The sequence below is a fragment of the Papaver somniferum genome, unplaced genomic scaffold (assembly GCF_003573695.1).
Source record: "Papaver somniferum cultivar HN1 unplaced genomic scaffold, ASM357369v1 unplaced-scaffold_79, whole genome shotgun sequence".
Taxonomy (NCBI): domain Eukaryota; kingdom Viridiplantae; phylum Streptophyta; class Magnoliopsida; order Ranunculales; family Papaveraceae; genus Papaver; species Papaver somniferum.
In genome coordinates, this window is record NW_020650859.1 from 1,357,113 (window position 1) to 1,425,134 (window position 68,022).

The 68,022-nt window shown below is 36.2% G+C and overlaps 7 protein-coding genes across 20 annotated transcripts; 3 read left to right on the forward strand and 4 right to left on the reverse strand.

Moving 5' to 3' along the window:
* Nucleotides 1-13,571: 13,571 nt before the first annotated feature.
* Nucleotides 13,572-14,588, reverse strand: LOC113344615 (SKP1-like protein 21). The gene has a single exon (XM_026588551.1). The coding sequence runs from the start codon at nucleotides 14,580-14,582 to the stop codon at nucleotides 13,572-13,574; it is 1,011 nt and encodes a 336-aa protein (XP_026444336.1). The 5' UTR covers nucleotides 14,583-14,588.
* Nucleotides 14,589-14,880: 292 nt separating this feature from the next.
* On the reverse strand, nucleotides 14,881-17,938 carry LOC113344533 (SKP1-like protein 21). Of its 8 annotated transcripts, XM_026588487.1 has the most exons (4): nucleotides 17,268-17,932; nucleotides 15,607-16,588; nucleotides 15,232-15,326; nucleotides 14,881-15,115 (listed from the first exon to the last, which is right to left on the reverse strand). In XM_026588487.1, exons 2-3 carry the CDS (start codon nucleotides 16,565-16,567, stop codon nucleotides 15,301-15,303), a joined length of 987 nt encoding a protein of 328 aa, XP_026444272.1. In that variant the 5' UTR covers nucleotides 16,568-16,588; nucleotides 17,268-17,932; the 3' UTR covers nucleotides 14,881-15,115; nucleotides 15,232-15,300. The 8 variants fall into 8 exon arrangements, with proteins under 8 accessions (XP_026444272.1, XP_026444266.1, XP_026444265.1 ...); XM_026588481.1 differs by lacking the exons at nucleotides 14,881-15,115; nucleotides 15,232-15,326 and having other exon boundaries at nucleotides 15,333-16,588; nucleotides 17,846-17,938; XM_026588480.1 differs by lacking the exons at nucleotides 14,881-15,115; nucleotides 15,232-15,326 and having other exon boundaries at nucleotides 15,333-16,588.
* Nucleotides 17,939-18,597: 659 nt separating this feature from the next.
* LOC113344616 (F-box protein CPR1-like) lies at nucleotides 18,598-19,863 on the reverse strand. Its single transcript, XM_026588552.1, has one exon. It carries the CDS (start codon nucleotides 19,861-19,863, stop codon nucleotides 18,598-18,600), a length of 1,266 nt encoding a protein of 421 aa, XP_026444337.1.
* A 10,202-nt stretch (nucleotides 19,864-30,065) lies between these two features.
* On the forward strand, nucleotides 30,066-31,787 carry LOC113344562 (SKP1-like protein 21). Its single transcript, XM_026588514.1, has 2 exons — nucleotides 30,066-30,334; nucleotides 30,628-31,787. Exon 2 carries the CDS (start codon nucleotides 30,658-30,660, stop codon nucleotides 31,531-31,533), a length of 876 nt encoding a protein of 291 aa, XP_026444299.1. The 5' UTR covers nucleotides 30,066-30,334; nucleotides 30,628-30,657; the 3' UTR covers nucleotides 31,534-31,787.
* A 20,796-nt stretch (nucleotides 31,788-52,583) lies between these two features.
* Nucleotides 52,584-54,719, forward strand: LOC113344618 (receptor-like protein 43). Its single transcript, XM_026588553.1, has one exon. It carries the CDS (start codon nucleotides 52,584-52,586, stop codon nucleotides 54,717-54,719), a length of 2,136 nt encoding a protein of 711 aa, XP_026444338.1.
* Nucleotides 54,720-60,970: 6,251 nt separating this feature from the next.
* Nucleotides 60,971-63,549, forward strand: LOC113344661 (PHD finger protein rhinoceros-like). Of its 7 annotated transcripts, XM_026588585.1 has the most exons (8): nucleotides 60,976-61,137; nucleotides 61,210-61,722; nucleotides 61,815-61,889; nucleotides 61,983-62,057; nucleotides 62,160-62,234; nucleotides 62,337-62,411; nucleotides 62,504-63,151; nucleotides 63,238-63,549. In XM_026588585.1, exons 1-8 carry the CDS (start codon nucleotides 61,029-61,031, stop codon nucleotides 63,279-63,281), a joined length of 1,614 nt encoding a protein of 537 aa, XP_026444370.1. In that variant the 5' UTR covers nucleotides 60,976-61,028; the 3' UTR covers nucleotides 63,282-63,549. The 7 variants fall into 7 exon arrangements, with proteins under 7 accessions (XP_026444376.1, XP_026444374.1, XP_026444373.1 ...); XM_026588589.1 differs by lacking the exon at nucleotides 62,160-62,234 and having other exon boundaries at nucleotides 60,972-61,137; XM_026588588.1 differs by lacking the exon at nucleotides 61,983-62,057 and having other exon boundaries at nucleotides 60,972-61,137.
* Nucleotides 63,550-63,797: 248 nt separating this feature from the next.
* LOC113344660 (L-type lectin-domain containing receptor kinase IV.2-like) lies at nucleotides 63,798-66,415 on the reverse strand. Its single transcript, XM_026588584.1, has one exon. The coding sequence runs from the start codon at nucleotides 66,006-66,008 to the stop codon at nucleotides 63,921-63,923; it is 2,088 nt and encodes a 695-aa protein (XP_026444369.1). The 5' UTR covers nucleotides 66,009-66,415; the 3' UTR covers nucleotides 63,798-63,920.
* Between the last annotated feature and the right edge of the window lie 1,607 nt (nucleotides 66,416-68,022).

The window sequence follows — 68,022 nt, forward strand, 5'->3', positions numbered from 1 at the left end:
TTTTAGGCTTACTTGGTTAAGGAGGGAAGCCTAGTTAGGCTTTTGTTCCCTTTTAGTTGCACAGCCCAGTTGGGCTTTTAGGATCGTCCTACACAGCTCCCGCACAAGCCCAGCAGCAGTAGGCAGAACCAGTGGTGAAGCCCAGTTGAGTTGGGTTCAGCTCAGTAACAAGAGACCAGAAGCCCAGTTAACAAAAGGAGGCAGGGCCCAGCAGCAGAAGATGGCGAAGCCCAACTCAGAGGAGTGCAAGCCCACTTGAGTTAAGTACAAGCCCACCAGAAGGAGGCAGAGCCCAGCAGCTTCACTTCAGTTGGCAGCCCAGCTTCACTTCAGTTGGCAGCAGCAGCAGCCTTGGCAGCCCAGCAGCAGCAGCAACAACAGCACAGCAACAGCAGCAGCAGCAGCAACAGGAGCTACAGCAGCAAGGGGAGCAAGGCAGGAAGATAGAACAACAACAATAGAATCAATAGAATCAGCTCAGTACTTAAGAGTTAAGTGAACTTCAAGGCAGCAAGATGCAAGATGCTACAGAATATAGAATCAGCTCAGTAATAGAATCAAGGCAGGAAGTTACAGCAGCAAGATGCAAGAATATAGAGTTAAATGAACTTCAAAAACAGCACAGCCAAATCCCCGGCAGCGGCGCCAAAAACTTGGTGGCCCTTGGAAAGAGTCACAAACTATACCTGCAAGTGCACAGGGTCTAGTGTATAGAACAGGGCAAGCAGGGTCGAACCACAGAGACTTGAGTGTGTGTGAAGTTCCTAAGCTATTTCTCTAAGTAACAGTGACAGGGCAGTGAACAAAGAGGTTACAGTGAAACAATGGCAGTGGCCTAAGGCAAAGGCAGTGAACAATGAGAGAGTGATACTAAGGTGGCAATGCAATAACCAAAGCTTATAAGCTAAGGGCAGAGGAGAGCAATGCACTACATACAGTGCACAGCAGACTAGGAGTTGCACAAATTCAACCAACAATGAACAAACACTTAAGATGGCAGTAAACAAAATAGAGAGAGAGTTACAGAAAGTGACTGTAAAATGAGATTGGAGTTACTAAGGCAGCTGAGTTCACCAAGTGCCTATATCAAACAATGCAGTCAAAGTTGAAATGGAATTCCTAAGCATACAACTAGAATGAGATGAAGAACAGCTTGCTTCTGATATGCCCCTAGAATTGATTGTCTTTTGACAGAACAATCAATCACAAGCATGCCAAAGCACTGAGCACTTCTCATTGCTCAAATAAAATTGCTAGAAGATCTCTATCCTAACCATGCATCATCTAACATTACACTAGTCTTCATCAGAGCCCTAGTTCAGTGCAATTTAGCTCATGCTCCACATTTTACTACAAACATACAAAGATAATGCACACATATTTTCCACAAAAATCAACTGATAACCAATTTCACACATACACTGTTGCCAAAATGAAATTTTAGAATTAATGTAATCAAAATGTCCTGGCTAGCCAGAGAGCTTCTCTACCACACACACCTTCTACATTTATAGTTTTTACATGGAAGTTATAATCCTACAAACCCTAATTGGGCTAATCCCCAAATTTAAAAATTAGGGTTTTTAAAATTAATGAAAATTACTCACCCTCTGATGCAATTGGACTCAACCCATGCCTTGTCTTGCTTCTGCCACTCCATCTCCTGCTCCAATTGTCCTTAATCGACTGTGAGGGGAAACCCTAAGTCTGCCTCTCTCAATTGTAGCATCTAGGTATGAAGAAGCTATGATGGAGAAAGAGAGACTAGGGGGTTCAACTGATGGTTTGGTCTGCTGTCGTGGGAGATGGTGAGGAGCGGCTCGAGGAGAACTGAGATGGTCGGGGAAGGTGGTGGCAGGGTAGAGCAGGTGGTGGTGGTTCTGGAACTGGGGGTGGCAGAGAGTGGTCGATGATTTGGGAAGAAGGGGGTGTTTGGTAGAGGTGTAGGGTGTTTGGTAGAGGTGTAGGGTGTTTGGTGTTGTGGTGTGTAGCGGTTGCAGCGAGAGATGATGTATCTCGATATGATCCGTAGGATGTGACAATGGTAGGTAGATCCAACGATAAGATGTGAATCTGCGGGTAGCGACCGTCGGATGGAGGAATGCAACGAAAAGGACGGCCCAAGATGGAGATGGGCGTTGCGATGTTCAGCGGGAGCTTCGGAGTTTGATGTGCGATGATGGAGCGACCGTAGGATGCTGAGATGCTTCGATCTGACGGCTGAAATCCGATACGGGCTTGGGTAGTGGAAATGGGTTTGAGAAAGGGTTTTGGGCCTTAGGTATGCCAGGCCCATAACTTCTTTGAGAGCAATTCTTCCTTCTTGAGCCCATTTCTACCCTCTTGGTCTTGTGCACAACATTCTTCGCGGCTTCCTTGCGTAATTCCTCCCTGCTTTTCACTACTTTTCTGCTCTATTCCGCTCCGCAATTCATCCAGACTTTATTTATTGCCTAAAAATGCAAAATTAAGTAAGAAAAATATTTATTCTTGAAAGCAATGAAAATACAGGATATGGGATAAAATGTAGAATTAATGCGCAAAAGATGAGTTAAATGCCAACAAAAAGGGGTAAATATATACAATATTTGGCACTCATCATTCGGCATTTTGATTAGTAGGGTAAGTGGGCTTGATATTTGAAAAGTAAGCAAATTAATTTATGTAACTTATTGGGACACTCTTAGAATACTCTGAATATTTTGATAATACATGTATTTGGAGCCATATCTTTCTGAAATTATAAAGAATTTTAGACACAACAAATATGTATGATGAGTCTGTATATGGGATTCATTCTTTCTAATATGTATGAAATGATGCTCTGTGAATCTTCCATTTGAAAAAATATCATGTTTCATTAAAAAAGAATGCCACATAAAGGTACTTAATGCATGTATATCCAGTCCACTCAGTCAGTTGAAAAAAATTAGTATGAGTTGGCTTTGTACTATGTGTGTATCACACCAATTCTTGCACATGGACAGAATGGAATGTTAATAAACAAAATACAAGATCCAGCGAGCTTTGTTAGTATGAGTAGTATTTGTACTATAGGGATTATAAAAATTTAACATCAGGTTTGCTGCTTTATTATTCACCAGAGAGCAGAATATCATTCGTAGAGATGTTTTCAGGCTTTGTTATCCTTGTCCCCCACCGGAACATCACAGACACAAAATTAATTTTTGTTCATTATTTTTACTGAATGTTTAATTTATTGACTCTAGAACTATGACCATATGCACCTGTTTCACGACGCCAGAACACAGGCAGATCGTTTATGGGATTCAGTTGTTTTTTTATTGTTGCATTGTGGTGTGGTGTGCTAACCATGATATTGTTATAACTGATTATTGTTTCATTTTTGTTAAATGTTTAAGGACTTGTATTGTTTTGGTTGTAAAGATGGCACAAATGGAGAAGTTTTCATGGCTATGCTAAAGAGCAGGTTGGTGAATGAACAGGGTATGGATCCTACACTTGAACTGTTTTTATTTAATGATTAGGATGGGAATGCATGTGATGAGTGTGAATCAGAAACAATGTTTATTTCATTTTGGAAAAATGGGAAACCAGACAAAGACAACTTGGCAAGACTGTGGTTCACTCCAATTATTCCTACACAATTAGAATGGGGTTTTGTTGTGATACTGATAGTGTTAATGGGGTAAGTGGTATGACTAATTTTATCAGTCCAGTGAAGAAGAAAACTTAATAAAAGGTTGAGGTTAGGAGAAGTCCAAGACTTAATAAACAAGATAATAACCATGTTAAGAAGCATGATATGAGAACAACAACACCTGATTTTGTGCATGAAGAGAAAGTTATTTCTACACAAGCATTTGTTGTAGACAACGACGTACCTGAAGAGCAAGATATTCCAACACAAGCATTTGTTGCAGATAACCAAGTACATGGGTATGTAGATGGCCAGGTGAATTTTCCTAATGTACATACATATGAGTGTCATCCTGATGATAGGCCTGAGTTTATGTTTAAGAGTGTTAACAGTTTTTTTATATATGAAGCTATGGTTTTAATATGTATGGAAACAATCATGGTTTTATTTCTTAATTCATGAGTTGACATAATTTCAGTTTATCTGCGCTTTATTTTCGAATTGTGCACTTAATCTGTAGCCGTTAATTTGAAATGATGTCACTGGTGGGTAAACATATCCCTTCATCTGCGACCGTCCATTTTATAGAGTTGCCACGTGTCAAAATCTCAATTGTGGGTAAATTGGTAGAATCCAAAATAGTCCCCCTTGTGTAATTTGGCTACTTAACCATATCTAACGGCAAAAGTAACGGATTGGGACATTTTGATAAGATTTTTAGGCATTTTAATCTTTTATCTAACGTTCGGGATATTTTCACAACCTTGTGGTCCATTTTGGGGCATTTGGTCACTTAACCCTTTTCGGAAGGGTTAACCTGCAAATTGTATTAGTAAGCGACAACACAGCCGACGCGTAATTCTTTATGTAATCTAATCTACACGAACTAAATATCTTTCGATAACTTTTTTCTTGAGTCTTGATTTGATGGATTTGTCGGTAATCTATGCTCATAAGAAGGTAATAATTTAATCAAGATGAGATGCAGGGGATTTCGTTATAATTTCCTAATTTCTTTTAGGATATATTTGATGTGTATCTGATGAATTAACATTTTTTCATTGAAGATGAATTGAATTCTGAAGTTTGTGATAATATCAACCTAAATACAATTTAAAACAGAGTGCACAACAACAAAAATTAACTTTAAAATTCTTTATGTTCTACAGATGCACAAAAGGACCCAACGATATTGGAGTGAAAAAACATAAGAAGTGCGTTCTCACGGAGAAGAAATATGATAAACTTAAAGAAGAAGAAAGACACAATATGTATGACGGACTAGTTACTCTATGGCACATTGCCTTGAGGGAGGACAACGCATCCTACATTTAATATACCCCTAGAGCTTGGTGAAAACTCGGTATGTGACATATTAAAGGGAACGCATTTGGCAGCGTTATGTGCAGGGTAGACCTAATAATATGGGATGATGCAAAGATAATGAACAATAGTCTTCTGGGGAAATTCTGGGAAGATATTACCCATGACTTTTAAAGGAACAAGGAAACAACCGTTGACGCATCCCCAAATAGATCAAACCCGTGGAGTCATTTCCGATTCTTCAACCTAGATGAGAATATTCCAGTAACTTTTGGAGAATCATCTGAAAGGAAAGGAAAATATTCACCCACCATCATATTCCTGAAAAAGTATCCAGTTAGAAATTTATAATTAATCATATATCGATTCACATATATACAAATAACCCCGGACAACAATACTTCACAGACATTTTCTACAGCATTTTTTACTATGCTTTACGTATCATAACAAACAAAAACCATTGAGTCTTATGCCATTTCATACACAAAATGGAAGGCTTGGTCACAAAAGATATCTACGATAAAACCGGTACTGAACGTTGGAGATTCGGTGGAAGCCAGCGTTAATGAAGAAGGGTTCTTCAGTTCGCATTACAAAGGTAAGATAATGCGAAATGTGTAAGAAAACATTGCAATAGAAAACTCAACTTTGTTAACTAATGATGAACAAAGCCTACTAACGGTTACGGAGGTGGTTCACATCAACCAAATCCGACCATCATAGCTGTTTTTTGATTTTCATGTGTCAGTAGACGCATTATAACGAGGGATGGTGGTGCGGACAAATTAATAGGAAAAGGAAACATTGTTTACCTACTCTAGAAGTACACATGAGATCATTGGTTCCGGTTTTCCATGAATTGAGGCTGCATTATGATTGGATTCATGGTTCCTGGTTGGGTTAAACGTTAATGGATGGTAAGTACCATCGGCTGACTTCCTACGATTTTATGTGATGGTATTGGAACCTATGTATTATGGAAAAAAAAAGATTAACAATAGTTTTGAAATAATATTGTTATATTCATGTAACAGACTAAGAATCCGATCAATTTCTATGTCAAATAATTACTACCTACACAGGAAAAAAAAAGCAGAAGAAAAATAACCACCGAGTGAAGGAAAAGGTTATATCTCGGGATTGAATGAATTGGGGCTCAATAATATACTATCCCATCAATATTATCCAGTATTTGTTCTAGGCTTTCGACAGAATTACCTGGAATTTAAGCGCACCATTTTCTGAATTCTAACTTCGATACAACAAATTCCACATGAATGTTGATGACTTTGAAATTCTAACAGTAGAACTGTAGAAGAGTGAAGAGTGAATAGTGCAGCTGCAGCCAATGACAGTAGAAGCGTCTTACCATTTTGATGACAAATATGATAACTGTTATTGAATTTTCATCAAATAGGCTAGCGTTTCTTTCATTCCATATTACCCAGTGCAGCAACTGACCAGAAGAGACAAATATCTCTGTCCACTACCCGAGGTTTGAGAAATCTCCATTGTTGCATCAGTAACAAGACAAAGTGCTTAACAATTCCATATTGGAGGATGGAGGCAGAGGAAGGTTGGAGGCCGTTCCAGATTCTTGAAGCGAGAAGACAATCAAAGAAAAAGAGCTTAACAGTTAACACATCCTTAGGCATTATTACTTAGTAAGGACTTATGAACACATAAGACAATTTATTTACATGTAAGCTGCTTCACGATCATGACACTACGTTAGCAAATACTTATCGTGGAACACGAGGCTTTGCAGCATGAGATGTGAGAATGTAAGCAATCGAATTAGCCCCAATCCTGACAGCTTGGAATGAAATCCTTTTAACGTTGGGATTTCGTACATACTTCTCATGTCACTCCATGATATACTACTATGTCTACTATGGCAATTTTAACCGCCTTAAGGTTTAGAAAAACTCGAAGAATATAAACTATGATGCTTATAAGAATATAAACAAGAAGAAGTTGAAGTCAAGAAGATTCAATTAAGAACCCGTACTATTGCATACAAAACTCAATCACTGAAAGACAATACTTATACTAAACCAAACCGCCTAGGACAATTCCAAAAATACTAAACTTCTAACAAAAGGAAATACGTATTAACCAAGCAAACCAAACATCTTCATATGCAAGTAAAACTAACGGAATATTCTAGTTCCTTCTAGAACAAAGTCTCCCTCAATTCAAGACTGTAAGGGCCTGTTTGGTACAGTTTTCAAAAACAGTTTTCAAAAATAGTTTTCCACTGTTTTAAAAACATACCCTTTTTTCCTTGTTTTCATTTTCTAAAAATTGTTTGGTAAACTGTTTTTGAAAAAAAGGAAAACCAACTAAATCGGATCAAATGTAAAGATTCGTCTAAGAGATAGTGATATTAGCCATGACTCACTTGCAGGCATTCCCCATCTCTTACTTTGTTCTGAAAAGAAGAAAAGAATAAAGAAAAGAAAAAAAGAGAAAACACAGAAAACAATAATTTGTTGTTTTCATTTTTTGTTTTTAAAAACAGAAAACAGATAGAAAACATTTTCTGAAAATGTCCTTACCAAACGCGTTTTCTCCTGTTTTCTGTTTTCTCTGTTTTTAAAAACAGAAAACTGTTTTTGAAAACTATACCAAACAGGACCTAAACTTGTCATTCCCAGCATTACTCTCAAATTAATAAAAGTCTCGGCCATCAAAGCTTTTGGGAAAATACGGCAATCTGTTCTTTACTTTGATAAAACCTCATAATAATCTCCTTATTTGTTACTAGTTCACGAGTATAATGATGTTTAATATCAATAGGCTTGCTTCTTTCATGAAAAACTGGATTCGTTGTGAGTGCAATAGTTGAATTATTGTCACACACAATCTCCGTAGGACCTTTCTTCTTATGATTTAAGAATTCTAATATTCTTCTTAACCATATTGCATGAGTAGCACAAGAAGCAACATCTATATACTCCGCTTCAGCTGATGAAAGTGCAACCACCTGTTGTTTTTTAGATGACCAACTGAAGAAGCTTGATCCAATATGAAAACCATAGCCTGAAGTACTCTTCATATCTTCAATATCTCCATCCCAGTCACTGTTAGTATATCCAATCAATTCATATTCATCTGATGATGTATAAAATATCCATATATCCATAGTGCCACTGAGATAACGCAATGTGTGTTTTGCTACTTGTAAAGATGATTGTCGAGGAGCTTCCATAAAACGACTAATTATTCCAAATCCATGCACAATATTTGGTCTTGTAGCAGTTAAAAACTTAAAACTACCAACCAATATTTTATACAAAGTTGGATCAACTAGCTCTCCTCCTCCTCCTTTTAATAATTTCAATCTTCCTTCTAATGGAGTTACAATTGGTTTACAATTTCTCATGTTAAAACGTTTCAAGATATCCTTTGCATATCTTTTTGAGAAACAAAGATACCATCATCAGTCTGTAAATCTTCAATTCCAAGAAAGTAAGACATCTTACCCAAATAAGTTATCCCAAACTGTATGATCATAACCTCCCCAATTCATCAATCATCTGTATATTATTGCCTGTGAATATGAGATCATTCACATATAGATAGACCATAAAAAAATCATTTTCACATCCAAATCTCACATATTAAGTGTGCTCAGATGGACATTTCTCAAATCCAGTATTCATTAATTCTCGTGTACCATGCTCGTGGTTCTTGCTTCAAACCATAAAGAGCTTTCTTAAGGTTATACACTTGATCTTTTTTTCCTTCCACAACATATCCAGCATGCAGCTCCATATAAACTTCCTCCCCAAGCTATGTTGTAAAAGGAGCGAGGCAAGGTGAGGCACGAAGCCCAGCGCCTAGCGCCTTTGGTGCCTAAGGCGTCCCAGGCGTGCGCCCGAGATTTAAAAAACAACATAACAAGCTTTATTTTGGCGCCTGGGAGCCTTTTTTTTCCCAGGAGCCGACCCTACGCTTAGAGCGCCTTTGGAGCTTAAGCGCCAAAGTCGTTCGCCTTTTACAACATAGTCCCCAGGTATTCCATTCAAGAAAACAGATTTCACATCCATTTGAAAGATATTCCATTTATACTATGCTTCTAAAGAAACAATTATTCGAACAGTATCATGGCTAGACACATGAGAATACACTTCAAAATAATCAATTCATGGTTGTTTTTTGTACCCCTTAACCATCAATATAGCCTTTAATCTTTCTACTTCTATGTTGGATCTAAACTTAGTTTTAAACACCCATTATACACTTATTGCTTTCTTTCCATCGGGAAAAATTGTAATCTTCCAAATATTGTTCTTCTCTATTCATGTATCTCTTCATTCATAGCCTGTATCCACCCTTGATCTTGTGAAGCTTCATCATAAGTCATAGGATCACAGTCCCCAAAAGAGTGCAAAGTTGATCAATTCTTCATCAATATTATCACTATCTTTGTTAAGAACAAAGTCTTGTAAACTTGTTAGTAATACACAATTTATTGTTGGTCTTGTCGACCTTTCTTGAGTTTCAGCAGCGGATGTGGTAGATTTTGTTAGTGTTGGAAGCATAACTTCAGTGTCTACTTGTGTATTTTCTTCTTGAATATCAACTAATATTGTTGTCACTGTTGGAGGTGCAACTTTTTCATTCCAATCCCGTTGACCTTGTTCATCAAAAAATCACATCTCTACTCACAATATTCTTGTTTATAGTAGGATTAAACAGTTTATACCCTTTTGTTTGACTATTAAAGAAAACAAATATGCAATTTTTACTCTTATCATCCCGTTTCTTTCTTATCTGATCTGGAACATGTGAGTATGCTACACAACCAAACACTTTCATATGTATAATGCTTGGTTTCCTTCTTGTCCATTTCTCTTCTAGATTTTTTTTCCAAAAAACTCTTAATTGGACATCTATTCAGTATATATGTTGCACAAGAAACTGTTTTTCCCCAAAATTCTTTGGCAACCCTTTAGCTCATCTCATAGTTCTAACCATTTCCATGATAGTTCTATTTTTCCTTTCCGCCACTCCATTTTATTGTGGTGTGTGTCTTGTTGTGACTTGGTGCTCAATTCCATTGTCTTTCAAGAAATTATTAACTGCAATATACTCAGTGCCTCTATCAGTTCTTAGCACTTTGATTCTCTTGCCAACTTGATTTTCAACATAAGATTTAAACTTCTTAAAGTATTCAAAAGCATCACTCTTTTGCCTTATCAAGAAAACCCAACCTTTTCTACTAAAATCATCAATACCTGTTACCACCTCTAGAGAAATCTTTTATTGGTCCACATAAATCAGAGTGAACTAATCCCAACCGTTCTTCAGATCTTACAGATTTCCCAGCTGGAAAAGGATCTCTATGCTTCTTTCCAAACATAAAGTCTTCACGCTTATCTTTAGGAAGAGTTATGTTTGGAAATCCTCAAACCATCTCCTTCTTCTCAAGTTGTTGTAAACTCTCAAATTTCACATGTCTCATCCTCATATTCCACAACCAAGTATCATCATCCATAGAAGAACTATAGCATTGTTCTTCATTATAATTTATATTTAGTGGAAACAAACTATTTTTGGTCATTTGCACCTTTGCAATGAGTCTTTTTCTTTTATCATGAATTATTTAGATGCCTCCTTCAATGCGCATTGAATATCCTTTCTCGAAAAAGTTGTCCCATACTCAGCAATTTTGATGTAGCCCAAGCAAATAAAACACATCTATTATATAAGCTTGAGAACCATTCTTCTAAAAAATAACTATCCTTCGTTTTCCCATTGCTGGTACTTAGGCATTATTTCCAAACTTCACATATGTTCTTATTGTCTCATCCAAATCAACAAACAAATCTTTTAATCCACTCATGTGATTACTAAAACTACTATCTAGAAACCATTTGTGATGTGCTTGTTCTTCACTTGGATGACATGCCATCAACAAAACTTCATATTCTTCCTCTTCTATCACGTTCACTTTTTTATCAGCACTATCTTGTTTAGAAAACCTTATACATTCAATATAAAAGTGACCTAATTCGCCACCCTCCCGACATTGAATCTTTGTTTTGTCGAGATTTTTCTTGTATTTTCCTTTTCCTTGATTTTGAGATGGATTGAATTTCCCTTGAGATGAATTAAATCCTCCTTGAGATTTAGTCGAGTTAGACTGTTTTCTTTTATTCCAGTTTATATGACTTTGAAGAGCTTCTTCAACTGGTCGAATAACAGATTTCTCTAGCATTCACTGATCATAGGCTTGTAATGAGCCTAATACTTCATCAATCTTCAGATCAGAAAATGTATTAGATTCTTCAATGACGGTTACTTTTGACTCAAATTTTTTAGGTAAACTACGCAATATATTTTTATAATTGCAGTATCATCTATGTTTTAGAGAATAAATCTGCTATCAACTCAGTTGAGTCCATCTGCAAAAGCTCATACTTTCTTCTTATGGTTTGCAAACGTAGCTTATTCACTTTGTCAGACCCTTTATAAGAACTTGTCAAATAGTCCCAAGCTCTCTTAACTTTCTTTATATAAACTACTTTATCCATGATATATTCAAGAATTCCTTGATGTAGGATATATGTAGCTTTAGAGTTCTTTTTTTTGTTCTCAGCTAGAGTAGTTGTCTATTCTAGATTAAGACCATTTGCTGCAGCTGGTTCTTCATATCCTGTGTCGACAATATCCCAAACTTCTTGAAACAGGAATATATTTTCCATTCGTATTCTCCAATGCTCAAAATTCTAGCCATCAAAGACTAATACCTTGATCGGATTCATGTTGGATGCCATCTTCTTAACAACCCTAACAACCTACGACGATCTTCTGGCTCTCGATGCCAAATGTTAAACCCAATTCTTCCTCCTACTGATCAAGAATAATGCAACACACAAATAACGGAAAAAACTATAAACAAGAAGAAGTTGAAGCCAAGAAGATTCAATTAAGAACTCGTACTATTGCTTACAAAACTCAATAACTCAAAGATAGTACTTATACTAAACCAAACCGCCTACGAAAATTCCAAAAATACTGAACTTATAACAAAAGGAAATACAAACTAACCAAGCAAACCAAACAACTTCTTATGCAAGTAAAACTAACAGAACATTTTAGTTCCTTCTAGAACAAACTCTCACTTTCCTGTTATAGGTCAAAGACCACAAAGTCTTGATTGAACTCAATTTCTAACAATTTTGAACTGGCAGTTAGAGATTTAATCGATCAAGACACACAGATCTTGGAAATTCATAGTAATACAACAGCTTTTCTCTCCTAAGGATGATAGGAAAATTTTAAATATAAGAGTAAAGAAAAACTCTAAAGATAGATTGATATGGACACTTCCGAGAAATGGAATGCTCTCTGTCAAATATGCTTACAAGAAACTAGTAGATATAATGACCAGTGCAGCTGTGACTTACGATACTAATATGGCAACACTATGGAAGAAGCTCTAGAATCTAGAAACTTTGCGTAGAATCATTACTTTCCTATGGAAATACATGAATGATATAATCCCATCAAGCGATCACATGAGCCGGAGTAATGCATTTTAGTGGAGAATATTGCAGTCTGTGTCATCAAGTAGTGGAGACAACTGAACACATAATATGGAAATTTCCATTTATCCGTGTTCTGTGGACTTCAATCCTGGAGCTAGACGAAGTATGGAGGCTGCTGATACTAGTGTAGACAATTGGATTACTTCACAAATGACTTCACTAAACTGGATAAAGATTGGATAGTTAAGATGGAAAAGGCTAGTTGGGAAATATGGAAGGAGTGCTTCAAATGTTTTTTTATGAAAAGAAACCAAATCCTGTTTTTTATGAAAAGAAACCAAATCCTATAAAAGTAATCCATAGCATTCAATATCTAAATAACATGACAAGGTCATGTATGACGAGAACACACAGGATTGATAGAAGCAACAACTCCAATAATTCTACACATGATAAATGGATACCTCCTGAGCACTAACTTCTCCTATATGTTGTGAAGCCTCATACAAAACTATTTTATTTGTAAACCATACAAGAATGGGACTAATACTTCGCAATTCTGCGGATGAGTTTGAACAAGGACGTTGGATCCATGAATGTGGATACCTAGATGCTGAGCAAGCAGAGATACATGGACTGAAAAATGCAATATTTTGGGAGGAAAAACTCAACTTACAACAAGTGAGATTTCAGGTTGATGCTCAGAATGTAGTAGCAGCCGCTAATGGAGAGTACCAAAGGGTCATATGGGAATCATAGGCACTGATATTAGATATTATTAGTTTTCTTAGCAAGCATCATTACAGACTTGCAAATCTATCATCAATAGAAAGTTCCATAAAACGGCTGATAAGCTGGAAAAACGTTCTCGTATATTTCAGATTAGTTGTTGGATAAAGTATAACCAAATTTTATTGTGGAGGCATTATATACTGACATGCATAGTGTAACCAATTCCAGTATCCAATAGATTTCTTTCTTAGTATTAAAAAAGAAGGATTTGCGGATTTCACGCGCGTGTTATTTCGTACTATGTGATCCAAAACATGAAAGTGCTACTGAAAGAAAGTTGAATGGAGGGAGATAGTCTAAGATATTTTATTACAAATAGGGAAAATGATCTAGACTACTAGGGCAGGGTAGTAACCGTTTCCGTTCTGTGAAGTGGGAGCACGCGTTCCTTCTTGTCCTAACGAGAGGATCTCCTGCATTCTCTCAGGCCAATCTAAATTCAATCTCCTTGCGAATTCCTCTACCTCCCTATCGATTTCTTCCTTCATCACAGGATCTAACTCATCGTTCTCCTCAATGTCATCAAAATCAAAATCGACGTTTCTAGTTAAGTCATCTACCAAATCTTGCAATTCTGATGTCTGACTTGAACTGATGCTTATTTCAGCGTTTGGTAGTGTGGCATCAGTTTTCTTGTTGTCTTTACCATTGGTTCTGCATGAGTTTTTTAGCTCGTCTTTCCTTTTACGAGGGTTTCTCTTCTTACGTTTAGGAGCTTTAACCGCCTTTGAATCATCATTGATAAATGACAACAGATCCTCAATGGATCGTTCGTCCACCTGCTGCTGTTCTATAACCTCATCAGCAATTTTGTGCAGCTTTTTATTCTCCTTTAATGCGTTCCTCTTTCTGTCATAAATTCGATTGAGCATTCTGATTCGCGGGTCATCAGCTATGTCTCCTTTTAAAGCCTCCAACTTCTCCTCCTTCGTGAGATCATCAGGTATGTGAAATTTCTCACGAATTTCCTCTGGTGTTTTCCCTTGTATCATCCGAGCAAATTCTAGGCAGGTGCGATGAACCAAAGGTCTCAGTTGTAAACTGTCAGCTGCGGCAGCCAACTCACATAAACTTTCGGAATCAATTCTGATGAACTTGTCATCAAAAGATTTGGGCTGTTTATCAGAGCGACCTGATACTAGGTGAAACCGGCAATAATCGAGTACTAATCTTAATGTATTTGTATTGACTCGTTGGGGAAGTGAAATAGCATATTTCTTTGTCGATCCCATGCTATTTTCAAACACTTCTCTGTAAACCTTTGGGATAAGCAGCGCAACCTCTTCTTCTACTTGCTGGATTGAACCATCACAAGTTTGTAACCAGATGTAAGACTCCATAGAAAAATATAACCTTGTTATTGAAAAGCAGACAACTTTAGAATTTCTCTCACACCTATCAGAATTTATGCGATGCTAAAACCAAAGGGTCGCACTCCTATTTATAGGTTTAGATATTTATTGGAATCATCCTAGAAATAGAATTTTCCCAATAGAGAACAAATTCCTAATCGGGCATGCTGAAGTTTGAGAGTTATTGATGATAACGACATTATAAGAACCGAAAAAAGATAATGTTGATTGACAAAAGAAAGACCAATATTTAGATGTAGGAAAACAATAGATTAGCTGATTTTCGGTCAAACACGGTTTTTGTGGTCAAGTTGTCAAGAATCTGGGGTGTCAACTGTGTCATGCCAAAAAATTGATTTTTTATTTTTGATTTCCTAAGCTAGAATCTCATATTTCCTGTATTTGTTACCACCAAAAGTTACAGCAAAACCACAATAATGTTCCAGGAACGTGGAACCGAGAATTGCAAGGAAACTGCATTGCGCAGAAGAGGTAGCAATTGCGAGTAGAGTGGCCACAATCTGTCCAAGAAGTGGATGTAAACTTACACATTAGCATGGGCGGTGCATAATACACATTCAATTTCGATGGAAGCATTGGGAATGTAGATTCAAAATTGAGAACATTAATCACTTGCCTGATAGAAGGTTAGTGTTACAGTCAGGATGAGCGGTGGATACATGCAAAGCAACCTATAGTCCCACAGCTAAGACTGTTTGTTTTGTTTTTTTTCTGTCGGAAATAAAATTGTAAATTTTCTATCAGCACTGAACATTACATAGGTTCCAGTCTGGAACCAAAACTTCATTCCTATGTAAATAAAGAATATTTTGAAAGAAAAGAAAAACACATACGAAAGTTTGAAAACAGCATCAAAATAGAACTAAAAAAAAAAAAAAAACAGCATCGAGACCTCTATTTTTGTGGAACTCTTCAGTAGCCACTTTTCAAGTCGTATCCATACAGCTGGTCTAACCTACTAGGGTATGGTGTCTAGTCAAGGAATTGTTACCTTTCTGTGAGATGGGAGCAAGCCTTCCTTCTTGCGCTAATGACAGGACCTCCTGCATTCTCTCAGTCCAATCTAAATTCAATCTCCTAGCGAATTCCTCCACCTCCCTATCGAGTTCTTCCTTCATCGCTGGGTCTAGCTCATCATCATCAATGTCATAATCGAAATCGATTCTAGTTGATTCATCTGCTAAATCTTGGAATTCTGAAGTCTGACTAGAACTGGTGCTTACTTCACCGTTTAGGAGTGCACGAGGAACTTCCTTCTTGTCTTTATCATTGTTTGTACATGATTCTTTTTTCTGATCTTTCCTTTTACGGTTTCTCTTTTTATGTTTAGGAGCTTTACCCGCTTTTGAATCTTCATTGATAAACGACAACAGATCGTCGACAGAGCATTCAGCGTCCATCCGCTCTTCTTCAACATCAGAAGTCTTCTGCTTCTCTCTTTGCTTTAATTGTTTCCTCTTTCTGGCATAAAGTCGATTAAGCAGCCTGATTCGTGAATCATCAGTTGTGTTTCTTAAAGGCTCCAACTTCTCCTCCTCCGTGAGATCATCAGGTATGTGAAATGTCTCACGAATTTCCTCCGGTGTTTTCCCTTCAATCATCCGAGCAAGTGCACGGCAGGTGAGATCAACCAAAGGTTTCAGTTTTAAACTGTCAGCAGCAGCAGCCAACTCACATAACCTTCCTGTATCAATTCGGATGAACTTTTCATCAAAAGATTTGCGCTCTTTATTAGAGCGACCCTGTACTTGGTGAAACCGGCAATATTCGAGTATTAAGCTTAATATATCTGTATTGTTGACTCGTTGGGGAAGTGAAATAGCACTCTTCTCTGTTGAACCCATGCTATTCTGAAACAATTCTCTGCAAATCATTGGGATAACCATAGCAACCTCTTCTTCTACTTGCTGGATCGAACCATCATAAGTTTCTAACCAGAAGTAGGACTTCATAGCAGTGGTTCGTCAATGTGCCTGTTCCACTGAAGCAAAATTATTCTTCCTATTCAAAATCAGAGAATACACAACTTTAAAGTTTCTCTCAAACCTATCAGAATTCATGCAATGCTAAAACCAGAGGGTTAGATAGTTACTGGAATCTGCCTACAAATAGAATTCCTGATCTGATTATACATGTTTTCAGAAAATATCATAATAAGTCTATGAAAAGGATCAACCAAAAGTACCATCCCTCATCTAATGTCGTCAACTAGGGGGTAGGACTAGGACATGCTGAAGTAGGAGAGTTATGGATGATAATGATGGAATTAAGCGGCAGAAGAACGGCAAAAATTGACCTGAGTACCATGGTACTCACACTAGGATACTTACAAAATAGCCAATCTAAGTTTCTGAACACATCAAAATGCAAACAAAAACCAATTTCTGTGTATGCAGCAATTTCCAACTTAAGAGAAAAATTGTTGAGATAGTCGATTTCATAGTGGATTATCCTGATAAAATTGAGATTAATTTCAGGAGCGCCTTTAGTAGACCTTGCTTAAAACAACGGAGTACGAAAAAAGGAAAAGTTCCTAACCAAAAGACATCCAGAAAAGTGCTCAACTAATTCTCATCAGAACATACCCAATTTCAAACTTGTAATAAGCATTCTTACCCTCATAACCCAGACCATATATATATGCAGACATACCTGTGAAAATATGAATATGGTGATTGAGGCATCTTCTTGTATTCTCCCGGTGGTTGGGTTCCAAACACACAAGAAGTCCTCACCACCAACACCACAACCATAGGTCCATAACCATGATAAAACATTTAACTTGAGTTAGTCTTAACATTTACCAAATGTACCACCCAGTTATGTCTAACTTTTAGGTAAGGCAATAACAGAAACAGTTCGCGTGCCAACACAAATTCTTCAATCCATGCTCAGCAGAACAAGATTTAGACGAACCCAATACTCAAATTAAACAGTATTTCAAGAATAAGAGAGGAATTCATAGATACTAATCGTAATCAACTCAACCTAGCTCAGGCAATATCACAAACAGTATCAATTATAAAGCAAAATACAAGGGTTACAACAGAAATTGAACAAATTCAAACGAACGATAATCAAATTCAAACATAAAACAAACAATTTATATGGCATTTAGGTATCATACAATCAAGAACAAGAGTGATTCAGTGAATGACAAAAACAACCATCATAGAATTGGGTATATTATTAAACGAAATTGACCCGGAGGTGGAAGATATGTCAATTACATGTAAGGTGCCGTTTGTTCGACCTCCGTGACTGGTTCAATCCGGCCACTGGGTTTTGTAGCGCCGAGAGTGAGAGAGACTACGAAAGAAAACGTGATGAACAAAGAGTGGAAGAAGGGAGGATATTGTTTGTTATTAACCTAACCGACGTTAATCCTCTTAACGGTTTGACCAAAAAATGCAGTTGACTAAGCGGTCAACTAACTCAGACACTAACAAAGGGTAAGTGAAAAATGTAGTCAACAGTTCTCACAGAATGAACCCTTCAACTTTGGGTAGTTTGTTCAAATCAGAGTCCTCCCAGTCACATAAATGCCTCAAGAGATAATAATTAAATGATATGGGAGCTTGGAACCAAGAAGGGAAGGGAAACTGCATTGCACAGAGGAGATGGCAGTACAAGATACTGCAGTTCTCGTTGCTATTTTATCAGCAGAACTGCATGTTTTGGATCATATAACACAACATCACAATTTTCCCATTCTTAATGGTGTCCTACTTATTGTCTTATTGGAGATAACATTACGTTAAGTCCAGGACTCACGAAGCACATAAACTTGCATTGTAAAAATCCCATAAAAGATGAATTACAAAAATCTAAACAGAATTTCCAAAATAGGAACCTGCGTTGCAAAAGGATTTAAGATAGGATTCCATCCTTTATTGCATGCTATAAAAGTAAGTTATATAACTAAAAAAAAAAAAAAACCCTGAACTGTAAAAGCTATTATCCAAATCTATTGATTCCAGATCTAATCGTTCTGTCCCCAATATGTACCAGAATCGAGTGAAACTAAGCTCTCAATAAAATCAACTTCTGACTTAAAATCTGCCAAATTATCCAAATATTGTTCCATGGCAGTTCCATGCTTTGGATCATATAATACTGCTCTAAAGGAATCCAGGAATACAATCTTCCCGTGCCTAAAAGACCACATAATTTTCCAAGAAGATCCTATATTCGTAAATGACGTAGTTATTGTCTTATTTGCGATAGCATAACGTTTAATCCAGGATTCACGAACCCCATAAACTTGCATTTCCCATACTTCAACACGAGCAAGACCACTGTCACCATTATCAGCGAGTACACAAAGGCACCCCTCTTCCAACACTCCCGCAGTAATAAACTCCAATTTAGGTACAATTGGTAGTTGAATCTCTTTGAATGGTGGCAGATCACTGATGTTATCCAAATAGACTATGCAAAGTCCACATTCCCCTTTGGCTAACCAATGAAGATTCCCATTAACAAGTACACCACATTCTGGCCCATTAGAATAAGTAAAAAGATAATGTGTATGAATAGTTAGCCATGAATTTGATCTTAACGAAAAGATCTGCACTTGACCAGTCAAGTCAGTTTTTAAGCAACAAATCCCGATTACAAGTTTGTAATCGTCATTCTTACCATCATATGCAACACCATTCATACAGATGCAGATGCTGTAGTGAAGATCTATATCTGGTGATTGAGGTATCTTCTTGTATTCCCTGGTGGCTGGGTTCCAAATACACAAGAAGTCCTTACGACAACCACAACAACCAGTATAATAGCCAACATCATTCTCAGGAGGACAAAAACAATCAGCATTATCCAAAAGCCAAAGAAAAACCAGACCATCACAGGAACCGAATAATGCAACACGACTAATATCCAATCTGAATGGATACGGCATCCTAATAACAGCAGAATCTTCAATCTCCTCAGACTCAGATGATAATGATGAAACTAACGAATCATAACTTATAGAGTGCAGATCAGCACCAGTTCCAAGCAACAGCCTAATATTATTACTAGAGTTGCTGGTTTTATTACGTTGGAGGTGGAATTTAGCAAAACTAGGGTTTGATATCATGAAAAACCAAGATTTACAAACAGACTTACATTTTAATACGGATTTCACTGGCGATCTTAACAGGATTTCATGGCACAACTCTTCTGGAATCTTGCTGGTTGACAATGCTCCTCCTCTTTGTCGAAGCATCGGGGATTTAGGGTTTGAAGGAAACTCCATGTCCTCGAAGTGGACTAGAGTCTAAGGCGGGTATATATAGAGAGAACCTTGGGCCTGGGCAATTGGTGAACCTGCTAAAGAAAATAGAGAAAGATGCAGTAAAAATAGTCCGGAAGAGTTGCAACATGGACTGAGACGGAAAGCCAAGTTTATAAATACGTTGGCATTTTATAGAACCCTCATTTTGGGCATACCAAAATCTTCTTAGGTATACAAAGCACTAGTCCTAACTTGGGTGACCTTATAAAGGGTACCCTATGAGGTGGTTCAATTACCTATATGCCCTTAAATCCTTTAAATTACTACTAATCTATCCCTAACCCTAATACAAAACCTATAATCAACTACACCTAAAATCAGTTTCATTCACCTTCTTCTTCTTCCTCTCCACAGCCGAACTCATTCACCCTTTTCTTTCTTTTTCTTCATCGCGGAAATTTAATCGTCGATTCGTGAAAATTTAGTCGACGATTAAACTCATCTATATAATGGGTCGTCGTAAGCCAGTATCTCGTTCAAATCGATCGACTCAACAACCCATTGAAGAAGAAGAAGATTTAGAGAGTGAAGAACAAACTCAAAATCAACCACAAAATCAACCGGAACAAGAGATTGAAGAAGAACCAACTCCGAAAATGAGAATAAGAAGGTTAGTTCTACAAACCCATCTCGTATTTGATGTTTTAGATTGGTTTTGTCGATTTAATTCGTCAAAATCATGTTTCTGCGGCGGTTACAGGGTATGGTTCGGCGCAAAACAAATCTTAGATGTGCGCCGAGCTGTTCTTGAAGCTGAACCCTGAAAGTGCATATGAACGGCTCGGCGTATATCTGAAACCCGTTTTGAGCCGAACTTAGTGACACAGAGACTTATATTTAGGATCGGCTTATTCGGTGGTGTTAGTTTTGTGCCGAATATGTTTTGTGAATTTCAGAAATTTTGCATGTGCGTAGGATCGTCTTGTATGGTAGTATTAGTTTTGTGCCGAATAATTGTTGTTTGAATTTCAGAATTTTTGCATGTTCTTATGATCGGCTTGTATGGTTGTATTAGTTTTGCGCCGAATAAAGGTTTCAACTCATAAGTCTAGATTCGGCTTATTCGATAGTATTAGGGTTGCGCCAAATATCATTGTTAAAACTTCATAAATTTTACAAGTGTATAGGATCGGCTTATTTTCATAAATTTTACAAGTGTATATGATCGGCTTATTTATATGATATCATGTTGCGCCGAATACATGTTTGAGCTCATAATCATAGACTCGGCTTATTCGACGGTATCGGTTGTGAGCCGAATATATTTGACTACATGGGAAAAGATTTTTGTTCAAGAGAGAGCAAAAACCGATCCGAGAAAAACAAAAATAGTATTTGACTTAATAACTAGGACGGAGCCCAAATATATTTACGAGCCGGACTAAATTAACCTTGTTGGCACATCTTCCCACACTTAAAAGAAGAATATTTAGACTAGAGCATGGTTATCTCATGCTCGCGGCAACTTTGGCTGCCGGCCATTGCTATTGGCACCACCATATATTATTATACTTAAACAATCAATGATATTTAATAAAGAACCAATTACAGAAGCTCTGGAAAATCTCTTTATTACTCGGGCCAGGATATCGAAATCATTGGTTAATGTATTTGTTTTTGTTATTTTCAGTTTGTTATCAGAAATTTTTGTTTATGCTTACTGTAATGGCTTTCGTTACATTTCAATGGAAGGATTTAGATGAACCCTTCTGATAGATACATAAATCAATTGAAGTTATATTTTTTTAATGAGCTAAACCTAAAAAGAGAGTATCATCACAACCTCTTGATTAGTGGATATACAACCTGGAAAAATAATAATTTTGATCCTGAATTCAAATATCTGTAGGTATATGAGTGGGATTTAAGAACATACATCATGAGTAATCTAGCGGAACTTTTTTGGACTCAATGGAAATGTTTTTAGTCTCACGTCCTACACAGATTTGAATTCAGATGTTGATAGAGAACTCACGGGTGGCAGCAGCATGATGGAATCATGGTGATATAAGAACGATAAGTTGCGAATATAATAATTTAATTCGGAAACCTGGTAAGAATCTGTGTATTCCGAAGGTTAATATAGTCTAACTCATAAAGAAAATTGGAATCGGTCTGAGTTACTGAGTCGAGTACGATTTTCGCTCTCCTCAGATTCGTTTTCGCTCTCCCTCTAACAAAAATCTTCTGAAAAAAGTTGTGCTTTTATTTTTTTATATTTCCCTAAAAATATGCTAAATAAAAATAATAATTAAAATATCACTTTTCCTGAAATGGATATAATAGTTTTTTTTAAGTGATTGTTGTTGGAAAACGATTAATTAAATATAATATATGATTTTAAGGTTTTAATAAAAAACTATAATTTATTGTTTTCTTTTGTGAATGAAAAACTTATTAGTCCCAAACCATGGAGTTTTCAATTTTTAGTTGTGTTAAGAGACTATATAAGCTTTTTAGTCCCACATCGAGGAGTTCATCTTTTTTAAGTTGTATTATCTCATTTAATAGAGAAATTCACTATTTTTGTAAAATCTATGGGAAAGGGGTTTCTCTATATTTTAGAGGGACCCCCAAGGGATAACATTTTATATTGTTTTCTTATGCGTTCGCGATTTTCCTTAAAGGTTTTTTCAGAGTTGCCAAGCTCAAGTTGAGCATCTACTACATATGCTAGTAGTAAGTGTAGTAGGGTGTTTTATCCTGAGATATCCTTCCTGTGACGGATATAGCATCACTCTGGAGTGTAGTCGGGCGCTGATGTCTTAAGGACAACGTGTTGAACACGTGACTCACTATGTTTTTTCCAAAGTCTTGTCTTGTTGTTGTTGTGGAGATCTGGAGAGCTCGTTCATTTATCAAGTCGATCACTTACATTATAAATGAGATAAGTATCAATAACTTTTTCTTACTTGATTTTTTTCCTTGTTTTTGATTATTGCACCCAACAATCTTAAGACATTAAAAATTTTGATAATCGAAAATGGTTGGTTTGTTTGTGAATGATGGATGTTAATTGTGGAGTGAAAAACAAAAACGAATTTTTGGTCAGCTGTATAGTTTCGAGTTTATTTCTTAACCTAAAAGTAATTTCGGTGAACCCTTTTGACATAACGTAGAAGACATCCACATAATTAACCACACAAAGTTTCAGAATTTATGGAGTTGTAAAAGTATTTTTTTGATATTTACAAAACAGAGAAACGTTTCTGAAAAAGTCTGACGAGCAGAAATTTGTTGTTAACTAAAGTAGTTTTTATGGGGTAACCATGAGTTTTTTGATATGGTGATTCAAACGAAGTTTGTAGATCTAGATGTTATCTTCAAAACTCATATTTTATTTTCTGATTCGGAACTAAGGTTTGTGAGATGTGGTATATTAGGTGATTGGGAAATTACTGTGTCTGTGGTCAAAGTATAAACGAAGACTGTGACATGAAATTGGAAAGGGACATGGATACCAGGAGCCTATGAATGTGCACAAGTCTTCAAAAATTGACAAATTCGAGAACATCAAACAACTATAAGCGTAGTCTTCAGAACAAAGGATGTTTCATAAAATTGTATCCAACATTACTTTCATTAAGGTTGATTGTTATGTTTGTAAAGTTCCTGGCCACACGACAGTAAATTGTAGACAACATAAAAACCTTAATAAATAGAAGGTTAATGCTAATTTAGTTGAAACAAACTAGAACGAGTTCAGTGGCATGATGTCGGGAGTTATTCTAATAAGCAATATGAGAGACCAGTAGGTAGACTCTGGAGCCATCAAGCATGTTTGTTGAAACAGAGACCTGTTCACCTCCTATCAGAGGATAGGAGATGTCGAGAAACTCTTTTTGAGTAACTCATCTGCAATAGAGGTTGCATAAAAAGAAAAGGTCGAGCAGAAGCTCATATCTGTAATAATCTCACATTGAATGAAGTTTATATGTTCCGAGCATATGCGAGAATCTTGTATATTGTTATGTTGTAGATGGAAAAAGATTGATGATCTTAATTGAATCTGGAAAACTTGTTGTAACTACGCGGTGATTTTTAAGCAAGAGTTATAGGACTTTGGGTCTATATAAGCTTAACGGAAAAACTGATGGTGTGAACATAATTGATTCTTATGCTTTTTTTGTGTGATTGATTGTTTTACGTGATAGACTTGGAACCGTAAAATTATAAGTCAATGATTAACTGGCTAGCATGGACTGCATACTCAAATTTAGTTTGGATTTTGAACACAAAAGTGAAATCTGTGAAGAATCAAAATATGCTATAAAACCTTTTATCCCAAATGTTCAGAGTTATTCTAAGCCTTTAGAATTAATTCATTTAGGCCTAGTTGATATGAGTTCAACCCAAAACCACTGCGGTAAAATATAGTTTATAACTTCCGTAGATGATTGTATGAGGTATATCTTGTATACTTGCTTAGGGATAAGGATGATTCCTTAGAAGCATTAAGATGCATAAACTTGAAGTTCAAAACCAATTAGAGGCCTTCAACATATCAATCGTATCCTTAAGGAGATGAAATTGGCATGTTTGTTAGTTCAGGATTACATGCTGCCTTGTGGGGCGAGGCAGTTCTCTTAACTAGTATATCCTGAATAGATTACCCTTTTAAGGAACAAATGAAACTCCATATGATTTATGGAAAGGTAAATGTGCTTCTTATGAATGCGTCAAAGTGTGGAGGTGTTTGACTAAGATTGTAGTTCCCCTTCCTAAAAGAACTAGATTGAAACCAAAAATGTTGATTGTGTCTTCATATAGGGTATGCTGAGTATACTTCTACATATAGATTTTTGGTTGTGTTTTGATTTTTTCTGAGTTTGGTGTGAATATTTTTACGGAATCTAGGGATGCTGAGTTCTTTGAACATGTTTATTCTAAGTCCGTACCTCGTTAGATATGTGTTGTTAATACCCTAGATTTATTTTCAAATAGTAAGAACTTATTTTAAAGGAATATGAAGTTGATGTTAAGCTTAAGAGAAGTAAAACAATTAGACTTGAGACTTCTTATGAAACCGAGTTCATAACATGCATAGCTTAGTCTGAGCCCCAGACTTGTAAGAAGCCTTGATATCTACTGAAACACCATTCTGGTAAGAAGCTTCATTTAGTGCAATGGACTTAGTCCGTCGGAACCAGACTTGTGAGCTTGGTAGTTTACCTCGAGGGATTAAGACTATGGGATGCAAATGAGTCTTTAAGAGGAAACGTTAGGTAGATGGAACTGTGCGATGTTTTCATTGGTAGCTAAAGGCTATAAACTAAAAAAAAGGTGTATATTTCCTTGATTCTTATTTACTTGTGACAAGAATTACTTCTGTTGAGATGCTAATTGATATTGCTGCCATAAACAACTTGGAGATACATCAGATGGATGTTAAGACAACTTTTCGAAAACCGTTAATTAGATAAAGAAATTTACATAGACCAACCTGAGGACTTTGTAGTGAAAGTTTATGAATACAAAGTTTGTAAATTGAATGAATCTTTGTATGGTTTTCAAATAAGCACGTAAACAGTGGCATGGAAAATTTGATCATATGATAATGTGTAGTGGATTTAAGTTAATGAATCTTACAAGTGTATTTACAAGTAACTTTTTAAGGATGCTTGTGTGATTGTATGCTTGTATGTTAATGATATGCTTATACTTGATACAAACATAGATGTGATTAATTCCACTAAAAACATGCACTGAATGAGAACGTTGACTATAAAGAGTTAGGTTCTTTTGATGTAATCTTAGGGATAAGGATTAAAAATATAATCAAAAAAATATTGTCTTAGTCGTTCTCATTATGTTGAATTTTTTCTTATGAGATACAATTAGTTTGATTGTAATCCTGCATGTACTCCATACGATTCTTCCTGTAGACTCGAGAAAAATAAGGGTAATGGAGTATATTAACTTGAATACTCAAGATTTATAGGATGTCTGATGAATTTAATGAAGTGTAAGAGTCCCGACATTGCCTATATTGTGAGTAAGTTAAGTTGATATACTTGTAGTCCAGAGCAAGAGCATTGGGAAGCACTTAGTAGAGTATTATGGTACTTAAAATACTTTATTACCTTTTGTTTGATTTATGAAAGGTATCTTGTTGTCCTTGAAGGACTTTGTGATAGAAACTTGATAATTGGCTCAGAGTCTAAGCCTATTAGTGGATATGTTTTCACTCTAGCAAGAAGGTTTTTTTTTTTTTTTTTGATAATTGGCTCAGAGTCTAAGTCTACTAGTGGATATGTTTTCACTTAAGCTTATAAATTAAACTTGCCATGAAGGATACTCAACCTTTCTGACTGGAGATCCCAAGATCAAGGTTTTGAATGAGACAACTAATTTGTGGTGGGTAAAGGTAAACACTATCGGCGAATTTCATTCTTTGTCCTTTCCCTATGGTGTAGACGTGATATTGTGACTGCATGTGAAGGATGACTTTTAAGATGTATTAATGAGTTATATAGTTTCAATTAATGATTGAAATGGGGTGTAGCCATAAAACTCTTTATGGAAACTCACCTATCTGAATGAGAATGTGGGGCTGCTTCCTATGAGAATATGAGCTTTGATTCTCTAGAGCATTCTGAGAAACATGATATGTTCAGGGCCACATTGGACAAAACGACACGAGCTTGGCGGCAATCTTGGAGATATCATCCGTGGTTGTTATCGCGAATTACATCAAACACTAGCAGTTCAAGACATAGTTCACTGTTTCTAGAATGTAATTCCGGTAATATCTCACTAATCAAAGGTTCAAGACCTCATGGACACCTCTGCCTAAAAATGGTATTTCCTGTGTTTTTTATGTGATTTTCGTTTCGATGGTTTTGGTATTGCTGGAACTTAGGACCTAGAGTCACCAAAGGTTCACTAGTTCATGCTTTTTCACTTTGGTGAAAGGAACCTTTAGTTTTACATGTGAGGAACTAAAGATGAAAGCTCTCTATACTATATGATTTTTGCAATCCATAGTATGACCCTGGGGTCAACATACTGTTGTGTGAAGGAGATGACGTTGGGATGGCTAATATGACTTCAACATGCACGATCTGTCTGTCTGTTCAGTCAATTCGGGTCGTGAGATTGGATTGTTTATTTAAGATCTATCTGTATTTTCGTGTTTTATTGAGTTTTCATTCATGTGGGGGATTGATGGAAAACGATTAATTAAATATGATTTTTAAGGTTTTAGTAAAAAACTATAATTTGTTGTTTCTTTTGTGAATGAAAAACTTATTAGTCCCATACCTTGGAGTCTCCACTTTGTAGTTGTGTTAAGGGACTATATAAGCTTTTTAGTCCCACAACGAGGAGTTCATCTTTTTTAAGTTGTATTATTCCATTATATAAAGAAATTCACTACTTTTGTAAAATCTATGGGAAAGGGGTGCTCTATATTTTAGAGGGCCCCTAAAGGAAAATGTTTTTTTTTTATGCGTTCGCGATTTTCCTTAAAGGCTTTTTCGGAGTTGCCAAGCTAAAGTTGAGCATCTACTACATATGCTAGTAGTAGGTGTAGTAGGTTGTTTTATCCTGGAGATATCCGTCCTGTGAGGGCTATAACATCACTCTTGAGTGTAGCCGGGTGCCAATATCTTAAGAACAACGTATTGAACACGTGACTCACTCTGTTTTTTCCAAAGTTTTGTCTTGTTGCTGTTGCGGAGATATGGAGAGCTCGTTTATTTCATCAAGTCGATTACTTACATTATAAATGAGCTAAGTATCAATAATTTTTATTTATTTAATTTTTTCCTTGTTTTTGATTATTACACCCAACAATTATCGCAGGTATTATCAGGAATACGGAGAAATATGCAATAAAAAGATTTTAGAAGAGTTGAAACATGGACTGACCTGACAGAGAATACAAAGTTTATAAAGCTTGATATGCCGATTTATACTTTTCAATAAGTAAATACGTAGGCAGGAATTAAGTTTATAAAGCTTGATCTGTCGATTTATACTTTACAATAAGTGAATACGTAGGAAGGAATTCAAGCACGTAAAATACAATCTGAACCTCGAGGGACTTATTGTGACCCATAACATAAATGTTAGAGGAATCTGGAACAAACAAGAGCAAGGAAGCTGCATTGTACAGAGGAGGTAGCAAACGCAACACATAATGAAAAGCTGCAGCTCTCATCCGGGTCGTTTCTGAAAAAAATTTGCCCCGAGTTGATTCATTTTTTTTCTCCCCTAAACATCATCAATACCTTTTATACTTATAGAAACGTTCAATTAGGGCATCAATCCAGATTCCTGTAAGTTGTTTTTATGGGTTTGTAAGAATGATTGAAAAAAAGAAATTATAACGCGCCCTGATCTGGGAAGAAAGGAGGCAGGAGAGCCGTAGATATGATGGGGAAAGAACGAAATAAACAAAAACTAAAATGTTCCTTCTCAAAATTAAATTATATAGATAATTTGTTTTAAACCCTTTAAATTAATGTAACCTATAGTTCAGTCCAAAGCTTTCCTTTTTCAATGAAAACCCCTGTTGGTACAAGGGTTTTTGTTGCCCCCGGGCTTTTGTTACCTGCAAGCCCCACTTTGCCTGCTTCCCTATCAGGCCCGGCCCTGGACTCTCATAGTATGGGAGACCTTCTCTTGGCCAACATGAGTATCATATCAGTGCACCTGAATAAGTAATGTGCATTTCATTACCGGGGAAAGAATAATGAAGTGCAGGCACAACTCTGCGTAAAGCTTAAAATAACAAGTGATTTTCATGCTCAAGTTTCAAGCAAATCTCGCATGTAAATTCTTCTTTTTCCAGAACGAAGTACTTGCGTAAAGCTAGATATATATTGACAGAAATTATGACCTTAACATACAGGGTAAGGCCAATTCCCCTTACATAACTGTTCAGAACTGAACCTACAAAGGTAGATTACGGAAAACAACAACTTCCAAAAAACAGTTCTTCATTAACAGACTTCTTAGTTAAAAGATAATCAGCATCATTTGTTTCTCTACATACAAAAAACTCTCTTAAGGACAAAATGTTACTGACCAGACCCTCTACGAACCAATGTGAGGTTTTAACTTCTACCTGTCAGTGTCAGGCCAATGAGTTCGGCCATTCCGAAGCACCCCTATTCCAGCAACAGAGGTTTTGTTTGTGAAAAGGGCTGAGCAAAACAAGCAACAAAAGATACACCTGCAGCACTAAGTATGTATACTACCTATTCCTACAATATTACAATCGTTGGACGCTCCATCAACATTTAACTTACGAAAAGGAGCCAGTAAGTTACTATTTTCATCATGTTGTTAACCGAAGAAAGGATCTTCATGGCTCTGATTAATGGTGAATAACTCATTTGAGTAGAACCGAGCCAAAGTTTTACAATCTTCAAGTCCGTCAGGGATGAATAGTTCCAGCTCTTTTACAGATTTCTTCAAGTCACCTTTGGGGTTATTATCCGTCAGACACTCAGCCATTTCACTTTCCCTGCAGTTTAACGTGAGAGACGATGTAATAATAGAAAATTTCAGGACCAATATATATGAAAAAAGAAAACTTCAGGAGTTTTTCCTTCCATTTTAACACTTCAGTCTGAATCTTGCCGGTCTAAAAAGCAAGTGTGTGATCGGCCTAATCTGTTTGGTAATATAGACATACAAAATTATGCTTCTGAGTACCATGCAACTGAAATAGTAAGCTGCCACAAACGTATAGAAGAAGGCCGCGGAGAGACCACATGTGAGATAACAGGGAAATGAGCAAGTACAGTTTTATATTGTTCTGTCTTATCACTATCTAGCTTAAAGAACCCACAAGAAACAGGAAAACCTACCTTGTGCCATTTTTTGTCACCTGCGCTAATAGGAGCAGGTCTAAGCCACCTAACACGCAATACTTCGTCTGTGCTATTTGTTTTCTTCCAATAACAACTTTCTATTCCAATAAAAAAAGTGAAGTGAAATGGTCCCGTGTCACTTGTTAACAAAACAAGTAAAGTGAAGTGGTCCACATGATACTTGTCATCAAAAGAAATTAAAAAAAAAAGTGGTCCCACAAAATTAAAATAACTTTTGACTTTCCAATTAGAAAAACAGTTTATTTTTTTGAAACATTTATTTATATAAACCTGTCAATTAAAATGGAACAGAGTGAGTATTTGAAGTTTTGATTTTGGATAAAGGAAATTGCATAAATGAACCTTGCATAATTTGGTCTAACTATCACCCGATTAAGCCGTTAGTCAATTACGTACTTGGTCAAAACGTTAATAGAATTAACGTCAGTTATGTTAATAAAACTCGATATCCAGTCCGTTTCGTCGTCTCTCTCTTCCGCTCTTCGTTCATTACGTTTTGTCATTCTGCCCGCTTCAATCAAAACCAGTGGTGGTCGGATTCAGCCAGTCGCAGTAGTAGAACAACGGTACTTTCATTCACCTTACAGGTACTTGACATGTCTCTCAACTTCATTTAGTAATTATACCCAATTCTATGACATGGTTTTCATCACTGCCTCAGATTCGTCATTTACTGAATCACTCTTGTTCTTGATTGTGGGATAACTAAATGCCATCTACAGTAAATTGTTTTTTTTGATGTTTAATTATAATTATCGTTCATTTTAATTTGTTCAATTTCTGTTGATACCCATCAATTATCCAATATCTTGCTTCTGCACGCCACTTGTTTGTGATATTGCCTCTACTAGATTTTGTAGGACTAATAATTTTTCTGCAGTGGAATAGGGGACATCTCCGAACCACGGCTATGAAGTCTTACATCTGGTTACGAACTTTTGATGGTTCAATCGAGCAAGTAGAAGAAGAGGTTGCCATGGTTATCCCGATGGTTTGCAGAGAAGTGTTCCAAAATAGCACTGGATCATCAAAGAAGACTGCTATTCCACTTCCGGAACGAGTCACTAATACAGATATATTAAGCTTAGTACTCGATTATTGTAGGTTTCACCAAGTGCTGGGTCGCTCTGATAGGGAGCGCAGATCTTTTGATGAGAAGTTCATCAGAATTGATCAAGAAAGGTTATGTGACTTAGCTGCTGCTGCTCACAGTTTAAAACTGAAACCTTTGGTTGATCTCACCTGCAAAGCACTTGCTCGGATGATTGAAGGGAAAACAACTGAGGAAATTCGCGAGACATTTCACATACCTGATGATCTCACAGAGGAGGAGAAGTTGGAGCCTATAAGAAACATGCCTGATGATTCGCGAATCAGGCTGCTCAATCGACTTTATGCCAAAAAGAGGAAAGAATTGAAGGAGAAAGAGAAGCAGAAGGCTGCTGAGGTTGAACAAGAGCAGGTGGACGTTGAGTGCTCTGTTGACGATCTGTTGTCATTTATCAATGATGATTCTAAGGTGGTTAAAGCTCCTAAACATAAAAAGAAAAACCGTAAAAGGAAAGATAAGCTAAAAGACTCATGTGATAAAGACAAGAAGGAACTTCCTTGTGCAGTTTTAAAAGGTGAAGTAAGCACCGGTTCTTCTAGTCAGATTTCAGAAGTCCACGGTTTAGCAGATGACTTTGAAGATAATGAGCTAGACCCCGCAATGAAGGAAGAAATCGACAGGGAAGTAGAGGAATTTGCTAGGAGATTGAATTTAGATTGGAAGGAGATCCATTGATTAGGCCGACAAGGAAAACATGCTCCTACTTCACTGAACGGAATGGTTCCTTGAGGAGATACCTTACCCTATTAGGCTAGACTCAAAATAGAGACTTCGATGCTGTTTTCAAACATTTGTTTGTATGTTTTCTTCTTCTTTGAAAAATAATTTGCCTGAGAATGAAATTTTGATTCATGTGTGGAACAGCTTATGTAATGTTCAGAACGATAGAGAAATTTTAATTTTACTTCTGACAAACAAATAAACATAAATCCCAGTCCTTGTAATGCATGCAATTGGAGGTTCTTTGGATATCGATGCGCTTTAACATTTCAGGCTATTTCTTTAAGCACAATTTACAATTTCTTCAGCATGTCCTACGCACCTCTAGTTGATCGATATTACAACTGTGTGTAGGATCCATAGAAATTGAGTGAAATGTCTAGAAATCATTAGGAATGGAAACTTGTTATTTTGCCGTTTTTTTTCCCTGCTCGGTCATGGAAAGGCTACTAAATTATGACCGTCGTAATCTCAATCATTAGGCCCTGCATTTGCACCAGATTTGACTTTAGAGCGTTTAATATTGACATAAAATGCTGGCCTACTGCAGGGAGGGAGGTGCTACACGGATTCTAATTAGGTCGGTATGCGGACCTAAGCTAGCTACTTCCTGCCATTCAAGTGAGGGTTGTCCACTGGTCCAAGAAACTGAAAGTGATCCCTGATGTAGAGAACCCTATATATATACATATATATAAATATATACAGGATTTGACTTGTGTGTATATATATACTGCTGCACCAAATATCTTTGCATCAATCAATCAATCGATCATGGCGTCTTCATCAGCTTTAGCCGTTGTCGCAGCTCCTGCTCTTGCTTTTGCGAAAGTTCCTTACTATCTTATCGAAGGAGCAATTAAGGCACCTTTACCTTATAAACCCCTCCTAGTGTTGTGTGTATTTACGGCTATCATAGTTGTATGTCAGTTCCTTTCTGCTTTGATTGGTCTGGCGCATCATATCCTTACTGCTTTCGTCGGTCTGGCGCATCATATAATCACTGCTTTCTTTGATCTGACGCATCATATCATCACTACTTTCTTTGATAAGATGGATCGTAACCTTGTTGCTTTGTTTAATCGGGTTGATGATATCCTTAGTGGTATCCCTTATATTAAGTTTGTAACATTGACACTGGATTTGGTTCGTGATATATCTTACAGTAAGTTTGTAACATTGTTAATGTTCATCATTTTTATGTATATGTTGTACCTTACCAGAAATAGATTTCTTTGATTCAGTTTCAGACAAGGATGTAACTCGGGGGTTAGCTTTTTTGTGCGATTCTGACTCTCAAATTTGAATTTTGGAGAATATTTTGTTGGTAATAAATCGAGTGGGAATCGTTTGCTTTCTTTTAATTGTGTGTTTTAATTTCTGTAAGCCGTTCCCTCGTGTAAGATGTGTTTTAATCTCAAAACGGAACATGCCTTATCAAGTTGATATATGTGGGGATGTCAGTCGAGAGTGGACAATATCGAAAAACAAGCTAGGGACCATCAATAAATCCCAGTCCATTTATGAAGTTGGCGCCATTTGACTGTAGAGAGTGTTTTAACGTACGTGTATACACAACAACTAGGGGAGATGCAACTTGTGCTTCTTAGTCGACACTAAAGATCCTGTCAAGTGGCAGGACTTGCTCTTGCTGGTATTGATGCTGCAGATACTCTATAGTTGTAGAAAATCCTACAACTACATCCAATGAGATCTAACCTCTAAGATGGAGATCTACTAACAAATAAGAGATGAAGTGCATCAAAGTAAACATGAACACGAGATTTTTTACGTCGTTCGGTCATTAATGGTGTCTGCATCCACGGGTTTTCATTATGATTCGTAAGTGTTACACACAAACTCCATCAAAGGGGTTGGAGTTCTCGTTGAGCTCCGGGTTGTAAGAAGAAGAAAAAGGATTCCTACAAATATCTCACACTTTCCCTTATAAAGGGTAGGGATGTATTTCAAGTTACAATAATGCTCTTAGGGCTGACTAAATAGGATAAGAACTAGCAATGAGGACCATCTCCTAAGCATGGTTATATCCAACTAAGTTACTTCTGCCTTAATCTTTGGACACGTGTCCAATTACATATTCTTTTTGCTAGTACATACTCAGCGGGATAGTCTTTACTTCTTGCAATCCTTGATCATCCGTGATCATTTCATGATTGCTGTATTTGCTATTTCCTACTATAAACAGTAAAATAGGATCACCGGAAAACTGTATTTCAATGTAACATTTAAAATGGAGTTTGATTTTTTGTGGAATAACACCGGGATTTCCACTTCAATTTATCCACAAAAGCAATCGAGCGGACAAACCATAAGAATATTTTTGGTCAATCAACTCTAGAGGCTTAGCTTGCTTTATTAATCAATATTGTAACGTTTATCTACTTGAAAAGACTTCCTTTGGGCTAGTATGTAGTCGCGTTTAGTAGAACCAGAGGAATTCCATTAATCATGGAAATGTTATTACAGAAATCTTGGAAATGAAAACAGTTCTCTTAAGCCAATACAAGACGACAGACAGATATTTATACAAGACCAATTAGTGAAGAGATAACAAAGGATGACAACACATAATAGTGTAAACAGAGTGTCAACGAACTGTGTGCTATTAGCCCTCTCAAGCTGATATGAGCAGATTTTGAAGCACTTTCATCTTGTTTCTGAGAAGTTCAAATCCTGGCCATGTTTATCCTTTTGTGAAAATGTCAGCTACCTGATCAATGGTGGAGATATAAGAGATCTGCAAACCCTTGGATTGAACCAACTCTCCGACACGACTGTAGTCTATAGCCAGATGGTTCATTGTAGTGTGAAAAATTGCATTAGAGGAAATAGAGATAACACCTAATCTTGCTAGCGCCATAGAAAATATCCGTATAGATGTCAATAGAGTAGACAAAGACCCCCTGCTAGAAGATAGGATTGTATGGACTGCAGGATAGTCCAGAGAATACACTTTGAAACACACGTATAATGCCTTACGGAATAGAATATGTATGCAACAAAGATTGGCATCCATTGGTACGGTTCACTCATTGCATTCCTAGGCAGTGCTTCATTGTCTGGGTCGCCCTCCATAGAGGTTTACCCCGAACGTACACTAAGATTTTGCAGTCTTTTAAAAATGGAAAGATTATATTTGTGGATTCTGTTGTTGAACTAAATTTAGATAGGCTAGCATATACGTAGCAAACCTAGTTTTGGTAGTAGTCAAGGTCATGTTGACTTGACTATAGGAGTCTGTCTCTCAATGTATAAAACATCCCATATATGTTTGTGTAACCTATCGAATTAATATATTTTTAATAATAATTTCTATCATTACTATGTAATAAAATTTTCCATGGTATCATTGGGGTCGGTCGGGGAATTTTCTCTGTAATAACAAGTTTTCAATACGTATCTTCCACATTGTGTGATTCAATCGCGATTTAGATCAAACAAATCTTAAAAAATTTCGAATCTTCACCCACTTCTTGATTTCTTGGAATCTAGGGATACTAAATACGTTTCAATATCTTTCAGCTCATCTTTTATCATTCTTTCATCAAATTTCATGTCGAGTACTAGAGGAATGATGAATAATCTTCAACAACAACAACAACTGAATCAAGATGGTGATCCAATATCTTCCCTGCTACTGCTTTTGTTAATGGAGATTCGGGGTATTCTCTTTTCCTTTTAATAACATCGGTAATTTCATCTTAGAAAAATTAGATCATACCAATTTCTTATTATGGCGTGATCAATTTTAGTCTGTCTTAATAACTGCGGATATTTATGGTTATGTTAGTGGTGAAATTGTTGAACCTCCTTCAAAAATCACTATTAATGATGTTACGAGTGTTAATCCAAGATGGGTATATTGGAGAAAGGAAGATCGCTTTGTTACGAGTTGTCTAAAAGCAACATTTACACCAACAATTTCAGGGGATGTTCTTTGAATGAGTTCTACTTGCCAGATTTGGAAATATCTTGAAACTAGTTTTAGGTCTCCATTTGTTGCAAAACGTAATTTGCTACCTAATCAGTTATATAGGTTAAGAAGAGGATCTCAAACTATTAGTGAGTTCTTACATAATTTGAAGGCTATTATTGATTCTCTGGCAGCAATTAATGATAGAGTATCTGATGCTGATATTATGATGTATGATTTTAATGGTCTTGGTAGAGACTATGACACATTTTTTATAGCTGCTCAAAATCGTGAAACACCTTATACATTTTGTGAATTGAAGGCTAGGCAGTTAACTCATGAGCAATGGCTTAGTGATTAACATCATGGTCAAGAAACTGGTTCTGGTTTTGATACTACTAATCCCACAGAGTTTTACGTGAAGAATACTCATAATGGTGGTAAAAATGGTAAAGGTAAATCAAAGAATTTCAAGAATAATGGTTCAACCTCAAAGAGTGGGTCTTCTTTCAAAAGTGGTGTTGGGTCTACTAAATCTAGTAAGAATTTTCTGATGGAGCAGCAAGAAGACCATTTGTGGATTTCTCCACAGTGGAGTGTCAAATATGCAGGAAAACTGGTCATTTTGCAAGTAGGTGCTTTTTTAGTTACCATCCACCAGTTACCAATACTAATGCTCAGTCTTCTAATGCTGCAAGTGTACAAAATGTGGAGCAAGCTTTCAGTGGTGTTCAGGTTAATTCAGCTATGTTTGATGATCCTTCTGGTGCTTCTTCTACAACTCAGATTTCTGACTTAGGGTCTTCTAGGCATATGACTGGAGAATCAACAATTTTGCATAATACTTCTGCATATAATGGGATTAGATATGGTTGTTGGTAATGGTAAGACTCCTGATATTTCTCAAACTGCTAGTTCTATACTTCATACTTTTACTGCAAATTTCAGACTAGATAACATCTTATTAGTCCCAGAAATAACTCAGAACTTACTGTCAATAGCTCAGTTTACTAGGGATAATTGTTGTTATTTTGTCTTTGATCCTTGGAGTTATGAGATTAGAGATTTAAGTTCTCATATAATTTTGGCTCAGGGTAGAATGATCAATAACTTGTATCCAATTCACAATTTATGCTTTATCTCAAATTCTCATGTTATATCCTTTTCTACTATGTTTGCTTCTTGTTCTGTTTAGCATAATAGATTAGGTTACCCAGCTAAGAAAATTTTGCATCATTTGAGTTCTGACAAGTCTATTTCTCTGAATTATGAGTCCTCTGAATCTCTTTTTCATCCATGTGAAATTGTCAAAAGTAAAAGACTTCCTTTTCGCCTTTCAAAAACCCATGAATCCAATCTTTTAGCACCTATACATTTTGATGTTTGGGGACCATCACCAGTGCTTTCTTATGCTGGCTAGAAATACTATATGTTTTCATAGATGATGCGTATATATTTCATTGTATTTATCCAATGAAGTTGAAAGCTGATGCCTTAGACTATTTTGTTCATTTCAAAAATCTTACTAAAAATTTGTTCTCTACAAGAATTCTTTATTTTCAAACAGATAATGCATGTGAACTTGCAAAAGGAGTTTTTATACAATTCATAGATTCTAAAGGTATTTTTTTAAGACTTTCTTGTCCAAAAACACCAGAACAAAATGGTTTGGGAAAAAGAAAACATAGACATATTACAGAAATGGGTAATACCGTAATTTTTCACTCTTTATGTCCAATTTTTTTTCCGATTGATGCCTTTCTTACTGCCACATTTCTTACCAATATAACTCCTACTCCTGTTTTATCCATGAAATCTCCTTATGAGATTCTTTTTCATGTTTTACCTAACTATTCTTTTTGAGAATTTTTGGTTCCACTTGTTTTCCATATGTTGGATATTATAGACCTGATAAGCTTTCTCCAAAGTCAGTAAAGTGTGTGTTCATTGGTTATAGCTCTACGCATAAGGCTTATAGATGTTTTGATCCAATTTATAAGAAAATTCATATGTCTAGACATGTGATATTTGATGAGACATATTTTTATTATGAATCTTCTTCATCTTCATCTATTCCATCTAATGATAACATACAAACATATTTTGAGTTAAAATCATCAGATTCTGCTATTATCCTAACTGCTGCTCCTCAGCCTTATGTTGTCACTAGATCAATGCGTGGTATTTCAAAACCAAAACAGTTTCCTGATTTTGTCACTCATCATTCAGTTATACATCCTATTCCAAATGCTTTATTAAGTTACAGATTATCTGAGGTACGTAAAGCACGCTATCGAGTCTCAAACCACCAGGAAGAATAACAGTTCCTATTTTCTCAGAGTGCGCATATTTTCCATCCCGCAGTCCAACAGAACATTCCCTAATATCTCTCACGTTTATCATGTCATCTTTTTTACACGTGACACGATTGGTTTCTCCTTTGTCTATAATCCAGGATGTTTTATTCTTCTTACCTTGTAGATGTGAACTGGACTTTCTTGTATTCAAAAACTCAAGCACCTGCTGAACCTGTGCCGTTGTAACTCCCACCAGGTCTGACCCATCAGCAGAAGTCGTGCCACCAGACTGGTTTGCTGGTGATACGTGCAGGTTGTGTGCACATACAGTGCTGCCACCTTGTCCTCTGCCTCCTCTTCCGTTTGCAAACCCAGCACCAGCACGGCCTCTCCAACCGGTCCTACCTCCTCTCCCATATCCGGTTACACTCTTTATTCTGTCTACACACCATTCAGGGTATCCAATAATTTTAAAACAGCCCTCGTCGGAGTGCCCTTGTCTGCTGCAATGTTTGCAGTATTTGGTAGGATCATAGGAGCTCAGACGTTGTTCATCTTGTATTTTGAACGCCATTATATTATCTTGTACATCTGCGAACACACCTTCATCTCCAATTCTAAGACGCTCTGAGTTGACAATTGTTTGATATGCCATATCTATTGACGACAGTGGATCTCTAGCTAGCAGTTGTTCACGCAAAGAACTGTATACAGAATCCAGGCCAATCAAAAAGTAATGCAAGAAATCTTCTTCTCTTAACATACTTACCTGAGTTGCAATATTACAAGTGCACTGTCCGCACTTGCACTGGGGTATCTTCATACAAGTCACCATCTAATCCCATATTTTGTTCAATCTTCCATAATACACAGCAACTCCTTCCGTTTTCTTTTGTTTGCAATCACTCAATGACGCTTTTAGCTGGCATGTCCTTGTTCCACTCACAACACAGAACCTATTCTTCAAGTGTGTCCACAACAAACTCGCATCATCATAATCTCCCAAAGTTGACCTAACCGACGGTTCTAACGTATTACTAATCCAGGAAACAAGCATTGAGCGAACCGCAATCCACTCTTCCAATTGATCTGGTTCTACGGATTCTTTGATGGTTCCATCAATGAAACCAAATTTTCTCTTGGCTATCAACGACCTCCTCATGGCTCTAGCCCATTCATCATAATTAGTTCCTTTTAGAACAATTGGTGTTATGATGATTCCCAGACCATCACTAGATCCCAGATGATATACTGGGTTCTTCTTCTGCATATCATACTCCTCCTTATTCCCTTTGGATGATTCTGTATCACCTCCCATCTTCTAGGGTTTGAACGAGTTTAGGTTTTAGGGTTTCAACTGGCTCTTGATGCCATATCAAGTTTTGGTATAATAATTTCCCGTACTTATTGTCATTGATCAAACATATATTTATACAAGACCAATACTTGGGACTCAAGAAACTAAACTTGAGAGGTCTCAAAATAGCAACTGACCTCATGAGTCTTTCTAATGGACTGACCACATTGGTCCTACAGGAAGGACCATCTATATGGGTCTCAACTCTAAGGACCAGCTATATGGGTCTCAAGCCCACACATATCTTAATATCTTCGTATGCTACAAGTCTTTTGCCTTGATTTAGTTTGCACGGTTCTGCCATATGGGTGACTTTTTTTTGGGGGGCTAATTAGAAACATGAGATAAAATTTTAGATCGTTATCTTTAACCCTTGAACTGTCTAGGCCATCTTCGTTCTCAGAATTTTTATGAGAATAATATCTAATCGATTTTTTTTCCTTTCTAAACAGCATTCGGTATTTCTAAACGGCATTCGGTATTGAAAACTTACCACTAATTTAGGAAACAATTTATCCTTTATATATGGTTACAAAGGTTGAAACTAAAGAAGGGCAAATTTGGTAGAGCAAGATAAGAACATTATTCTTTAAAAACCGTCAAAATACTGTTGACACATGTTGATTTCTTACTTGTCCCCCATGCCCCCATCCAAATCTTCCTCCATCAAAAAATATTTCTCGATTTTATTGGCTATATGAAATGTCTTGATTTGAAGTTTTGTTAATTCCTTGAAGCGTTATTATAAAATTATGGCAACATCTTAAATTACAATATATATGCACATGAACAACATGGACAAAATGATGAAAGCATTGAAAAAAAAGAAAGAAAACTACTCCATAACTTAATTGTTGAAATAAAAAAGTACTTGTATAGTTCAGATATAACATTCGACACCACCAACATTGTCCGTTCTCATGAAGAAAAAAATCAAGTTTGCTTATAAATAAACTACATAGCAACAAACAATAAATTTAGCGATAAATACTCATTTTAAATTTAAATTTTAATAAGAATACTAAAATTACCTCTCAAACTTGTTTACTACAACGGTACACCTTTTTGTGTATTTAAAGGCTGAATATAAAAAGAAAAAATGAAAAATAATAATAAAATGATGTTTTCGTTTGCTAAAATAAGGAAATGAAAAGAAAAATTAACCAACGGATGCGACATATTTTTTTTTATCTCCCCAATTGGATCAACTTGAAGATTCAAGTGAATCAAGTACACTGCTTTGTTGAAACTTAAAATGAGAAAAATATAAAGGAACAAATCTACCTATCTAGGTTATTTATTTTTTTATATTGACGAAAAAATTGCACGCATTCCTTTCGAAATATTATTGTAAATTTTACAGATGATTGTTTGATTCTTTCTTCACATCACTTATGCATGTATTGCATAGTTGCTCCCTACAAAATTTTAATAGCTAAAATTTGCAGTTACGGTTTGTCAAACTTTCATATATTTATATAGTAAAAATACTAAAAATATTTTAAAAGAATTTACTCCCTTCATCCTTCAATAGGTGACCTAGATCGAGTTTGCAAAATTCCTAAAGGAAAAAAGGAAATATGAGTATTTTTAACTATTTTTTACTATTATACCTTATGGATAATTATTAGTAAAATTAAGGAATGATCTTTTTTTTAAACTATAATATTATAGTACGTATATTTGTAAATTTTATATCATTGAAAAGCATTTTAAAGCACCTACGACACAAATATAAACATGACTATCATATTATACATATTTCTTATTCTATCAATACTCAATTAAAAGGGTAATTTTAAAAATATCATATTTTTTATGATACATGTCATCTATTAGGGGGAAATTTTTTTAAAATGAATAGGTAATCCATTTAGGGACGGAGGGAATATTAAAAGATAAAAAAAACTTAGTCACAACGTTTTTTAGACACGTTAGAACGTTTTCACGCACGTTATAACCGTTAGATAGGAATTTCAGATCATAATTTTTTCTATTTTCTGTTTAACCGTTATCACACTCGTTATTTAGAAAAAAAAATGCACAAAAAAACATGTTTTTTCCCAAATAACATATTTTTTGCCCAAAACGTACTCACACCCGATATAACGTGCTATAACGGTCACGTCTAATACCCGTGAACTGATCTATGACCCGTTTTTCAAAGTTTTGTAATACGAATACACAAACTTAGATCCCAAGTCATCTGTATCTTTACTTCTAGTTCACCTCTCTCTGGTCTCCATAGTCATACATACCTTTAAAAAACTTCACATCCGTAGATTAACCTTCTATCACAGATTAAAAGAAAAAAAATCCAAATATCCAATCATCCTAATCCCCCATATCTCAACCGTTCATAATCCGAACGACCTTACTAATCAAAAGTAAGTTATGTCAACTCACCGCACTATTGGATAAGAAGGGGTTGCACGGACACGGGCTCAATAATGTGAACACAAACAAAGTTTCAAAAAACTAGGATACAGACATATTATGAAATTAGTAATGTTTTCCAACAAAATATTTATATATATATAAAAATTAAATTTCTCAACAATGCTAATAGATTATTAAAAATAACAAATTAATATACTATCAAAACAATACATATACAAAAAATTCAGGTATTTTTAATAGACATTTATATTAAAATAGTGCATCTAGAGAGTAATATGAGACAAAAGGGTTTTCTGATTTGATTTTATCTATATAAGTGTGATGTCACTGGTGCATCTGCCCGGACACATGCGCGTCCAAGTATCGGATACGAATCTAACTCAGACACATGACCATTTTAGACGTGTCTGTATTACCCGGGATAAGATAAACCCGATAGGACCCAACACGCTTTCCCTTCACAAGAAATTAACGTTTAGTCCCAAAATTAGTGGGCTTTAGACACTTTAATCCTGCCATCTCAGGCCTAGTACACAGAGATCCAAATTCACCAAATTTCGTACGGGTTAATCATTTTTCGAACGATTCAGTCCAGAACCAACTTTTCCTTGGGAAAAAATACCCCACAGACAAATGTTCTTCGTAATTCAGTTTCTAGTTTTCATTTTCGTTTCATTGAAACAGCTCTCCTGGACGAAGAAAAAAAACAAAAAACAACATATTGTCGTTTCAATGAAGTTTCAATTTTCAAACCTAATTACGATAATCGAACAGCACTGGATTCATCTTCGAAAAATCTAAATTGTCGTCAGCAGTTCCTTTTCTCGAAGATTAACTCAAAATCAATAAATTTTAGCAAATCAATTTGAAGATTTCATCATTTGGAAGAGATTTTAAAGATGAGAACATGTTCTTATCATTTAATTTGAGTTAATCTCCCTCCCTCCTATTGAAAAGCAAAGAGAGAAACTCTTTAAAATCCTCTTATTTTTCATCAGATCTGAGGATTTAGAGAAATAATTTTTGTTTCGGTTAATAGAAAACGGAGTTCATAAACAGATTACGGTTCATGGATCTAATGTGTTCGGAGAAGATGTCATTTGTTAAGCTTATGTTTGCCTCAAATCTGCTCTCCTGATTTGATTTCTCAAGTTGAAGACGTTGATGTTCCTGATTTCCCTCGTGGTAAGATTTTATTCTTTTCTTAGCTACACCGTCAGTACATATGTTTTACTTGTAATTGAAATTGTTTTGCATTATTGATCTGTGTTTGTAGGAGGAAGAAGTACTTTGAGTAAGCAGAAAAAAATACAGCTGCAGATAATGATTTTGGTGATGACATTTTTGGGAAACTACCTGGACATACAAATAGAATAACCTTGAAGGTAATAAACTCAGAAAATTATTTTTTGCAAATATAATCACCTTATTTGATGTATTCATCATAGACGTCGTTAAATGTGCATTAGTTTATGTAGACATGAGTACGTTAGTGGTTTACGCCTCTAAGAAAATTGAAATGGATGTAGCTAGTAACTATGTGAAACCATTAAATGTTGTATTTGTAAATGTGCATCAGTTTAAGTAGGTAGTTAATTGTTCTAGTGACATTTGTTCTTACATGTACATTGGTCTCATAGGCTCCTAAGTCCTAGTAATCCTAAGTTCAGACATTTGGTAGAAAAAGTATTATTTAAGCTTTTGATGATCACGGTCTTTAAGTTGATTCCGGTTCTCATTAGTTTTCCTTTGCAGTGCCATCTTATTTCCAATAACTATCACTTGGTGATTTATTCATTTCGTGGATGGCTTTTCTCTCCAATTAATCTATGCCCATCTGTCAATTTATTCCCATTTTGCGTAGAGTTTGGTTTTATTTTACTTCTGCTAGTTTTGCATTTTTCTCATGGAGTGGGTTTGATATGTTGGATAGGCTATGATATATGGTAGAAGACCAATGCCAACAAGAATGACAATGGTGTTGATTGGTCTGCCAGGTGGCTGATTTGTTAATTGTCTTCAGTTCCTGAAATAGTTTAAAGTTCTCACTGTCATTCTTTTTTTTTTGTTCTTGTTCTCGGTGCAATTGGTATACAACAACCTTGTGCACAAACTCCTACACCCCCATTTCCTCAGAGAGATGATAGAGTCAGTGGCTCAGGTAGATCACAAGGAATAGGTGGATACAGTGGCGGTGATATGGGTCGTAGCCAGAGGTACCACCCTTATTTTGTCAGTTGGCGATTATCTTGACACTGTCTCTTGACAGTCACGTTACCATGCTTCTATAAGTGTACATATCGGTGCACCTGCAATGCAAGTGTACAAATTGGTGCATTTGTAATATGGTGATTTAATTTAGAGAACGATTTGAAATGGTTTCAGCTGAGACGAACAAAGAAGGTTATAGCTTGAGCATCTAATATGATTGGGTTCCAATTTTTGATGGATTTGGACTGAATTATTGATATGGTTCTCTGTAACTAGTTGATGCACATTTTTTTTTTGAATTATTAATGTGTACATATTCATACACATGTTGATTATTATGGTGTACATAGTTGTAAACATGTTATTATTTTGAAGTTGGGAATAACTTTCGAATTTACTTGTTTTTTGTTTATATCTTTTTTCATCAAAGCAACTAGTTAATGTGTAGCATTTTATTTTTCAGGTGCGGATCATATCTAAGAGACGAATAGAAGATGAAGAAAATTTTAACAGTAGACTCTCTTCCACCTTTAACTTTTGTTCCATATCTATTAAAAAAATAGAACTTTCTTTTATGGATTTCTGTTTAGATGAATTTTTTGGCATCATTAGCATAGGTTAATTTGAGTTGAAGCTACGTCGAGATTCATCAATGGTTTGAATAGTTCGTAATTTCCTTTTGAAAAGTTCATAAATTAATATAAAAGTCATTTTAAATGGTCAATGTGCAAAATTTATTTTATGCTCACTGATATTTTTCCCGTTACTCTCGTTCTTCTACTTTATTTGTATTATATTTTCTTTCATTCCATCTTGGCTTGTCATCTTACATTTTTTTTTACAGATAAAAATATCCGTAGTAACAAAATGAGTTGCATCTCACAACAGTAAAGTTGGCAAGGTAAATTCTTCACATGTAGCCTTTCCAACATTTATTCTTTCCCTTGTATAATTTGTGAGGATAATCTGGTAGAATATTTACTTGCATTGCTTTTATTGTACCGGTTATGCAAGGTGTACTTATTTATGCAACAACTGCGCAGTGTACTTCTTAGTACACCATTTTATCATACTGCTTGTTGGTCGAGCATTTTGTTTCCTCACTGATCATGAACCTGAAACTATCAAACCAATATTTTCATTTCAACTTTCTTATATACAAACAAATATATAATTCTTCCTGACTCAAAGTTTTCTTTTTCTTTTTGCAGTATCATGTCAGACATATTTCAATAAAATTTTCAGTTATACAGTTTGTATGCCTTAGTTTAATAGGAAATTATCTCGCAGTTTCTTTTCCTTCATTTTTCTATTTCTTACATGGTGAACCTTTGGAAGCTTATACAATAAAATTTGTGATCCTAAAATACTATGGGACTCTCTAGATTGCCTAACTAGTTTGTGCATAGTTTGTTTTTGAATTATTAATGAGTTCCTAAGAAGGCCTAGTTTTAAATAAATGAAATTGAAAACCAACTTGTATGTGAAATGTATCACTCACATTTGGAACTACCAAAAACTTATGGCTGGATTTTCAAAGAGTCGAACACATAACTGAGGATATCCTCACATCGTTCCTGATGTATAAATCCAAATTAGGTATACATGTGTACAACTATATACACATGTTCACTCTTAATTTGTACTAAGTTGGAGTATGCATTTGTTTTTTTTTACTGGAGCTTGGATTACATAATAATTTTGAAGTAACGGAGCTTGGATTACATAAAGTAACGGAGCTTGGATTAATATATAATAAATTAGGGGAATATCATGTTGTGTGCATTTTGAAGATGTATTTCTCTGATTTGAAGTGTATGTGGACAGGTTTGTACACCAGCATGATGTTACAGTTGATTTATGGCATGTAGTGTGTGTTTTGAAGTTACACCTTTATGCTGCTATAGTTGATTTATGATTTGTTGTGTGTCTTTTGAAAATGTTTTTCTCAGATTTATTGTGTATGTGTACCTGTTTGTACACCAGCATGACGTTACAGTTGATTTATACCCTTTTGTGTGTGTTTGAATATGTTTGCCTCAGATTTGTGTATGAGTGTACATGTTTATACACCAGCATGCTGCTATAGTTGATTTATGGCATGTTATATGTGTTTTGAATTGTTTTTCTCAGATTTATTGTGTATGAGTACTGGTTTATACACCAGCATGTTGTTCCAGTTTATTTATGACATGTTGTGTGTGTTCGAAGTTGTTTTTCTCAGATTTGTGTAAGAATGTTCAGATTTGTACACCAACATGCTGCTACAATTGATTAATGTCATGTTGTGTGTGTTTTGAAGATGTATTTCTTACATTTGTGTATGAGTGTACATTTTTATATACCAGCATGTTGTTATAGTTAATTTATGGCATGTTGTGTGTGTTTTGAAATTTTTTTTCTCAGATTTGTTGTGTATGTGTACATGGTTGTATACCAGCATAATGCTATAGTTGCATTTATGGCATGTTGTGTGTTTTGAAGTTATTTTTCTCTGATATATTTGTGTATGTGATCAAGTTTGTACACCAGCATGCTGTTATAGATGATTTATGTCATGTGTTTTGAATAAGTATTTCTCAAATTTGTGCAGGAGAGTACATGTTTATACACCATCATGCTGCTATAGGTGATTTATGTCATGTTGTGTGTGTTATTAAGATGTATTTCTTATGTATGTAGGTGTACATTTTTGTACACATGGCACTTAAATTACATGTTTTTCAAGTGATTGCACGAAAGACTTGCGTTGTAAATATATTGTACATGTGTTTCACTGTGTTGTGCATGTTTTACAGGGGTGTACATATTGGTGCACCTGTGTAAATCTTATGAAAAAGTACAATTTCTTTGTTTTACAATGGTGTACTTATTGGTGCACCTGTGGGAATATATAATAAATCAGGGGAATATCATGTTGTGTGCATTTTGAAGTTGTATTTCTCATATTTGTAGTGTACATGTACAGGTTTGTACACCAACATGATATTACAGTTGATTTATGGCATGTAGTGTGTGTTTTGAAGTTGTTTTTCTCAGATTTGTGTAAGAGTGCATAAGTTTATACAATTTATGCTTCTATAGTTGATTTATGATTTGTTGTGTGTATTTTGAAAAATGTATTTCTCAGATTTATTGTGTATGTGTACCTGTTTGTACACCAGCATGACGTTACAGTTGATTTATACCATGTTGTGTGTGTTTGAATATATTTTCCTCAGATTTGTGTATGAGTGTACATGTTTATACACCAACATGATGCTATAGTTGATTTATGGCATGTTATATGTGTTTCGAAGTTGTTTTTATCAGATTTATTGTGTATGTGTACTAGTTTATACACCAGAATGTTGTTCCTGTTTATTTATGGCATGTTGTATGTGTTTCGAAGTTGTTTTTCTCAGATTTGTGTAAGAATATTCAGGTTTGTATACCAACATGCTACTACAATTGATTAATGCCATGTTGTGTGTGTTTTGAAGATGTATTTTTATATTTGTGTATGAGTATACATGTTTATACACCAGCATGTTGTTATAGTTAATTAATGGCATGTTGTGTGTTTTTTGAAGTTTTTTTCTCAGATTTGTTGTGTATGTGTACATGGTTGTATACCATCATGATGATATAGTTGCATTTATGGCATGTTGTGTGTTTTGAAGTTATTTTTCTCTGATTTATTTGTGTATGTGATCAAGTTTGTACACCAGCATGCTGTTATAGTTGATTTATGTCATGTGTTTTGAAGATGTATTTCTCAAATTTGTGCAGGAGAGTACACGTTTATACACCATCATGCTGCTATAGGTGATTTATGTCATGTTGTGTGTATTATTTAGATGTATTTCTTATGTATGTGTACAGATTTGTACACAAGCATTCTGTTACAGTTGATTTATGTCATGTTATGTGTGTTTTGAAGATGTGTTTCTCATATTTATGTAGGAGTGTACAGGTTTATACACCAGCATGCTGCTATAGTTGATTTATGGCATGTTGTGTGTGTTTTTAAGTTTTTTTTCACATATTTTTGTGTACGTGTACATGGTTGAAGAATCGTTGTGTATTGTTTCTGGCTGAGCACTTACAGGGTATGAATGAGCTGTAGCTGGATGTGAATCAATTGCAGGTGATGCTATGGTAAGTTTGGAAAAATGGGTTTGCTTTTATGTTGCAGTACAAGCAATGGTGCAGCTGAGTAACTGGTGCTATTGAGATGGTAGAACTCTGAAGTAGTGATCATGCGAATAAATATCAAATGTCGATGGAATTACAAAGATGAAATCTAAAATGTGTGATGTTTGTGGTACTGAGGAGCAGAATTTATGTTGTTGTTGGATGGGTAGTGTTGCTGCAGAGAAGTGCAACTAAGATTGGAAAGATCCATAAACGGATAAAAAAATTGAGTTGAATGGTTGAGGTGCTGTAGTTGTTTGCAGCAGCAGGGTTAAGAGTGGTTGAGGGTTGGAGCTGGTGTTGGTAATGAGTTTCGGTTATAAACATGTTGTATTTTTGTATATGTGTACATGTTTGTACACCAATGTAAACTAAGTTTTTTTTGAAAAACGAGAATTATATAGTCACATGGGTACTCTTTTTGTATCTCTCGGAAAGAGCTTTCCGAATATATAAAGTTTGCGAATTTTGGACAAACGGTTCGAAAGATAAATTGATTTTATTTTATTTTTTTATTATTTAAAACTGCTGACATCATCATGAATCAGATTGGACTAAAATACAAATATTTGGACTAAATTGTAAACAGAAGGTTATTTATGTACTTTCCATAAAAAATGACTAATTTGTACCTAGTTGAATGGGTGAGGACTAAACTGTTCCTTTTTAGACTCTTTTGGACAAAACTGTTTTTCTCCCTTCCCTTCATTCCTCGTTGGTCCAATATTAATCCATAATTAATCAACTTAACTAAAAGAAATATAATGAAATTTCGAATCCAAAGAAAGAAGAAATCAAAGTTTGGTGAACCGATTCCTCACTTTTACACAGTCGCTTCAAATCCAAGAAAAAAACCCAAAATCATAATCAAAATCCTAATTCCCCTTTCGATTTCCTATAAGTAATTCTGGGGTTTCGAAGGATACAATCAAGGAAAATGGGGAGGAAAACCGCCAAATTCCTTCATCAGATATAGAAAACAACAACAAGATTGTGATTTCGTCTTCTTTACAATAAAGAAATGATAATATGATACATCCAGTATCAACAGATACACCATCACCAACTAATACACCTTCTTCTCATCAACAGATGTTTCTTAGTAAACCATTCAAGAGATGGTTTCCATGGTTGTGGTGATTAATGTGGTTTTATTTTTGATTACTATGTCTATTAACAATTGCCCTGATAATTCGATTTCCTGTATTGGGGGATTTCTTGGGAGGTTTTCGTTTCATCCATTTAAAGAGAATCTACTTCTTGGTCCTACTTCTAACAAACCGGAACATTCCCTGAAATCGAAAGATTCCCTGTTGATGAGGAATTCGAGCAACTAATTTCAGACAAGTTTAAACCCACAAATATCGAACTTCAAAAACCTTTGAGCAACTGAAGTTTAGTTGCTTGAGGCGTATGCCAACTTAACATAATACTCGTTAGGATGGTTGAAATAAATTTAAAGAAATGATATAAGCTAGCCACTAATGAGAGTTGAAGCATATTTAGAGCGCCTCTCTTCAGGATAACTGGAACAAATTTAAACAATGAAAATTTTTCTAGCATTTTTATGGGCCACTCAAAAGGAATTAGGGGCCAACAGTAAAAGAAAAATAGGGTCACCCAAACTTAAATTGAGTCACCCCTTATCTCGCATATTTTCTTAATGGAAAAATTGTCGTTATATAATCGGGAGATAAGTGCACAATTGGACGTTTCACCTCCTTTCGTAAAGATGAAATTTTCAGAAAAAAGTTTGAGTAGCATTCGGAAGATAAGGAGACAATCGGAAGTTTGAGTAGCATTCGCAAAGAAGAAATTTTTAGGAAAAAGTTTGAGTAGCATTGGGGAGATAAACTTACAATCGGAGGACATGAAATAATCAAAAGTTTTAGTAGTTAACCAGACTTCCAAATATAGAGTGGCTCAAAATCAGATTTTGGAAAAAAATAACTTTTCGAATTTTGGACTTGACATAATCGAAAGCAATAGTAGTTAACCAGACCTCCGAATATAGACTGGCTCAAAAAAATCATATTTTGGAAAAAAGTGAAAATTTTCAAATTTTGGACTTGATATAATCGAAAACAGTAGTAGTTAACAAGATTTTCGAATATAGACCGGCTCAAAAATAATATTTTGGAAAAAAAACTCAAATTTTACGAGTTTTATACTAGTCATAATTAGAAGACCAAGTAATTCATTTGACTTCCGAATATGTGTTGGCTCCCAAATGAGAACCACCATGAGCCTTGGTATATAGAGCTTTGGAACCACCATGAGCCTGGGCATATAGAGCCTTGGCACTACTATATTCGAAGGTTTATATTGTTACTCGAACCTCCGAATATAGAGTGACCCAAAAATCATATTTTGGAAAAAAAATCAAATTTTCGAGTTTTATACTAGTCATAATTAGAAGACTCAATATTCATTCAAAATGCAATGGATATTCAGTATATGTTTGAACGGATACTTAGTATTCGTTCCATTTCCCTTTCCTATAGGGAATCAGATATGATCCACTTTAAAGACTTTAAAGAGTAGGGAAGAAATATCCCTACACAAATAGATATATAGGAAATCATAACACTTGGTTTTCTAGGCTTATCGTTACATTTGGGGTGATAGCGTTCTGAACATGAAAATTGGGTATGTCGGAGCTCGTTAAAATTAGAGGGTTTGAAGTTTTTCAATCTATTTTTGATTTGATTTTTGTTCTCATAATGTGTTTTTACTTTTGGTTTTCTTTTAGGTTCTCTTTATTTGAGCTTTAATTTTAGTTTTCCTTTATCCCATTTTCTCATCATGATTCTTAATTTGATTAACTTTACTTGTTCTCCATCTTCAGGTTACAGGGGAAGGGTGTTTGGAGATGTGGCTCGGTGGAGACCTGACTAGGTCACTGAATCACTTTTTGCAAGTGCCATGATTCAGAATCGCCACAAATTGGTTATTTCCTCTGCACCTTTATGAATTTTTTGGAGACTCCTGACTTAATACCTCCTCCATAACATCTGCACAAAATTCATGAATCCGAGGATTAGAGTTTGAATAGGTGGGCTTCATACAATTAACAAATCAAAGCAACAAGCAATTTTAAATCTGAACAAGAAAACAGTCATCAAATGATTGATTTCAAAAATAAAATTCATCAATTGATAGTTAATTTGAATTCTTTGGACTTAAGTTTCAATAGATTATCAGGAAAAATCTCACGGTCTTTAAGTGCTACCACCATAGGCCATGAGAGCAACTGCCCCCACATTCCCCTTAACATACTACAATTTCAATTTAACCTTGCAAAATTACTAACGGATTAGAAAATACGCATTAAACTAGCCCATGTTCACAATCCCTTGAATTCCATGAAAAATCAAACTTAAAATATGGAGACTGAGAGTAGGGACTTATTCTTATCGGGAGAGAATAGTAAAGATGCCCCGTTCTCTACGTCGGGATGATATACGCCGGAAAAAAATTGTCCACAAAATTTACAAACTTTTTATTCCAATTTGTCGATTTGTTGGAAAATAAATGTGGAAGAAAATGCTCATTAGGATATCCTTCTCTTTACGCAAGAGAATAGTATTTCCGACCCCATGAGTCTGATGATGCATGTTTTCCTCCATTGACTGCACCTGTAAGTCTTTGAATCAAGCATGTCCACTCATTGTAAATGGACACTACTGCTAGGTAACGTCACTATGATGTTATTATCTCTAAAAGAAACTTCATCAAACATCATAGTGACGTTACCTACTTGAGATGCTGATGTTAAAAACTATAAATACCACTCCATACCAGTGAACATTCTGCACATTTGATTTGTTATCAATTAGCCATGAATTCATTCAATGAGACTACTCAAATGACATCACTTCGTCTCCTTGTCATCAATCTTCATTTTTTGTTCTGTTTATTGATCAGCGTCACTGAATTTCCACTAACCTGTCATGGATGTCATGAACAGGATAGAAGAGCTCTCCTTGATTTCAAATTCTCTTTGATTGATCCTGCAAATCGTTTGGCATCATGGCAAGATAGCTACCAACATCAAAATTGCTGTAATTGGTATGGAGTTGGATGTTCATATGACTCTTTTCGGGTCATCTCCGTCAGTCTTCGAAACACGGTCTATGAAAATTACCTCGGAGGATCTGATGATTCATTCCAATTTAATCCACGAAACACTTTACTAACAGGTAACTTCCCTCCTTCCCTTTTTAGAATTCCTCATCTCGAGTATATTGATCTTTCCTACAACGATTTCCAGGGAACACAAATTCCTCTCCATCTTTCCAATCTAACAAAACTTTCTCATCTTGATCTCTCCGTCTCCAACATTGGTTCATCGATCTCAACACAGTTTAACAACCTTTCATCTCTACATTACCTTGATTTATCTGAGAATTTTCGCTTACAAGCATCATCTGTAAAATGGGTGAGAGGCTTAGTTAATTTACAGGTGTTAAATTTGAGTCGTATTGATTTATATACATTTTCACAAGAAATTTTGGGTGAGCATATATCTCATCTTTCCAATCTCAGAGATCTTGATCTCTCATATTGCAATATAGCTAGCACAACTTTTCCCAATTTTCACAATCTTTCTTTTCTATCTTCTCTTAATATGAATTATAATACACTCAATTCCCGAATCCCAGTACAACTTGCGAATTTAACTTCACTTCCTAATCTCGACTTGTCTGGTTGTGATAATCTTAGTCTTAATCCTGATCTAACTAGGATGTTTCAACATCAGTGGCCTAAGCTTCAAAAACTCAGCATATCATATACTAATATAAGCGGATCAATTTCAAATGCACCGATGTTGGTCAGTCTTGATGCTGCTGGTTGCTCAATTCAAGGATCTTTGCCTTCTTGGATCTACAATCTAAAGCTCCTAACCAATCTCGACTTGTCTCGCAATAATTTCCAAGGATCCATACCAAAATCAATATCCAAACTAAAATTCCTAACCAATCTCGATAATTTCCAAGGATCCATACCAAAATCAATGTCCAATCTAAAGCTCTTAACCAATCTCGACTTGTCTTACAATAATTTCCAAGGATCCATAACAAGTTCAATATGTGAGCTTATTTCTCTTCGAGAACTTGATTTAGGAAGTAATAATATAACAGGAACCATACCGAATTGCATATCGAATCTTGATAACCTTAGTGTTTTTGATGTCTCTAATAACTCAATTGAGGGAAGCGTTTCATTGAAATCTCTGATTAACGATCTAAACCTAACAACCATATATCTGAGCTCAAATAGGCTTACTGTAGTTATAGATCAAAATATCAGTTTGTACTCTAAATTCAAACTAAAAACTCTGTCTTTGAAATCTTGCAATCTAAAAGGATTCTTCCCTACTTTCATCTGTAAATTGAGTAATCTCGAGTCTTTGGACTTGTCTCATAATAACCTGACAGGAGTTATTCCTTCTTGTATCTCAAAACTCAAAAATCTCTTATCATTTGATGTATCAAATAATACACTCAGTGGTAAAATCTCAATAGAAGTTGGAAAAAGACTATCTTCTTTTGATTCCATTAATCTAGCTGGGAATCAACTTTCGGGTTCAATTCCCTCTTCTATATGTTCCAAAAGTTCACGATATTCTCTTCAAATAATCGACCTCTCAAACAACAGATTCTCAAGGGTTATACCAAATACCTTAGGGTATTGTAAGAATCTTCGATCACTAAACCTTGGGAGAAATAATCTCACAGGAAATGTTCCAAATGAGATTGAAAAATTAGAATCATTGGGTTTTCTTCAACTACAGGACAACTATCTCGATGGTACTCCTCTCAACTTCATCAGTAAACTCCCTTCGTTGGTAGTTCTTAACTTGGCGAATAACCAATTCGAAGGAAGTATACCCACTGAAATATTTGGTACACAATACTCTCTCTTAAGTATCATTTCTTTAAGGTCAAACAAGTTCAATGGATCAATCCCTGATGAAATTAATAATTTGAATCAACTGCAAATTTTGGACTTATCGCATAACAATTTCTCCGGCCATATTCCTAAGCAATTACGAGGCTCCTGGATGAATTTAACAGGCGTTTCTCAATCTCTTATGAATTCGTATGACATTCATTTGCAGATGGTGATCAATGGGATCATGTTGCAATTTGAAAAAATATACAGTTATACCTCGGGATTGGATCTATCTTGCAACATGCTTGATGGTAACATTCCAACAGAGATAGGTCGGTTAAGCGAACTTGCAAGGCTCAATTTGTCCCACAATAATTTTTCGGGTAACATACCTGCGAGTATTGGAGATATGTCTAAGTTAGCTTCCCTGGACTTAAGTTTCAATAGACTATCCGGGCAAATCCCACAATCGTTAACATCACTGGACTCTCTTGGGGTTCTTAACCTATCTTACAATGAGTTGAGTGGTCAAATTCCAAAAGGGATTCACTTTAGCACATTGGATGTCGATGGATGGGCTTTTGTTGGGAATGCATTATTGTGTGGAGAACCTACAAAGAATGTTTGTGAAGTGGAAGAAGACGATAAAAAAGACGATCAAGAAGACGATCAAGAAAATTACCAAGAAGATACAAATGAGAAATTGATATTGTATAGTATTATTTCTTTGGGGTTTATATGGGGATTTTGGGGTCTATTCTTTGTGATGCTTATAAAAAAGGAGAAATGGTGGTTTCCGTATTGGAGATTTATCGATTCTACCGTAGCTGTGATCATAAGATGTATTCAAAGTGATACTACTACCTGATTAATTATATAAAATTGACAATTACTGTTATTACTCCCATGGCTGCAGTGATTAAGCACCATTTCTCCACTTCATGGCTTAGATGACGACCGTGAGTCCCGAGATCACTACAATATGACCCATTATTAGTGCAATGATAAACGCGAGAAGAAGATTAAAAGACCCAAATATCGCAGCACCAATGCTCCCTAACAGAGCATAAAGCCACTCTGCAAACAACACCGATGGTATATGATATGCAAGTGGCAACATAAGTCATGGGGGGTGAGGTGGAAATAGTCATGTTACTGTATCAAGTTGCTGGAGTAATGAGAGGAAATGTCTCGGTTTACTGTTTCATATTTTATAACTCGGATTGTTAGGAGTAGAGGCGTTTTTCGCTAATAACAAAATGTATGGGTTGAGTTTGATCTTCAAAATTCAAGAATCGGGTTTGCACCGATATAATGTGGTATTGCAAGCCAAAACTGTATCCTCGTCAAATCAAGATAGAAACGTAAAGACTAAAAGCAATAGCTGTTATATAGAATATTCAAGCATAATGCATAATTACCGATTCCAATGAGCGATTAAAAATATGACGCAAACACAAAGACAACCTAAAGCATCCAAGGATGGAAATCGATTATTACAACAACAACAACAAAAAAAAATCAGTTGTGATTGTATTACAGCATATAATTTTATTCAACACAATCTGCTTTCTCGGAGATAAAACGAAGCAGCACAATCTAAGGAAACAACACCCCTGTGCCATTCGGGCGAAGCTTCGTTATCCAAGTCCTTGAGCATTTGTTCAGCAGCAACACTGTTGTTAGGTTCTTTCACCGTTTGAAAAGCTCCCAAATAGGTTCTTTTCCTAAGGTTATAGCTCCAAGTAAGTAGAACGTACCATTTCGAAGAACAATGGAAACTGCATAAAACCGAACAAGAGAACCGGAGCACATTCTAACAATGATACAGCAACCGGAGCCCATAAGGATTGCCGTCCAACAACAATAGTAAAGACCGCTCCAAATGCAACCAACATGGTAGCCATTGATATAAAAAGAGTAAAAAGTCCTATAATTGTTTTTTTGCGGTAAAGATTTTATAAAATCCTCCTCCGAGTACCGAGACGTGAATACTGTCAAAAATTTGAGCACTGACGTGACAGAGGAGAATAGAGCCAAGGCATCTGTTATCGCGAATAGCATAAATGACTTCTTGGGCAAAAACACTGGAAAACCATTCTCACCACTATCCATATCGCTTATAATACCCCCTGGTACCGTAATAGATGCTGCGAATGCAATGGTAGCTATAAGAGCAGCTACTACCATGCACGACGTATATAACCCTTTCATCCACTTCTCTGCTTTTTCCATTAAGTCTTTATGATTCTCCGTGAAAAGAAACTGAGCTGTTTCCCCTTTGTTGTTCATCATAAACCTATCCTTCTCTTGCATTGTATTTTCAACCTCCTGGACAAACGATCACAAATATTACACACACCTAGTTAAGGAAACATGAGTACTTATCGCTCTCTTCCATAGTTAAGAAAACATTTGTACTTATACCTTGAACCATTGTATTTCACGTTGCATCTGAAATGCTGCACCAGACACCACATTGAGGCGGCGATTATGGGCAACCTCGGCACTGACATGTCGGATACTGTCCCCGTTTTCATGGCGCCAAGAATCTCTTACCCGACGGTGCCTTTGTTGTATACCAGTTCATTCCGCCCTCTAGTAACAAATGTTACGATTTCGTCCAGCAAAATGAATTTGGGAAATACACCAAGAAACTGCGATACGAATTCTGTGGTTCCGAAGTCAATAGCCATCTTCAAGGTGCCAGAATCGACAAATAGGTATCTGATTGTTACTTGTTCCATTGTTTTATAAGCCTGTGCGAACAAACCCTTTACAAGTGCAAGGGCGCATGCGTGCATTAACCTCTGGTCGCATAGTCTTTTGACACAAGGCACTGAAACAACATTCGGAAACAAGTCGCTCAGAGCATGCCGTACTCTTGAATATTAGTGAAAACTAATTTATAAAACGTGGAGTTTCCCCTCAGCCCTCCTGCATGGTTATATAGTAGTTTGAGCAACCATAGATTTGATTTTAGCAGACGTTGAGTTGCATAATTAATTTTGAGAATTTCTTCGTGGCGCATGATGCAGTTGAAAAAGCAATTCCACATGCGACAAATTCCACAATGTGTTATTGTGCACAATTATACATAAGGACATTAAGTGGAAGATGGTTTAGCTAACTAAGGAGCTGATGGAAGCCAAACAGTGAACTTATAGACAACAATACGGGACCAGGCACTTCTACATTTTATCGGACAAATTATTGCAAAGGAGTCGGTGGGTATAAGATATCCACGTGTATTGTAGGCCTTATAACCCATGCATATGCGACCGAACTAGGAACTTAGGGTTTTCCTTTCACATGAATATAAAGGATATTGTTACATGTAACCTGATGATGACGATCAATAGAAACCTCTCTTTGGCTCTTTACTTTCTCTATGTTTTCCACTGCAACACGTTATCAGACAAGAGCTCTACCCTGCGACATGGATTTTGATTTTTTTTCTTTTAGGTTACTATCAAATACACTGCGCTGGAATCAATGGAACCGCCATCATCAAATCAGATAAGTTGGATCCATTTTTTTTCTATGGTCTTTGATTTTGTCGTCCAATACATTTGTGACTGTGTATAGATTAAATCTTGATTTTTCCGTCCAATATATTTGTGATTGTGTGTGGATTAAATCTGACCTGTGATTTGATTTGTGAACGATTTGATTTGTGAACACATTATATTTAATAATACTAAACTAATATGTACTCGTTGTAATGTTTGTGCCGTGATTTGATCTAATAAGTAGTTAGATACGTCTAATGTATTATACGTAGATGAACTGATACATACCCAGGACAAGATCAATGAACTGATACGTAGAGAACTCTTAGATTGGTCTATGCTTTAAGTTGGATCCGATCTAATTTATTATACGTATGTGCAAATCCATTGATCTAATCTAATTTACTAGACGTCCGTGCAAATCCACCCATTGAATGATTTCATTTTATAGTGATTAATTTCGTTTGTGCATGTTTTGCAATTGGATCGTTTGATACTCGTAAAGACTCTCAACCTCGTCAACGCTATTAGACCGGTCAAGAGATGATAAAGAAACGATTTATCCTCTAAGGTCTTTATTAATTAATATAAATTTTAATTAATAGAAACTAATCTAACAACAATTTAGATACGAAACTAGTATCATTGCTTTATCTCGAAAAGTTATACGAAATGAACTGCTGAAATGAACTGCTGGGTGAAGAAGATTTATCAAGTTGTTTTCAGAGGGTAAAATAGTAATTTTGATTTTACCCTTATGACTGCACGTGTCGAAAAAAGTGGGTGTCTCGGCAAATTGGGTCGGCTTATCTCCATATCGTGAAGATAACTCTTTATTTCTCTTATTTTCTTCTTCTCTCTTCTATTTCTTCTCTTCTGTTCTTCTTTTTCTATCTGTGGATTCAATTCCGAAGAATTGAGTTTATTTTTCGTGATTGTTTCATAATACGCCTGTTAACTTGGTGAATCGAAGAGGAGGTGAAGTTTTGAGAGTTGAATTGATATGTACTAAAAGAGAAAGAAAAGATGAACTGAGTTAGGGTTCTATTAGAGTTTAAGAGACGATGGAATTAATTAATTAAAAGGGGGATTTGAGTAATTGGTGATGCAGAACGAAATGGGTTGGTGTTTAATCGAAGTTCTGAAGTTGATTCGGTGATGAATCGATGAGCTAGGGTTTCTCAAGATGAACTGGAAGTTCGATTGGTAATGAACAGGAAGAATTAGAGATGGATTTAATCTGAATTAGGGTTTGGGGTTGAAGAGTAGCTTGAATTTGGTAGTAGGGTTTGATTTACCAGCCATTAATGATCCCTCCCATGCTCAGGCATGCAATGCGATTATGAAGTTGTATATTGAGCTTTCTATGAATCACAATTCTCTGCATAATGTTTCCTCACCTTTGAGCCCAAGTTTCAATCTTCCTTTGACCTAGCTTGTATGAATAACCTTTCACTGAGATCCAGAATTCTCATAAGAATGTAATTCTTTCAGTGGATCATTACCAATCCGAGGTTCTGATTCGGGACCAACGCGAAAAAATCCATTTGCTTGATAATGAAGTCTCTAAAGCTCAAGGGGAATCGTCTGTCCAAGCTGCCATTGTGGTTGATCTTCGTAACATAAATTCCCAACTCCTGGGTATAAGTTTGCGATTATTTTCGCGCTTGAATATTATCGCGTGGTTTACCTTGTGTTCTTATTCCCACTACCAAACAATAGTGCCACACTACCACCACCAACTCCAATAGTAAGAACTTTACTACCACTAGTTCGAACTATAAAAACTCTGAATTAACATGTTATTTTCAAAACAAAATCCTCTCTCATACATATGAAGTGTCGGATAGGTTTTTGTATAAATCCAACGTAATTTGTACCTCTATTCACCTTACTCAATATAAAGGACCTTTCCCGACAAAAGAAAAGGAGGGTTATGTTTATATTTTATGCAAGATGATATTAACTATGTAATGAGACACTAACGATCTAAAACATCAATTTAAGAAATATTTACAAGTTCTAAACTAAGATTAATCCTAAACCCGTTCGGAAATTTATACAAGACTCCTTTCAGATGATACATATATAATATTGATTTGATTTACAAATAAATAATAATCACAAATAAATAAAGTAGAAGCTAACCAACTAAGGGAATCAACTCCTTGAACCTTCCAAACCTTGAACGACAATCTCCACGCGCACATCTTAATTTGTCTCTGAAACTGAAAGTAGGAACTGATTGAGCACATCATCCCTAAAAAGGGAGTCCAATAGAAATAACAACTAACTTTCAAGTAATCACTAGCATGATTTGATGACAATGCAGGTTTATTATAGAACCGAAAACGCAGGAAAATAAATAAAACATATTAAGATAATAAGTTTTACGGAAAATATAAAGTTACACTAACCAATCATCCGAGACACATTCACAACAGTAATAATATTTGAGCGACGTATTCCTTCGAAGTAGCAAGGGTGATTCTTGCGGATTCTTCAGTGATCATTAAAGCGGCATGAGGTTTTCGGCCTCTTAGTCAGATAATATTTGGTCCTTACTGGTACCTCAATGTATGCACATTCTACATAGCACGTGTTCAAAATCAACTAACGGTGGTAAAATTATATCCGACGGAAAAACCATTCGTGGAGTGGTTGAAACTATAAGGCTCCTCGCATATAAAACATTAATCTTCTCGAAATTTGGTTCTGCTGTTTCATAACCCTCCAATAGACTAAGACAAAATCGACGATGATAATGTATCTCAAAATCTCTTATAATCTCTGCTTCACGTAAAATGTAGTGTTTGTTGCAAATGTTAAACAATATTTTGATAGATTAATATATGAATTAATAATTATTATTTAGTAATAATTTTATTTCGTGATAAATTGATAAATTTTGCCGGTGGTTCTGGACAAACCGTCCAAAAAACCACCCCAAAACCGTTTTATGGGAATTTCAGGGTGGGTCATTTATAAGTGAGTTGAGTCCATCGCATATGTATAAGTATTTTTTTTCGGCAAAAAACTCTTGGCAGACCCCATAAAAGACCATGCCAAAACCTTTTATCTCACGGATTTTTAATGGTGGGATTCTCTACAAATTCCTAACAGTGTTGGGACCCGTCTCCATATGAGGGGTATTTTTTGCATAGTCCGTTTATTAAGTATGCGTAGAACTGCTGATTTTTGGGTGCTTGAGTGGATGATTTGTTAAAAAATTTTGAATTTATTATGGAAGCAGCTACACTCAGCCAAAAAAATTTTACCTCACAGGCTCTTGAGAAGTAATATGAGGGTCCAAGTCCGTGAGTTTAGCATTTGGATTGATGCGTGCTAAAATAGGGTCCAAAATTTTGTTTCGCTCGGTGATTGGCTCGGATTTCACCCTCGGTTTATTCATCATTGCCGATTGAACACTCAAAGTAAATGTTGACCAGTCAATTTTACTCTTCCCACGTGGACAAGACGGAGCCCACAAAAACAAGGAAATTTGACCAAGAGAAATGTTACCGAAAGAGAGGAATCATCGTAGGCAATATTTGTTTGAGACCATTGAAACCAATTTCCACCAAAAACCAGACTCCATTTTAAATGTCATCTCAATCTCTCTTGACTGCAAGAAGAATTCAATTCCTGAAACATTCATCATTAAAATGGCTCAGCTCTATCGCGTCGAAACATCGTCAAAATCTCAGAGAGATCGTGGCAGCAGCACGGAGCAGCAGCAACATTTGCAGCACCATCCCCCTCGTATTGCAACAGGTAATGCTTCACCAACCCATTCATTCACGCATATGTAAGATCTCGTTCTCACGTGCTTTTGCATAAATGCAGGCCATGAGCATCATCCGAACGAAGCAACTGCCAGGATATTGGCAACGGAAGTAACACCGCCGGCCGTCAAGCATCCGCAAAATGAAGCTATTGCAAGAATAACAACGGTTGCAACCCCAACCAAGCATCATCAAAATGAAGCTTCGGGGAAGACGGTGACTGTTGTAACTCCGACTACGCCAACGACGCCTATGTTTGGGAAGAACCATGATCAAGAAGAAATAGATCATATAACTCACAGCCCAAGCAACAAAAAATCAGTTATCGCAAAGGTTAAAGAGAAGGCTAAGAAATGGAAACATAACCTTGTTAATAAGAAAAAACACCATAACAATTCCTCGCCGTCTGCGTCGCCGGGTACTGCTACGCCTACTACTCCTCCACCTCCTGCGTGGGGTGTGGCATTAGACGACGATGATTATAATGATGCGGAAGAAGACGATGACAAGAATCATTACCATGTTGAACATAAAGAAGCTGCTGTAGAACCTGCAGAATATCTTGGTGCACCAAGTAATGTTAATAAGAACCCCAAATGAAATGTGTTTAGTTAAATGCCACTGGATCGTGACAATGTCGTAATCGATATTTTGGTTTCTTTTCAGTGTATCAATCAGAACGTGCGAGTAATGATCCCGGCAAACATTCGGATAAACCTGCAGAATGCCTTGGTGCACCAAGTACGTGACATCATGAACCCTTAACCCGAATAGTTATTTAACAAAATGGCATTCTTTTAGCGATTTAAGTACTAATGCGTTTTCGGTTTTCAGTGTACGGATCAGAACGTGCGAGTAACGATCAAGGAAAACATTCATATAAACCTGCAGAATACCTTGGTGCACCAAGTAATTGACATCCTGAATCCTTAACCCTGAACCCTGAACGGTTATTTAACAAAATGGCATTTTTTTTCATGACTTCAGTACTAATCGATTTTCGGTTTTCAGTGTACGGATCAGAACGTGCGAGTAACGATCAAGGAAAACATTCACATAAACCTGCAGAATACCTCGGTGCACCAAGTAATTGACATCCTGAATCCTTAACCCTGAACCCTGAACGGTTATTTAACAAAATGGCATTTTTTTTCATGACTTCAGTACTAATCGATTTTCGGTTTTCAGTGTACGGATCAGAACGTGCAAGTAACGAGCAAGGAAAACATTCACATAAACCTGCAGAATACCTCGGTGCACCAAGTAATTGACATCCTGAACCCTAAACCCTGAACTGTTACTTAGCAAAATGACATTCTTCTGTGTTAAAATACTAATAGATTTTAGGTTTTCAGTGTATGAATCAGAACGTGCAAGTAACAATCAAGGCAATCATCTGGACAAGCATGTGGCAAGTCATGCAGTTCTTCAACCTTTAGTCTCAGATAAGCATATTTTGGAAACTAAAAATACTCCTATTCTTCCTGTGAAGACTACTGCTCCACCCATTGTTTCTATGACGACTACGCCGCCACCAGATAATTCTGCGATTACTATTCATGTTGAGAAAGAACCTCAGAGTAAGAAAGAAAGCCCCAGCAAAACAATAACCGAAACTGTAACAGAAAAATTTGGACCAGCTTATGCTAAGGTTTCTGAAGCAACCCAGTCACTCGCATCAAAAATTCAAAATGCAGCAATGCCAGCGTCAAGTGCATCGTCCACATTACCGATAACGAGCAGCCGAGATGAGACAAGGAGTGGTGAGAAGAGATGGGATAAAGGTGTCTCAGTGAGACAATATTTTATCAGTAAGCTGGAACCAGGAGACGAAGAAAAGGCACTTTCTGAGGTGATATCTGACGCAATGAGCCCGAAAACAATCACTGGAGATACAGGTGTTGTTGAGAAAGTTAGAGAAGCTGTTTCTTCTATGCTCGGTGTTGAACAAGCATCACCTACATTGCCTGAACGTATTCCAGTATCTACAAATCCGCAAGAAGGTACGGCAACATTTTTCTCCTTGTCCGGTTCTTTCGATTTACTGATGCAAGCCTAATGCTTTCATCACTTGCATGTCTGTTTGCAGTTTTCGTAGAAGAAAAACACGAAAGGCGACTCCAAGCCAACTAACAAGCTAAGTACCATCCCTGAATCCGGAGGGAGAAAGCGAAAAGTTTTGCTGATTAAAGATTGGATTAACCATATATAATATGCTGTACTAGTAAATAACTAAGCTAGTTGCAAGCTTCCTGTAATTTGCAACAAAAGTTTTGAACATATTTCTGTAACGATAAACTCGACTTGACATGTACATAACTGGTATAGTCATTGTCAAATTCTGTAGCGCGCTATCTATGCGCTCGAAATAAGATACTACCACAGTAGATTTGTGTAAAAACCTGGTGCAAAATTGTTTCTAGTCTCTTTAGTAATACGGTAATACTCCGTCCGTTTCAGGAAAACCGATACTTTCACTTTTCAATTTCGCTTATTTTATGAAAGTATCACTTTTCCTGAAACAATACAAGTTATACAGGAACAACAAAAGAAAAACAGTAGAGAACAGAGCACAAAGGAACAGAACAGTTCTCTATGAATGAATCTTTAAAAAGAAGAATATTTTAAGGAAAATGAAACAACAATTTCTGCAACCTGTTGGAAAATTCAGAATCATATATATTAACTCAACATCAAGGTTTGAAAACTGTATTATAATACACTAAATAGATTACAAACACGGAACGTGACTACCTCTATTCAACGACGAATTCAAACAGGACTTGATGGTATTGACTCAGTTGGCGTTGATGATGGTATAGACTTAGTGTTTCCAGTAGAAAAAAGGCGATGATCTTCTGGACAATCCCGCCGCGTGAATGCTTGATTCAGCGTATCGCTAGAATCTAGAGCACACAAATCTGCCGGATGCAGAGTAAGATCACCGCTAAGGTACTGCATAACTCGTCTCATACTTGGTCTATGCTCGGGATCAGTATGAGTACAGAGCAGCCCAAGTCTGAGAGCCAATTCCATCTGTTCTACTACGTAATCATTTCCTAAATTTCGATCAGCTGTGTCAAGCATTGTGCCTTTCCTCCAATTTGACAAAGCCCAGTCGACAAGATAAATCAAACCCTCACCTGTTATGGCTGTGTTCAGCTCTACTGGTCTCTTCCCAGTACAAACTTCAAGCAAGAACACCCCAAAAGCATAAACATCAGTGCTAGTTGACGCCATTCCGCTTTTAGTCATCTCTGGTGCAAGATAACCTGGCGTACCGACCACTCTAGAAGTTGGAGCATCACAGGTTCCATGATCAAACAGCATTGCAAGACCAAAATCACCTAATCTTGGATTCATTTCATTATCTAACAAAACATTACTTGACTTGATATCTCTATGAATCACAACCTTTTCCCATTCTTCATGTAGATAAACTAGCCCAGAGGCTACACCTTTGATGATCTGAAACCTTCTACTCCAATCCAGCATTGTCCTCACTGTCGTGGATCCATTTTGTGAGCGGCGCCGAAACAGGAAATTGTCTAGACTTCCATTAGGCATGTAGTCATAGACCAACAGCAGCTCTCCTTTACGCCTGCAGTAACCATACAGCTGCACTAAATTCCGATGGCGAAGCTTGCCAATACTAACAATCTCTGCAATAAATTGCTGCATTCCCCTTGTTGAATCATGGGAGACTTTCTTGATAGCAACTTGAATCTTAGTCGAGGGCAACACACCTCTGTAGACCTTACCGAATGCACCATTTCCTATGACATCTTTTTCCTTAAACCCATTTGTAGCCCTGTAAAGATCTTTATATGCAAATCTATGAGTCCCGTAAATGTCTTCCCAATCCTCAATCAATTCAGCATATTTCTTCTTCCACACATAGATAATGACAGCAGCAGCAATTAAGGTCAGCACAACAATTGGGATGAGCACAGACAAAGCAATTTTCTCCGGTTTCTTGAAAGTCCTAGGGTGGTCAGGCAGACTCGGTACGTGAAGCTCTTGAGCTGTACCATTCACCTTAAAACTCCATCCATGTATGTAATGAAACGTCTTCACAGTCTGAGTAGACGAAGAGAATCCAATATACATATTCTCTAAAAGAACACTCGAAAGATCAAGTGACAACGACATCAACGGGACATCCGGTTGTGGTACATGAATTGGAACAATTGTGACATTAAGTAGCTTTGCCATCCCATCATAATCTATCCACATTTGCATAGGTTCGCCACTCGAAAGACTCAAATTCTTATACCCACCATTCAAATCAGTATAATACTTGGCGAATTTCGCCTTAACGGACTTCAATCCATTAACATCAATCCCGATATGGTTATTATCAACATCATACTCGACATTCCTATTAGTATCAATCTCAATTGCAAGAATATGGTTTTTCGGGTTCCCGTTATTGGTATCGTTAAAAATCCCTAGGTACTGGTTTGCCAAACCCCCTGGCAACCCTCTTGTGGGTGCAATCACAAAAGCCATCCCTTGCCCATTAATTTCACTCTCAGACACAATTGCAAAAATGAAAGTAGTCGAAAACGAAAGAGGAGCACTGATGTTACCTCTACCCACCGCCGCCACCGATGAATTGGTAGTATTAATCTTGAATTGAACTGGATTGGAGTAGAAAGCATGGCCAACTCCATACTTGGTGTCAATATGAGTTAGCCTCAATAGACCACCAGATGTAATATCAGCCATTCCATCAAGTACCAAATCTTTGGCTTCTTTAAACCCATTATAGATGAAATCAACACCTTCCAATGCTTCTGAAGAATTGAAGCCCAGATGCAGCAAAAGCAACAAAATCTTGATGAAGATGAAGAACATAGCTGCTAATGAAATGACCCAGTAACCTTATCTTGTTTTTTTAGACTCAGTGGGAAATAGACAAGAACACATAATAGACAGAGGAGACTGCAGATCTGGTTGTGGTGGTGGTGGTGGTGGTGGTGAAATCCACACAATAATAATGAAATTGAATAAAGAAGTGATTTTTAAGTGAGAATCTATAAAATAATACAGAGGGGATGGACAGATGTGATAGTAGCTGGAGTGGGATGCCCTCCAATTATATAAAAACTACTAAAAGAACAAAACAGAAACTGACAAATTTCAGACAGATATCTTGAGAAAAGATAATTCAGAGGAGGAATAATAATATGTAGAGTGGATTTTGAGTATTTTTTGAATTAACCCTTCCTATGAGATTTTACCATCTTCTTCTCCATTATTGGTGTTCAAATCTGCTACATATATGATGCTCTGCTCAGAGATATGGGCCCAACAACCTTTTTTGAAAGCAGAAAAATGGTCCTAAGCTTTGAATCTGACACTTTAAAAAGTCATTCTCGGGTTGTTGTTAAGAACCAACTTGGGGGATTGCAAAGACAATGGTCAAAGTAGGTTGACCTGGTCAATGATTGAAAAGTAGCATGTTTTTAATTAGAGATTACATTAATGGCTTAGGTTTTTCTTTTTTGAAGCACGAAATTTACTATTAAACTTCTGTTAACGGCCTAGAGGAAAAGTATTTCATGATTAACTTAAACTCGTAGAAAAATCAACAATTAAATGAGGGTCGAATGTTAATCTCCAATGATAAAAATTATATATATATATATATTCTACAATATCTCCTTATCTTTTTCATAATTAATAAAAAGGATACTTTAAAAAGGCGTATCTGACACGTATCCCCAAGTATCCGACACGGATACGTCACCGATTTTGAAAAAAAGGCATTAAGGTGTTTGGGAAATGGCCAAAACCGTACGGGCAAAGCTGTGTTTGACATTGGCCTTCCCAAATCCATTCTTGCACTCCCCATAACAGAAGTCTCATCTTGCATCTATGAAACGGAAAGATGAATAAAAGGAATGTTTACTGGATGATTCTTGTGATGCTGACTTGGAAATAATTTTACTTTCAACTAGAAGTGTACATACTCAACTAAACACTTTGGGAAATAAATTCTCAATGCATTTATTACTGAAAAGATTAACGGTCAACACCGTACATAATATTTTTCCTTGTTTAGGTAAAAATATCAATATCGTACAACTTTTGCATCAGATGTCACCAAACGCGTAGTTGATTGTGTTGCCCGTGTATATGTGTTTGCTGCACCTCTCAAGGTTTTGTTCAATCGGAGCACGGATAAAACAATGACATATATAAGGAGGAGATTTTTATTTCTAAAAAGAAAAAAGAAAAAGGAGGATTTTGATGTATTTCTTGGCCACGACTGTCTTGAAGTCCTCCGTGACCATCGGCAATTTCTTCCCAACAGGGGCCCGTGAAGGAATTTTGCTACGACAAGGCAACAAAATTTGAACGATTTTTTTTTTGGGCACCCCTCTTTTTTGTTGGGACCATGATGTGCATAGGCCATCTATCCTATATCTATGAGGGGTATTCTAAAGTTACGTGTTTTTTCCACAAAACTCTCTACGCCTGTTTATTAAGTAGGCAAACAAAAAGAATAAGGAGACTAGGCCAAGACCTTAAAGACAGGAGAAGAGAGGACAAAAATAACATGATTTATAGGGGCTGATACCAGTCCTACTAAAGGGATATCATTCCATATAAGAAAAAATGATCTCAACGTTTCCGGTCGTTGGATCGGCCGAATGGTATCCCCTCTTAGTAGGACTGGTATCAACCCTTACAAAATCATGAAAAATAAAAGCAAAAGAACATGATACAAATTATCTAAGACGATAAAACGACATACTTCACTAGTCACTAAACACAGTCGATCGAATAAAATGTGGTGGTTCATTCCACCACTGCGAGCCTGTAGATGCTCATATGGACCCAACAACCTTTTCAAATGGTCCTA

What these genes read in the sequence shown, in the direction of transcription:
- LOC113344615 (XM_026588551.1), bottom strand. Translation starts at nt 14,582, where the DNA reads ATGGAGTCTTACATCTGGTTACAAACTTGTGATGGTTCAATCCAGCAA.
- LOC113344533 (XM_026588481.1), bottom strand. Translation starts at nt 16,567, where the DNA reads ATGAAGTCCTACTTCTGGTTAGAAACTTATGATGGTTCGATCCAGCAA.
- LOC113344616 (XM_026588552.1), bottom strand. Translation starts at nt 19,863, where the DNA reads ATGGAGTTTCCTTCAAACCCTAAATCCCCGATGCTTCGACAAAGAGGA.
- LOC113344562 (XM_026588514.1), top strand. Translation starts at nt 30,658, where the DNA reads ATGAAGTCTTACATCTGGTTACGAACTTTTGATGGTTCAATCGAGCAA.
- LOC113344618 (XM_026588553.1), top strand. Translation starts at nt 52,584, where the DNA reads ATGAATTATAATACACTCAATTCCCGAATCCCAGTACAACTTGCGAAT.
- LOC113344661 (XM_026588585.1), top strand. Translation starts at nt 61,029, where the DNA reads ATGGCTCAGCTCTATCGCGTCGAAACATCGTCAAAATCTCAGAGAGAT. An exon ending in AGAATATCTTGGTGCACCAA is followed by an intron (nt 61,723 to 61,814) that starts GTAATGTTAATA and finishes GTTTCTTTTCAG; the next exon opens with TGTATCAATCAGAACGTGCG. An exon ending in AGAATGCCTTGGTGCACCAA is followed by an intron (nt 61,890 to 61,982) that starts GTACGTGACATC and finishes TTCGGTTTTCAG; the next exon opens with TGTACGGATCAGAACGTGCG.
- LOC113344660 (XM_026588584.1), bottom strand. Translation starts at nt 66,008, where the DNA reads ATGTTCTTCATCTTCATCAAGATTTTGTTGCTTTTGCTGCATCTGGGC.